At 36.9% G+C, this 72,089-nt stretch overlaps 1 protein-coding gene and 1 long non-coding RNA gene across 4 annotated transcripts; one reads left to right on the top strand and one right to left on the bottom strand.

Annotated features, from left to right (window-relative positions):
* Nucleotides 1-31,826: 31,826 nt before the first annotated feature.
* znf644b (zinc finger protein 644b) lies at nt 31,827-68,250 on the bottom strand. 3 transcript variants are annotated; one of them, XM_073954090.1, is made up of 8 exons: nt 68,022-68,250; nt 66,357-66,450; nt 46,563-49,292; nt 45,862-46,410; nt 38,984-39,109; nt 38,792-38,897; nt 37,592-38,715; nt 31,827-32,166 (listed from the first exon to the last, which is right to left on the bottom strand). In XM_073954090.1, the coding sequence occupies exons 2-7, from the start codon at nt 66,394-66,396 to the stop codon at nt 38,502-38,504; spliced, it is 3,765 nt and encodes a 1,254-aa protein (XP_073810191.1). In that variant the 5' UTR covers nt 66,397-66,450; nt 68,022-68,250; the 3' UTR covers nt 31,827-32,166; nt 37,592-38,501. The 3 variants fall into 3 exon arrangements, with proteins under 3 accessions (XP_073810191.1, XP_073810192.1, XP_073810190.1); XM_073954091.1 differs by lacking the exon at nt 66,357-66,450; XM_073954089.1 differs by lacking the exon at nt 66,357-66,450 and having other exon boundaries at nt 68,147-68,250.
* LOC137490210 (uncharacterized) lies at nt 33,534-37,271 on the top strand. Its single transcript, XR_011015981.2, has 6 exons — nt 33,534-33,630; nt 33,939-33,994; nt 34,542-34,602; nt 35,397-35,511; nt 35,776-35,887; nt 36,949-37,271. It is a non-coding gene; the product is annotated as an uncharacterized lncRNA (long non-coding RNA).
* Nucleotides 68,251-72,089: the final 3,839 nt, after the last annotated feature.

Raw genomic sequence — 72,089 nt, 5'->3', positions numbered from 1 at the left:
CCCAGCAGAAGACTGGAGGCTCAGTGGTGAGCTCTTGGCCTAAAGTGCTCCTCATTTAAACCGATCGAAAAAATCAATGAGGTGAAGTATGATTCTGCACTCTTTCAGCTATGTCCCTTTCTCCCAAGAGCTCTCTGTTAACTCACTTTTACCAGCTGAGCTCTTTCTGCAGAGTAACCACACATATGAATCTGCCTTGACCAGAACTGAGAAAAGCTACACATGGCTGATATGGCCAAAACTTTGGATTGGCATATTAAAAAAAATTTGGATAATACACTACAATAAATATTTTGCAAATGACTGATTATTTTTGCCATTGTATCTACAGAACACATTGCCAGTTTTGTTTTTCTTTCAAAAAACATATAACTAAAAGTGCTGGTGACTTTAAAAATATGACCAGATGTTGGCAACAACCAAAGAAATCCATACATACAAAGAAAAAAATAGTTAGGAAATTGTTATTTGTATTGAAAAAAATTACACAGATAAAAAGTATTGAACATATGAGGAAAGGGAGGTGAAAAAAAACAATGGAAAGCCCAGACAGCAACTGAAAACTCTCAGTAGTTAAAAAGCAACCCTCTGCTCTTTTCCATTGTAAATTACTATCTCTTCAGTGCCAACACTTACCAAGAGGATGGTTATGAAACCCAGATGGACAATTCAGCTAGACAATGGTTTTTCTCAATTGGTTTCAGAAAAGAAAAAGAAAAAAAAAAAGCTGCTAGAATGGCCCAGCCAATCACCCTTCTTTAAACCAATATAAAATTAGAACTAATAATCAGAGTTCATGGACGAGACCAACAGAACTGTACATATTTGAAGACTCCGTCGAAAAAACAAGTCACACCTGAGCAATGCATGCAACTACATTCTCTGTTCAAGAAGCTTCTTAAAGCTGTGATTATCTTTTATTTAAAATATGAAATATGTTTCACTAGTTCACTACCTTCTCCATTGGGTAATTTTTCCATTGCTTTTACACGTAACTATTTTTTTGTCTTCTGATTATTTGTATGTTTGGATTGTTTGTGATTTTGTCCCAAACAATCTGGTCTTAATTTTATATAAACAGATACTTAGAAATAAATTTACCTAGAAAAATCATGACAATCGTTGACAACAATTATTTTACTCGCTGTATACTTTATATGCCACAAGTTGTGTTTAGGGGAGGCACGGTGGCTCAGTGGTTAGCGCCAGTGCTTTACAGCAAGAATTTGCTGATTCGAGTCCAGCAGGGACAGCTGCCATTTCTCTGTAGAGTTTGCATGTTCTCACAGGTTTCCTCCATGTGCTCTGGTTTCCTACACAGTTAAAAAACATGCGCTATAGGTGAATTGAGTAAACAAAATGTATGCATGTGTGTGTGAATGTGAGATGGTATGGTGTTTTCCAGTAATGGGTTGCAGCTGGAAGGGCATCCACTGTGTAAAACATATGCTGGAATAGTTGTTAGTTCATTCCACTGTGGGAATCCCTGTGGAACTGAGCCAAAGGCAAATGAATGAATAAATGAATGAATAAGTTTTGTTTAGTCCATTAAACTACACACACAGGCAGCGTGTTTTCCCACAGACAGTTTTCTCTAATGCAAAATCTTTTTAAACATTGGATAAGTTATGTAAACACAGAAAGAGCTGCAGAATGAAAATGGTGGAAAGTGGAAAAAACAGTGTGAAGTGAAGAGAAGATTTAGACCAAATAAAATGAACAAAAGTTTTAGAGGAAATATATACATTTTTTAGACCTTTCTTATTTTGTCTTGTATAAGTGGTATTGCTCTATTAAACAAACAAACAAACAAACAGACAAAAACGTATCTGATTACTCTGGTAGAATAAATAGTAGAATACTTGATTACTAAAATATTTCTTAGCTGCACTCATAGTTCTCATTTCACTGTCATGTAAAATGATGTCATGTAATATTTCTATTAATGACTGTTATAAATAAATAAATAAATAATCCGTTCTAATTCTATGATATCTTTAAAATAATAAAAAGCCTTCCAAGATGGTAAGCAATATGCTGTGCTATAAAGCTTTGTGTTTATTTAATTAACATGCCATGCATCAAAATGTTTTAATACAAATATAATGGATGTCATTCACTTAAAAATTTAAGACATCGACTAAATAGTCATTCAGTGTAACAATAATATACCAACAAAAGGAAAAATATTGTGATCATGCACATTTATAACAGTGCTTATTACACTTCACAAACAACAGTAAAGCCCCAAAATACTAATTATTGGGCTCTTAATTTGCCACTTTATCCTTCATTTCACATTTTTTTCGTCCATTTGTTTTAAGCATTTGTCAGTAACATGCTTATAATCATCAAAACACAATAGAATTTAGTATGATCTCTCATTTGAGCTATATTTAAAATTGCAAGTGAAAATGACTGTGATGTGTATGAATGAGTATGAGTGACAATATAATATTATTTTACCCATGTTTCAACATTTTATTTGGTAGCATTTTAAATATTAATATTAAAACATTTCCAAAACATCTATTAAAATGTAAACTTTACTGTATATTTTTGGCAGGGTGTCAAAAAGTCTCTGGTTAAAAGATCTCCTAGCCCTCAGCTTAGCATCAGCAGATCTGTTTTGTGGAGGCTTTGGTGGAGTCACCCGTCAGTTGCATCAAATGGCTCTGCTTAATCATGGACGGCACTAAGGGGCTGAACTGATTCTGTTGAAGGGGGTGAAAATGCTGACAGACAAACTGCTGTGCCGCAGGGAATTGGAGCGACCACAACCGACACACTTTCTGCATGTTTCTGCTTTACAGCCATCTTTGCAAATGACTTGCAGAACACTCAAGGGCAAGACCTTGTGCAACAGCGCGGTCGTTTAATGAATTTTAACATCTTCTGCGAACAGTCACATTTACAGCACATTTAAGTCCCTGTAGTGATGCTGTGACTGAACCCGCTCAACCTGCCGCATTTAAATCCTTCTGTTCCTGTTAAAGAAAGCGCTCCTCCTTTTATGCAAACACTCACCTCGAGTGACTAGGATGTGTCTTCACTGTCTCTCTCTCTCTTTCTGTACTTACCCACACAGCACTGCCCATCCATACACATGACCTACAAAACAATAAATGACTTTTAGCCCTGCTGTAAAGTATAAAGTATTTAAAAATAGAGCCCTGGGGGCTGCTTTGTCCGTGGCTGGAGGCGTTATTATAGCCGGCCTGTCACGCGCCATCCCCTCAGGTCATTACTAGCGGGCAGAGCTGCAGCCCTTGGCAGCCTAACAGAGGCAGAGTGCTCCATTATCTGGAACAGGGAGCAAGGGAACGAAAGAGGGGAGGAGAGGAGAGGCCTGGACGCTGATCTGAGGAATGAGAAATGGGGAGATGGCAGTGAAAGCTGTGGGGAAAGGGGGAATGCTTTTCGGGACTGGCCCGGCTCCTAGACGCCACCCATTTGGAGGCTGATTCGCAAATGCTGGTGGTTTGGAGCGCTGGCAAAGGAAAGCTTAACCTGATCAAGGACATAATTGCATGTTTTTTTCACCCGTTTTTCTTTTTTCGTTTGATGCATATATTCCCTTTAGTTAAATCAGATCCTTCTTGCCAGAGTCCGTTCGTGTTGAATTAGCAGAGTAGAGGCTGGTCCTGCAGTTGAGTAAACACTGCAAGGTGCAATAACAGGTTTATTTTATATAGCTCAAAAGAATGAGAGTACAATAGCGTCGCAGATGGTCTGTAATTTACAGATCTTTTATTCGTCTCGAAATCTCCCACGTCCCAAAAGCCATGTATCAATACACTCTTGATTGTTCTAGTGTGGCTTCACATGAAAGGCAGAGCTCACTGTGAGAATAAATAGTATAAGAAGCGTCTGAACTCAGATTCTGACTGTTGACGTTGGATTGAAGGCATCTGGTCCTGGGATATGCTGCGTTATATTGGGAGACTAAGAATGATTCCCTATAACGGTGCATTTGTTGGTTCCAAAGAGTTTAATTTAGACAATTTATATACAGTTCAACTAAAAATTATCACATCATTTACCAGTGGTGGACAAAGTACACAAACAGAGTATTTAGGTTATAGTACAAATAAACTAGGTAAAATATCAATCCAGTAAATGTGCTCCCGTTACATTTTTATTTTGCTTTCAAATATAATATCTAAACTACTATGATTAAATTTTGTTTTTGTGTGTATCGAGACTCTTGGCATACTAGTCAAAACCCTAAACTCAATAATTTTTTTCTTTAGAACCAAATTTAAAAAACAGATTTTAAGGTTGACTTGTAATGCAGTTACAAGTCTACTATTATATCTGAATGCCTCTCTGAATACTGACCATATCTGATTTACTAAAGCAAGAAGTAGTTTATGCGTAGAAAGCTCTGTTTCATTCATTTTTCTTTAAGAATGTTATATCAGTTTACTAATGCTTGTGATTGCCAGTATTTGTGTTAATTCCTGAACTACTTCAAAAGACCCGGTTTACCCAAACCTCTCTATATATCAGTAGTGTAAGATGCAAGTGCAAAGTGTCTGCCAAAATACAACAAAAACTCCCAATACTACAAATTCGCTGAGGTTTAATATACTAAACATTTTATTAAATACTAATACATTTTATATCAAATGCCATTTACTAAATAATAGCATTGAACAAATAACAATATAAAAAGTTAGTTTTTTATATAATGCTGTAAAACAACATTGCAATTAAATCAACGTGCTCAGCAAATAACAGGATTGCAACCAAATAGCCATTATACACTTGCCACGAATAAACACAAAAAACCAGAGATGCAAGTATGATAACAGTTTTTATAAGGATTGCAGGTTGTATATTGATGACCAGATGAATCGGAATGGATAGGATGAGATTCGGAAGCCAGGCAAATAGACAAAGTTGAGGAGTCAATGACAACCAGAGGGGGGAGGGGGGTGGACCAGGATAAGCCACACTAGGAAGGAGGGACGCAGACACTGAAGATAATAAGAGTAGAGAGTGATAAGTAAACTTTGAAAATGTAAATGACACTGACCAAGAGAACAGTGCAGTCCTTAAAGTAGCAATGAGGCCAGAGACTGAATGGAGCTTGGTGCTGGTTTTTATGGTTCTAAGGTGATGTCTGGTGATGACGTGCAGGAGTGGGGCTAACCAGAATTCAGGTGACAGTGATGTGGGTTGTTGTGGTGACTGTGAGTGGGGAGAACCTGGCCTGGCTGTGACATTAGGTTCTGTGAAAAGAGAAGGGTTGAAAGGTTTTAGAAGTGAGACACAAAAAGTAGGGTGTCTTTTGTATGCTGATTTTCTTAGTGATGGGGAAGGGACCAACAAATTTGGGACTCTCTGGGACTCTTCTTGCGGGGCTGATGGAGACACATTCTGTGTGTCACATTGGCTGACCTCTTAGGAGGAGTGTTGGAGTGGTGACGATCGGCAGTGCCGAAGTCTCTATACAGCCCTCTGAAGGTGATGGTGTGCCAGACCTCTATCTCTTGGAACTAGTGGACAAAGGCTCAGGTTCAGGATCCTTTGGGGCTTCTTTAGGGAAATAAAGCCAGGGGGCGACAGGCTTCTCTCAGATATTGTTGATTCTTTAGGTTGGTGTGAAATTGTGTAAAACTGTGAATGGATGTATTTACCCTGCCAACTAATGCCTCCACTCTTCAAGGGCAAGTTTGATAGCTAGGAGCTCACGATCTCCCACATTGTAGCTGCCACCTCTGCAGAACTTTCTATAAAAGTAGGATGCAAGGATGGAGTCATGATGGTACCTCTTACCACTGGGAAAGGATGGCCCTCATTCTGGTAGAAGAACTCAACAGTGAAAGGGAGCTCTGGATTGGGATAAACTAGGAGGGGGGCCGGGATAAATGTCTGGAAATCTTGGAACACAGAAGGAGCGTTTGCTAATCCACAGGGCATCACCCGATACCCATAGTGGCCAATAGTGGTGATAAACACCGTCTTCCACTTATCACCTTCCCTTATTTTGATGAGATTGATCGCACTGCAGAGGTCTAGTTTGGTGAAAACATGGGCTCGGCGAATATGTTCTAAGGCAGCTGGGATGAAAGGAAGTAGGTATCTTTTCTTGATGGTGATTTTGTTGAGAGCACAATAATCGATGCACAGACGAAGCCACGATCGTTTTTGGCCACAATGAAAAATCCAGAAGCAGCAGGGGATGTAGAAGGGCGGATGCAACCTCCTTGAAATACGGTCTCTTCTCCGTAATCCTTCATGTTCTTACAATTGGGAATGGACAGGGGGTAGATATGTCCATGTGACACTGGCTCACCCTCAATTGACTGCACAGTCCCATGGCCAATAAAGTGGAAGCTCTTTTGGGGCAGAAGATATGCTTGAATGTGGCTCAAGAGAGCACAGGGTTGTGTTTAACCATGGACATCCTAGAATGATGTCGGCAGTGGACCCTTACAGAACCAATAGATCAGTATACTTTTTGTGAAACAACTCTAAACTGCATATGTATGAAATCCACCACTCGATTGACGTGACGGCGGTTTAAGGGTTTTCAGATGATGGACTGAACATTATAGCTTTTCTCCGAGGAGCAGGTTTTGCAGTGGAGCTGACGGCAAAGGGCTCCAGAGATAAAATTGCCCACTGAACCAATTCTGCCCACTGAACACGAGTCAAGGAGGGCGACCACTGGAAAAGATATGTTAGGTGGAGTAAGCATCACAACACTTGTGAGTGGTATCATGTTTTCTTGCATAGCATGAATGGCACTCCCCGTTGGACATGCAGGACGGATGGGGCATGATTGCACATAAATTCCCAGTCTTTCCACACTATAGGCAAAGATCTCAGGTCTGCTTTAGTTAATCTTTCTTGACCGAGGATCATTAGTTCAGAGCTGGGTTCTGGAAGGGTTGAGGGAACAGGCTGACAGAGGAGTGGAGAATAGGAAGTACCTGGATGTTCCATCGATAACTGAATGAAGTTTTCCGGATCACAGATATAATCGCAGGCAGCATAATTGCATTCACAGATGTGGTTTGAGACCTTAATGACAAGTTTTCATCAGGGCACATTTATCCCACAGACTGGCGGCTGCGAGAGGGGCTCTTGAGTTAACATCATACCTTGTTTCAAATGATAAAACTGTTCACCAGCGGATGCTTCTTCAGTGGAGCGAACAAAAACTGCTTTAAAATGTTCTGTAAACAATTTCATAGACTGTGCCACCACACACATTTGGGTCCAAAAAGTCTCTGCCCAGCGCAGCATCTTGTCTGCACGGAGAGAAATCATGAAAGCAATTTTTGAAGCACCAGCAGGATATAGCAATGGTTGCATCTCAGACACTAGTGAGCATTGAAGAAGAAACCCGTTGCACTCCTCCACCAGGCCTGAGTAGGGCACTGGCCAGGCCATGTGGCTGGCATTGACATGCTGTGGAGAAGTCATGTGGAAGGTGGAAGTGCTCAGTGGTGGTAGTGGAGGTGCTTGCAAAACCTGTTTGAGAGAGTCCACAAGTGCTGCTCATCTTGTTGGTTTAGGTCTGGTGTTCTGTCACTGAAGGACACGGTAGCCAAAGATGTAAGTATGATAACAGTTCATTGTAAGGATGGCAGGAATGTAAACAAAGCTCATTGACGTTATATTGCAGGTTGTATATGGATTACCAGTTGAATCAGAATGGACCAGAGAACATATAGAAGCCAGGCACATAGATAGACAAAGTTGGGGAATCAACGACAACTAGAGGAGGGACCAGGAGAAACCACACTAGGAAGGAGGGAGGCACACACTGCAGATTATTGGAGACAAGAGAGGTAAGTAAACTTGGAAATGTAAATGACACTTACAGAGAGGAGAGTGCAATGAACATGGCTTACCTCAGCATTTCCGTTGATTGGAAGGATTCTTTTCAATTTTTAATTTTGACCTTGAACTGCATTTGCACTAAATAGTTACCACCAAGGCAACCAAAACAGAGCATACACTGTACCCTGATTGGTGACTTGCCACATGGTTTCACCAATAAATATTTTTCCACTCACACACTAAAAAGGAATGACTGATTAAGCAAAATGTAGTTGAGTTAAAAGTAAAATATTTGACTTTGAAATGTAAAGTTACAAATTCTTCCCAAATTGAAATACTTCAGTAAAGTGCAGGAGTCTCATTTATAAATGATGCATGCACAAAATGGGGATGATACGTGTATGCCAATTCTCACTCAAAGGCTGTGAAATGGACTGAAATTTGTGTAGTTTTACTCAATATTTGCTGTTACTCATCTAGTGCAGCACTGCACTGATGTGGAGTGGTTGGGCACATGTAAAACACATGATACGAGAGTTCAAAACTTATAGGCATGATAAAAATGCAACAGCTAATTTTTTTTTTTTTAATATCTGTTTCTTTTTGTTAACATTATTGGGTAGGTTACTGTTAGAGTAGGGTTTTTACTAAATGTTTAATTTTTAACTTTCTGCAAAACATACAGGAATCAAAGTAAAACAAATACAGTTCTGTACATCATTTCCTTGCTGAATTAATGTAAAACCAAACACATGTTTTAGCAACACTCACTAGATCATATTAAAATGATTGAAACTCCCAGACAGGTTGTCCTCATGGAGGGCAAAGGGATGATCCTTTCAGCCACAGAAATATAATTTGGTTGTTGCAAATATGTGATAGAATACATACAGGTACTGTAAACTGTACATCGTGACTGGTGAAATTAATCAAAGTGGATCTAAACCTTTCATCAAAGTTGTCCTAAAAATTTTAAACAATACCCATTTTTGTCCTACGACAATTTTTTTAATTTCTTGAGGCACTTAAAATGTGGACTACACATGTAGAGTCTGTCTAATCTGTGTACTTGATGACTAGTTTTCTGCTATTCTTGGAAGTCCATTAGATTTTTACTGCAGGCCAAATTTTGCCTTGTTTTAGCCAAACTGTCTATTGATAGAAAAGTATTTAACAATATTCCCTGGTGGGTTCATTCACGTTACCAATATTTTTTTATTACCCTTCAAATGTTTTAAAAAATGAAACTTTCCAATTAAGATATAAAACAAAGGTATATTCGGAACCTTGAAAGCATAAATTAGGAATTTGTTTAACTATTTAAACTCATAAAATCTATTGCTGCTTATTTACCCACCTACTTTTACTTTGCCCCAAAATATCTTGCTAGATTTTTAGGTATTTACTTTCTGGTGTGCAGCAGAAAGTGTCAGGTATGATACATAATTTACGCATAGTAGGGTTTATTCTGTCAGCATAAACTGGACTCTCAATCATCTTGTCACAGTAAATGCCTTACACACTCCACATTTCAGTTCAATCAGTCTTGAGTAGTCAGACCTTCAGAATGAAAGCAGAAGGTCTATAATCCTTTGCAGCTTTCGTTCTCTTAAAACCGCCAATGATGCTGCCTGACTGAAATTGAAAGCAGTCAGTCAACTGCTTTGTTTAGCATCATGTTTCTAGCTAGCATGATAATGTAAACTCAACATCTCTACACTTAAACATTGCTTGGTTACTTATATTACCACCACATGGACACTCAAGTATTGGGTCTGGTGTCTAAATCCTCTGTTAAGTCTGACTGCTGAAGTTTGAAGTGGGAACGCTAATTCAGGGTTTACCAGTTTAAGAACTATAAGAAAAAGCAGAAAGTCAACGATGTGATGGCAAAAAAAGCTCTGCTGAATTGAATTAGGGACCAGTCAAGGAGCCCAAGACTGTATGTTCTTAGCAATCAGCACCCCAGCCTGTTCTGAAGGCATTAGCTTGAACAGAATGCTAGTATCGCAAAGTTGAACTATCCAAATCAGCCTATATAATGAGTTAGGGACTAGCAGCTAGACCCCCAGACTCTAAATGACACCAATCAGACAACTGCGCTACAAGCTAGCTTGAGGTACAAAAGTGTAGCATTTTAGCTTATGGCAAACAGGGGTGTGGTGGCTAAAAGTGAAGACACAGAGCCTTGCTCACTGTTAGGTCACAAACTGTATGACCCAGAGAATATGAGAATGATGAGCAAATGAGGAGACAAGATATGCTATCTGGTCTCCATCTTCTTCGATACTGCTGGAAACTACTTGGCAAAGCAGATGGAGCATGTGTGCATCTTAAATCTAAGATAGTTTTAGTCCGAGATGTCACTCCTTGACCACTAGAGTGGACATCAACTGGCCGATGGTCATGGTGCCGTAAGACCTTATTCACCAGTCTGCCAGGTGGTGGTGCTATGTGGACCTAAATACATCATGACTGTTTAGTTCACCTGGGAAATCTCTACTATCTAGAGTATGAAGATAGTAAAGTGGCTTTGGACAGTACAAGTGTATTCTGTGACTTTAAAATCTCCTCATGCACTTCCAGGAAGAACTACAAAGGGGCAGTATGTAGCTGTGCATCATGATTAAACCAGGAACCAGTCATCTAGCCCACTGGAGAAAACAGAATTCTACTAAAGTCTGATGCCTGTAGCAGCCCTGGCAAGCATGGCAATCAACTTATGCCGAGTTCAGACTGCATGATTTTCAAAGTAATCATGTCACAGATGTTTTCACACAGCATGACTATCTGGGCTAGCGTTTCGTCGCTGCTTTGTTTACACTGCAAGATTGATCTGTGACAAGGACTTTCACATTGCATGACTTTACTATAGGAAGAATCGCCGACAAGTTCGTCCAAACTACGTCTCACAGCCAAAAACACGTAGTATGTCTTTTGTTATTAACTACATAATGAGAAAGAAGCCTTTAATGGGGTAGAAAATGTCCATATTTGCTCACCTGGGTTTAAAGGGAATTAGCCATTTCTCCTTAACGTTATTAATAAACTAATTTCTTTATGTATGAAACGTCAAACAGACACGGTTGCTCCTGAGTCCTGTCAAACCTGCACTAGTTTTTCCTCCATTTCGTGGGTCCAAAATAAACCGAAAAGGAGCGCTTTTAACTTCTCCCCCAGCCTCCCGCTGGCCTGCAGCAGGTATACACACATGCACACACAAGTGAAAGCTGCTCTCTCATTGGCTGTAGGCGATGGCTGATGTTATTTTCAGTCAAAACTCAATTCACACGGTATGATTTTAATCGCCGACAGCTCCAGATATTTAGCATGCCAAATATCTCGCAGGCATCTGCGACTCATCGGCGATTCTCTCAGATCGCGTCTTTGATAGTTCATACTGTGTGATTGTCACTCAAGTGCACGAGCAGCGATTTGCCTGTGATTTCAGGCATTTGTCAGCGATTTCTCAAAACCTGTCGGAGAGCCAAAATCGGGGCTAAAATCACGCAGTCTGAACTAGGCATTAGGGCGCACTCACACTATGCTATCCGAACCTTGCCCAGGCCCGTTTCCCAGATCGTTTGAGGAGTGTGAGTGCTCAGGTGCAGTATCCTTGTAGTGTGAGTACAAAGCGTGCCTGAGCCCGAAACTGAAGATGAAACAAGACTTTTAAGGAATTGTTTGATATGGATTTATTAATCATTCTTACTGTTCAATGAACGCAAACTGTTGTAGATTATTAAAGACACAAACCCCTCACTGCATGACCGCTGCACCTTCAGCAAACCTCCTAATTTCTGCAGCCCGAGGACTTTATGATTGTTTATGAGCATCAAAAGTGGCGAAAACAATATAACTAAAGAAATCTCCACTGTGCTGAGCGAGAGCCCTTATTACTGAACCGCATCATCGATGACGTAAGCGTGCTCAGGCGCGAATGCAATGTGAGTGCAGGCCGTCGGGGAGATGGGAGGGGGAACAAGTCTGCTTCAAGGCAACAATACATAGTGTGAATACGTCCTTAGACCGAACAACCAACCTTGATTGGAGAAGATCATTCTTTATCCATAGATGCAGTAATAGACTTCTGATCTTCTTCCGGAGCCCTGAATGACACGTTAGGCCTGTGATGAGATAGGCCCAGGCTTACTGTACATCTGGAAACTTAACAGCATGTGAACTCTACGTTACCATCCAGTCTCCAAAAGCACTTAAAAACTCATAAACAACAGAGAGGTCTCCTTTGTTCTTAAAACCTGTTCACATGTCCTATCTCAAACCATATGGAAAATGCATAGTTGCTTTGTTTCCTTTACTATTTCCAACACACTTCTGGGATGGTACTCACATGGTGTCTGTCATTGCTAAGCAACCATCAACAGTACTCTCAGAGGATCCACCACTGACAAACTGATTGCTGCAGCTGACACAAATTTGATTTATGAAGACAAAGTGGAGAAGTGATTGGCTACTCTGCATTTGTCTGACGTAATTAGTCAGATGACAACATTCTAAGTGAAATGGAGATGTACAGTATAGTACGTTTTACAACAAAGCACTGTACAAAGGGTGTAATCATATGCAGATTTGCATTGTTGGTGCTAGATATGCTGATGTGAGTATTCCAGAAACAGCTGACTTTCTAGGATTGTCACCTAGCTAAGGTTAACAAAGAATGATCCAAAAAACATAATATAATAATATCCTTTAATTGGCAGTTCTGATGTGCAAAAAAATCAGAATTGCCAAACTGATTTGAAAGGCTAGAGAGATTGGCACTACAGTTTAACTAACAAATATGACATCATATTCAGAAACTTACTTTTTAATCAATTTACTTAAAACATTACAAATAAAGGCTGTCATTCCTAAGGACTAAGGAATTTTAATGCATAAAGGACAAGGGCACAAGCCTAAGCTGAACAACTATGATCTTCGGTCCCTCAGGCAGTACTGCATCAAGAATCATCATTCATCTATAAGTGATATCATCACATGGGCTCAGGACTACTTTAGCAAACCTTTGTCAAGTACTACAATACATAGTTACTCCCAAAAATGTCAATGAGAAGTGTACTGGGCCAAAAAGAAGCTTTATGTTAACATTGTCCAGGAGCACTGTCGACTTATCTAGGCTCAGAGGCATCTGAGATGGGCCCTCGCACAGTGGAAATGTGTACTGTGGTCAGATGAATCAGTATTTCTGGTATTTGTTTGGGAAATGCATGCTGTGGGCTCTGGACCAAAGAAGAAAAGGATCATCCAGACTGTTACCAGCAACAAGTCCAAAAGTCAGGTCTGAAAAGATAACTTGCACTTCTGTGATAAGCACTATTAATGTTGAAAAGTACATAGAGATTTTGGAGCACAATGTGCTGCCTTCTTTTCCAGGGACACCCATGCATATTTCAACAAAACAATGCAAAACCACATTCTGCATTACAAAGTCCTGGCTGCGGAGGAAAAGGATACAGATACTTGACTGGCCTGTCTGCAGTGCAGCACAAAAAGTGACAATGAAGACTTACCTTAAAACTTGTTAGCAGGAAGAATTGGACAAAATTACATCTGAAATATGTTATCACTTGGTGTCTTCAATCTCTAAATGTATTTTAGGTGTTGTGAAAATAATGGCTACATTACAAAGTGGCAAATCTTCACCTTGGAATCATAAGGTTCTACCTGCGTTCTGAATGATTTTGAGATATTGGACTTCAAAGTTTTTGCATTCCATAGCAAACAATATGTGTGTAACATTTGATTGCCCGATTCAGCACACTCACACTTCTCAAACGATCTGGGAAACGGTTTGCATAGCATAGTGTGAGTAGACCCTTAGGCACTCTTCTTCTACACAAATGTACTGTCTTCACACCCTCCTGAAAACTTGGACCTAATTTAAGAAATACATGTATTGGAATGGGACAAATATATTATGCCAGGGGTGTTCCTGAACCAGACCCAAACCTGCTTATAAAAGTCTCACTGGAAACACCTAGTCAAGTTTTTTTTTTTTTTGCAGCTGGTTGTGACTAAAATCTGTTGGACAGTGGCCCACCAAGACCAGGATTGGACACCCGTGCCTTAGGGAAACTATTTGACAAAGGCGCTTGATCTACTCCCTCCAGACATACACCCACTCTCTCTATTATGCAAATACTAAAATAATAAAAATAAAAACTTTCTGAATAAAAATCTGGTTTTAAAAAAAATCCAGCAAACTTCAAGACCTCCAATACAGAGATCAGAAACGTGACATTCATTAAAAGACATCACTGCTTTGTAATATACACCATTTTGACAAAGATGTGAAAACTGTGTATCTGTTCCTATAAGGTCCTCTCCGGTGTTCACCGTGTCTTACATCAATGAAGATGTCTCATCAAGCACTCGATGGTGATAGAAAAATACAGCTGTCTTAAATCATTACCGTGCCTTGTTTGTTGAAGATGCAAAGCTTGGTAACCGAGCAGGGATTAATAAACATGTTGTCCTTTGTGAAGTGAGGTGTTTGTCCCCTCATTGTAGCTTTGTGGATGGTATTGATGACTGCTCTAAACAGCTACCATTGTGTCTCCTTTCATATGAGAATGCCTGTTAAATTGGTTTAGCACTTTGAAACATCTCATTCACGTATCTTTGACCAGTCACAGCATGAAAGCAGTTGTAGGGAACAGCAGACACTGAGCGTGATTAAAGGCAAAGTGAGAGATGTGAAGCATCTGTCTCTCTCTCTTTCGCTCTCTCTCTCTCTTTTGGCAGTGTGGTATAAGTTTGAACAGAGAGATGGAAAAAGCTTTCTATTTGACATGTGTCTCAGCTCTGGCCAGGTTGTGCGAGAGAACGGGGCTTTCACACAAGAGAGTCTGGCCATGTCGAGTATATGTTAGCCTGTCAGTCAAACATGACAGCTGTTTCCAGACTGACTGAAAGAGATGAAAAGACAAGAGAAGTAAGAGAGAGAATAGAGTGAGTAGTTTATTCGAAGTTCGTTGAATCCATCCAGTTCTACTCATTGCTGCCCACACTACATGATCAGATAAATATGTTGACAAATATGTTGTGTTTATATCAGCCATTCACCATGTAGTACTAAATACAATAGGGATTTATACACATATCAAAAATAAATGCGTTCTGAATGCTTTACACAGATGCTAACAAGGTAGACAAGACATGCATTCACAATAACGATGATAAAAAACTAAATAATATCCAATATTTTTTTTTCAAATGTTGTTACCTAAAAAATTGTTATGCACTGTAAAAATTTATTAAAAGTTAATAATAATTATTACATGTTTAATTTACACGAATAGACGGTTTTTAAACATAAAAAAGGTTAATTCTTTAGAATTGGAAACACGTGAAATTTTATTGGCATGGTTTAACCATCCATAGATTAAAATTCCATGGCATTTTAAAGATATAGTTCACCTAAAAAGTTCACACACACACGCACAAACACACAAAGATATTTTCCACAAATGCTGGTTTCTGAAACCCATTGAAACCTTAAATAAATAAAGTTAATTAAACCATACCTTCTAGGTTTTTGTCTGTATTGTCTAATAATGTAATTATATATATATATATATATATATATATATATATATATATATATATATATATATATATATATATATATATATATATATATTATCTAGCTGTTGTAAAAATGTTTTTGCAAGTAAAGGTTTAAAAAATTATATACAGTCAACCCCTGGGTAATAATTTTGGGCTTGTATATATAGAGGAGCTGGACAATGAAACTGAAATGCTGGCCTATTAGTGTTCAGTGTGAAGGTTTAATTAGCAGAATAATTGCAGTTTTGCTTAAAATATTGCAATGCACAATACAATATGGGTGACATATCAGAGTTCAAAAGAGGACAAATTTGTTGGTGACTGTCTCGCTGGCACATCTGTGACCAAGACAGCAACTCTTTGTGATGTACCAAGAGCCTCAATATTCGGGGTAATGTCAGCATACCACCAAGAAAGATAAACCAGAAACTGGATGCAATAGGAAGCTGTCTGAAATGGATGTCCGAGGTTGTATCCAAAAAATAAAACCACAGCTGCTCACCTCACTGCAGAATTAAATGTGGACCTCAACTCGCTGTTTCCACCAAAACTGTTCACAGAGAACTCCACAGGGCCGACATACATGGATAGGCTGCTATAGCCAAACGTTTAGTGACTTTGCCAATGCCATATGTTGGTTTCAATGATGTCAGCAGCGGAAATCTTGCAGAGTACAATGTGAAAGAATGTGGACAATACAGTATGTATTGTTATCTGAGTCCACATTCACTGTCTTTCTTACATCCTGGAGAGTTAGGGTGTGGAGAAGCCCCAAAGAAGCATACCACCCAGACTTTTGCATACCCAGCATAAAGCATGAGGCTGAATCTGTGATGGTTTGGGCTTTATTATCATAGCATTACCTAGGCTCAATACTTGTGCTAGATGGGTGCATCACTGCCAAGGACTACATTCTGGAGGACCAAGGATTGTCAAAATTGAACCATGATGGCGGTGCCGTGTATCAGGATGATAATGCACCAATCCATAAAGCAAGACTGGTGATGGAGTGGATTGATGAAAACAAAAGTGAGGTTGAACATGTCCCATGGCCTGCACAGTCACCAGAAATAAATTACTGAGCCATTTTGGGGTGCTTTGGAGAAGCGAAACAGAAAAATGTTTTCCTCCATCAACATCATGTAGCGACCTGACCACTATACTGCAAGAAGAATGGCTCAGAATGCCTTTGGCCACTTTGCAAGACTTTGTCATTCCCAAGAAGAACTGATGCTGTATTGGCAGCAAAACACCATACTAAGGATTTATTTTAGTCTAAAACAATGATAGCGAACTCTTAAACTAACATTTTCAGTAAATGGTTAGACAAAAAAATTGACAAAACCAAAGCTATGTCACTACTGCAAAGCAGAGTTAATATATCACAGAATACTTCAAGTCTTAAGTACAGTATCACTTAAATGCAGTATCATTGTTGATGCCTGCAAATCATGGACCCAAACAACCAGTGAAGATGGCAACCCGTGGAACATTAAGCTTCGGCACACTACTTCGCAGAGTTTAGTTACATTTTCAGATGATAAAGAATTGGGTGTGTCTTTGGCAAAGGGCTTGGTGGAGAGCAGTAAGGCCCAATCCCAATTCTATTTTTGTACCTCTGCTCCTTCCCCTCAGCCCTTAAAACCAAGTGTGAGGAGAAAAGGGCTTCCAAATGTACCCCTAAGAAATGGGACAGCACTACAGCACCTGCACACGTCATCATATGTCATTGCGATCTCTAGCTTGTATGAGATCAGACCATCGCGATTCCAGTTGTGTTATTTATCAGTATTCATCTTCAGGAAATCACTAAAGGCATATATCATGGTATCATAACGATCTAATGTGACAATAAGATCGTAATGCTGTGCATTCAACACAGTGGCTATATTCAATGTAAACACACCAAAAACATTTAACATTATATCAGACACTGTAAAAAAAGCTCATTCCCAGCCACTAGACTTTTCTGACAGGGTATTCGAGTGTCACTGAGTGTCAGAATGTTGTGGGACTAATATACAGGAGTTATTTGGATTATCCAAAGGAAATTCAGTACTTCATAGATAAAAGTCCCCTGCACAGTAAAACTTTGTTGTTGTTTTCAAACATTTTGCCTCTCTCTTAACAGTGACAGCAGTTACAGACTGGACTGTTTATGTTGTTTACTGATACAATTAAGTTTTTGTTTTCACCTGTTACAAAATACATTTACTGTAAGTGGATAAGTACACTGTGGTCATAAAGGGGTGGACATGGTCAGCAACAATACTCAGGTAGGCTGTCGTTGACACGATGCTCAATTGGTACTAATGGGCCCAAAGTGTGCCAAGAAAATATCCCGCACACCATTACACCACCACCAGCAGCCTGAAGAGTTGACACAAGGCAGTTCGGATTCATGCTTTAATGTTGTTGATGCCAAATTCATCAGACAAGGCAACATTTTTCCAATCTTCCCAATATTAGCTGACAGGAGTGGCACCCAGTGTTGTCTTCTGTTGCTGTAGCCTATCCACCTCAAAGTTCGACATGTTGTGCATTCAGAGATGCTCTTCAGCATACCTTAGTTGTAGCAAGTGGTTATTTGAGGTACTGTTGTGTTTCTATTATTTTGAACTGGTCTGGCCATTCGCCTGTGACCTCTGACATCAACAATTGATTTGCACCAACAGAACTGCCGCTCGCTGGATATTTTCATTCTATGAAATCCCTAGAGATGGTTGTGCGTGAAAACCCAAGTAGATCATCAGTTTCTGAAATACATTATTTTCCCTCAACTGTAAATCTACATATTTGAAGACATGTTATTAGTAGCGTTTTTACAATAATACTTTGTTTTTCAAACAAAACATTATTCTCAAAACATATAATAATACGCAAATCTATAGAACAGATCAAGTCATTGTATAAATTGCATTCAACATTAAAGTAACTTTAAATGAGCTATTCACACAATCTACAAATTACATTACCTATGCTGCAAGCCTGAGTAAAAAAAAGATGTTATCATATCAGTCACTGTTTCTCTGTCAATTTATGCATATTCTATTAGATGTGCATCTGTTTTTGGAGAATGGAGAATCTACACCTCCTGCATGTTCATATTTTACCCATTTGCTTAGAACGCCCTGGGTGAGAGCTCACACTGAGACCAATGGATAAGATAAGCGTAATACTTATACATTTATCACCAATAATCACACTTCTCTCTGTGTGCCAATACTTTCAGACAGGAATAATGAGATGCCTTGCCGGGACAGGTTTTGAATATAAAACCTCTGCGTGTATGCGAACATCCAGGGACTCTCGCTCTGAAGGTGAGGAAAACACTATTAGACAGCTGTAAAGCACCGTCAACAATTTACCAGATTAAAACGCCTTTCCAATTGATATATAAATAGTTACAATGTTTGGTACCTACTGTTTCTTGCAGGAACTGAAAATGATAACATCCTGAGTGAAATGGAGATGTGGAGGCAGTTTTATACTTTCGGTATGTTCTCAAGGGGTGTAAACCTATGCCTACTTCAACCAATTCAACTCGGTTGAGACCTAAAAACTCTTCCTCTTGTGGGTCAGCGGTTGTTTACTTCACCTGTAAAATGCAGGCATTGAAAATACATTTATATATGACATTTTAGGTGGCATTAACAGAACATGTTTTTCCATTCAAATGACTTTTTCATAGGTTTTATGTAGACACATAATTACGGCCAACTTATTCTTTTGCATTGAGTGTGCGTGGTATGTCTGACCCAGCCTTCATGCAGTCATAGCCCCTAGCCATAGCCATAATCCTGATACACACCTCTAAAAAAAGATTTACTACATGTTGTGATGATGCAGCGCAGAAGATCTGCGATTGGTCAGCTTTGTGGCAATGATGAATGTAGGCTGGGACAAGTGTTTAAGAGGATTTAGGCCCCATAGAGGAGTTTCACATAAATACATTTGATTGAATTTACTTTATGATTAAAGTTGTTCAACTTTTTTTTTGAATGAGTGTAAGTTTGAGCTACTTCTACAGTAGGAATGCACACATTTCTGGCATGAACTCAACACACTGCCAAAGAAATTTGGCACAGTGGAGCACCGAAAGCATATTACCTAAACTGACAAAAAAATTTATACTTTGAACCAACTTATAAAAATGAATGTAATTTGCAGCTAATTTTTTTTATATTCTTAAAAGAAAATTCATTCAATTATTCATTCACAGCTTTTTTTTTTTTTTTTTTTTTTTTTTACTTAGTCCCTTTATTAATCAGGTATTGCCATGGAGGAATGAACCTCCAACTAATCCAGCATATGTTTTATGCTGCGGATGCCCTTCCACCCACAACCCAGCACTGGGAAATACCCATACAGTCTTACATTCACACCCACAAATACACTATGGCCAGTTTAGCTTATTCAATTCACCTAAAGCGAATATGTTTGGACTGTGGAGGAAACCAGCACGAACAAGGGGAGAACATGCAAACTCCCCCCATAAATGCCAACTGACCTTTATTGTCATCAAGAACAAAATTACATTTACTCAAGTAAAATCATTGTTTACAACAGAGACCACATTTATTTTTAATACTTTAGTACAACAGATTTTTATTATAGAAAAATAATGTAAAAAATATATTGGATATTATTTGGCTGCAACGGTGGTGCAGTGGGTAGCATGTTCGCCTCACAGCAAAAAGGTCGCTGGTTTAAGCCTCAGCTGGGTCAGTTGACGTTTCTGTGTGCAGTTTGCATGTTCTCCTCGTGGGTTTACTCTGTGTACTCCGGTTTCCCCCACGAGTCAAAAATGTGGGATAGGTGATTTGCGTAGGCTAAATTGTTCATAGTGTATGTGTGTGGATGAGTGTGTATGGATGTTTCCCAGTGATGGGTTGCAGCTGGAATGGCATGCGCTTTGAAAACATGAGCTGGATAAGTTGGCTAATAATAAAGGGACTAACCCGAAAAAAAAACTGAATGAATGAATGGATATTATATTGGAAAAAATATATATTTCTAAACTTTACATAAAAGAATAAATTGCTTTGTAAAATAAAAAATAAATAAAAAAATTAAATACTGTAATTTCCAACAGATAAATGTATTACTTTTCACAAATTATAGTTTTGACTTGGTTGAAACTAAAAATGTAATTTAATTTTAATCAAATATATGTATTCTGTCCAAGGAAACATATACATTCACTTAAAGGTAAACTACTGTTTTTATAGGGATCAAGATTTAATTAAATTACTTTGGTTCAACTTTAATATTTAATTGACCCTTCGCTTAGCCACACCCAAAAACCGCCACCCACCAATCGTGGCTTAGCAACCGTAGCTACGCGCAGGAGCTCTATCAAGCTTTCGAATGAGGGAAACAAGCCAAAGCATTGTGCATATGGATTGTCAGTTGCCATTTCTGTGTGGGGTTTGCATGTTTTCCTCATGCTCATGTGGGTTTCCTCTGGGTGTTCCGGTTTCCCCCAAAGTCCAAAGAAAACTGAAGAGCACATAGGCAGTACCCAAGAATATCTTTGTCAGAGTAACTTTATAGTCTAATATTACTGTTGTTTCAGCCTTGATGTAGCAGAAGTTTTTAAAGCAGATATGTTGCCTTTGTGAATTCATAATCCTATTCGCTGAAATAATTAAAGAATAACTTGATGGTGTTATCAAGACTTTCAGATAAAAAAAAAACTCAGTGAAACTGATAACAGCAGTTAGAAGAGAGAACAAGGTCAAATTTACTGTCCTACTAGCTGCATTAGAAACTTCTCACATAAGCGGTTATTCGTTTTTTTGTAATTTGAAATATATAAGCAAGCATTTGCTTCACTCTTTGATGTCATCAGTTTAATGGCTTGGGCAATATATAATTTTAGTACCTACTCACACTATGCCATCCGTACCGTGCCCAGGCCCGTTTCCCGGATCGTTTGAGAAGTGTGAGTGCGCTGAATCGGACTCAAGCACAGTTCACTTGGCCGGCCCTGGCCCGGTTGGAAGAAGTGTGCCTGAGCGCGGTTCACTTGGGCTTTAGCACGGTACGCTTGTGTGAGTGCAAAACGTGCCAAAGCCCGAAACTGAACGCGAGACTTGACTTTTAAGGGGCTGTTTCATATGGATTTATTAATCATTCTTACTGTTCAGTGAACGCAAACTGCCGTAGTTTATTAAAGACGAGAACTCCTCACAGCACGACAGCTGCGCGCCTTCAGCAGACCTCCTCATTCCTGCAGCACGAGAGCTTTATGATTGTTTATGAGCTCCAAAAGTGGCGGATCTGTTCGGCGAAATATCTGACCGCGTGTCAACGCATCCCTAAGGACTGTTTGGCGAAATATTTGACTGCATGTCACTGCATAACAAACGACTGAAACGATATAACTACAGAAATCTCCACTGCGCTGCTGAGTGAGAGAGCGCTTCTCACTGAACAGCGCAGCAGCGATGACATAAGCATGCCGAGGCCCATTTGTGGTGTGAGTGCAGGCCGTCAGGGGAGACGGGAGGGGGGACAAGCGTGCTTTGACCCGGTTCGAGGCAACTGAACCTAGTGTGAGTATGGCCTTAATCTCACCCATCCAGAAGTTAGTTTTCTTCTAGTGAAAGATGGGGGGAGAAAAAAAAAAAAAACCTGCCCCAACTCAATAATAATAGTTTCATTTGGAAATGCACCATCATACTGAAATAAAAGACTGCAGCAACTTCTGGTCCATTTAGACCAGAGATGCCCAAATAGGCCCAAAAGTTAGCCCAAGGTAACCGTTGATTTGGCCCACCACCCCATCTGAGATAAGATGGAGAATGATGGGGATGGTTTAGAGATTGTCATTTCACATTTTACGTAACCTTTTATTACTTTGTTTTATTGTTGAGCAACACAAAAAAAAGCTAGCTGAAATTAAACGTTCCAATTTAAATGGTGTCAATTAATCAGATTTAGTTTAAAATGTTCATACTATCACCCAATGGAGAGAGGACTTTGGTGAGCAAATCAAGGCAAAAGCAGATTCTGCTTGACTATTGTTTTCATCGTTTAACTCTACTGTGTTATAAATGTCATGTTAATGTTTTTATTAAAATTGTTATAATTAAAAAAAAGTTATACTGCATTAGATACGATTCAAAGTAATGTTTTCTATTTATTTTTATAATAAATAAATGAGGAAATTACTCATGGCAACAGTAACGTATTACAGTTTAGTATATTTATCTTCGGCCCGTGGCTATAAATGTTATTTGGCCCTTTTTACAAAAACATTTGGGCACCCCTGATTTAGACTGTAATCATAGATTCACTTTAATAGGGCAGGGGTTCTCAAATTTGGTCCTGGAGGTCCGGTGTCCAGCAGATTTTAGCTCAAACCCCAATCAGACACACCTGGCTAGCTAGTCAAGCTCTTTTTAGACTTTCTAGAAACATCCTTGCAGGTTTGATGGGGCTAAAATCTGCAGGACACCAGACCTTGAGGACCAAGTTTGAGAACCCCTTTTAAAGGGCAATCTTTATCTCAAATTAAGAGGTGCACATTTGGTGACATTTTTGCCACAAGCCCTCGTTAATTTTCAACCATAACTGCCATTCACTTATCAACACTAATGTAAAAAAACTGCACGCATACCTGCAAAACAATTGCAGGGGTAAACAAACTTTTGCATTACAAGGACATTTTAAATGCCTGGGTCATTTAAACTGAATGACCTATTATTTCCTGATAAACGTATTCATGAATTCACCCACTAAACAGGGCTTTATTTTCCAAAGCCCACCTTAATTAAAAGTTATGTTTGCTATTGTGAGGCAATTTGGAATCAAAATTAGATTCGAAATGATGTAATACCTAGAGATTTGAAGCAATACCAAAACTAATCCCTGATATAAATTAAATCAGCACTTTATTACATACATTTCCCATAATCAGATGTTTCGAGGAGGATAAAAACAACTTATTAAAATTGTTTATGATAAAAAGAGGGGCATATGTCACTCTCTTTATAGGTCGCCTCTGTAGTCCTGCCTTATATTGCTACGAACTCCACCAACTGGAGACTAATTTGCCGCATTTACAACCAGAACAAATGGGTAGGATACTGCCATGTGCTGTGCGACATACGGACAGCCCTTTCCAGCTGAAATGTGAATCTAAGGGACTTTATGGAAAGGTGTATATCACTTGCCACTTGATCATTAAAGATATGATTACCATTGAATGGGCTCAGACGGCAGAACATTCATTAGTATGGCAACAGATGGGGACGTACATATTCCCCGCACATACTTCGGAAATGGCTCTTCGGATGGCCATATAAATATGATGCACTGCTTCACGTCTCACTTTATAGAGGCACAAAGTCAAAGCAACCAGGTACGCACTACAGGGGACGAATAACACCTAGGCCACCCTATCATGAATGATCTATTCCACACAATGGTATGGTTTACTAGCTGTCTTGCATATTTGCATTGCTCATAATTTACAGTGGGCTGTAAGCCATACAGAGCGAAAACATAGCAGGCATCCGTGACTTTTTTTTCTCCATAGGAAGTATATCTCCCAAGTGAGAATACATCATTTTCTATTATATGAACAATTTTCACTGTCAGTGAAAATATGAGGCTGTAAAAAAGTGGAATAGGGTTTGACATGCACATCAGGAGAGAGCATCACTGTTGTCATATACATTGTTAAGCCAGACAAACTGAAAGCTCAGGCTGCTATTCATTACCATATTGATTGAAATAATTCATCATAGCGTGATTTTAGGTTTAGTGGTTGAGAGAGAGAAAGAGAGAGCAAAAGAGAGAAAGAGACAGGCAGTAGAGAATTATCTAACAAAAGAGCAGCATTGTACCACGGGGACGTTTCTCTGTTCCAGTTCATTGATGGAGTTGATGAAGTTTAAATGAAGCAGACACAGGATAAAAGTGAGGGTATTGACCAGCGGGCGCTTGAAAAACCTGATACATGCGCAAAAGCAAGATTTGCTAAATGCTCTAATCTTCAATCAAATCTAACATCAATACAGACAAAGTTTGGTAATGAGAGATTCAATGAAGCATGAAGGAGAGAGAATTAATTCCCTTCGCCTAAACTGGGTTCAACTTTGAAGCTTTGCTCTTTGGGACAGACAGTTATCTAAATGCTAAATAAGAAACACATTGTACTTTTCACAGTATGCTAATCATTTGTTCATTTCATCTCCATTATTTGTTCTCCCGTAGATTTGAGTTGTTGATCTAGTGATTAGAACAACATTGGACAGCGTCTGGAAGCGGGCGGAATACTTAACAGTCGATTCAACAAGACCCATGTGCAAACATAGCGGAGGCCTCTAATTTAAAACCTCAATATTGTTCAGCCTGACTGGCTCCAATTACAAACGCGACAAACTAGTGAATTTATGTCCATAACCCCATATTATAGTTCAATGTGAAAGCAACATTTCATTTCCTTTTAAAACAAATAATACAACACTATTCTCAAGAACAGTTAAGGGGAAGTGTTGAAAATGTGGTGTAACATTGATATTACATATGTAATTACACTGTAGTTACATGAATATCAACTTTATATATATTTTTTACAACACTTTTCTAAACATAATAGTTTTAATAACTCATTTATAATAATTTATTTATTTGATCTTAACCATGATGACATTAAATAATATTTTACTAGATATTTTTAAAGACACTTCTATACAGCTTAAAGTGACGTTAAAAGGCTTAACTAGGTTAAATAGGTTACCTAGGCAGGTTAGGGTAATTAGGCAAGTTATTGTATAATGATGCTTTGTGTAGACTATTGGAAAAAAATATATGTATATAGCTTAAAGGGGCTAATAATTTTGAACCTAAAATGTTTATTGAAAAATTAAAAACTGGTTTTATTCTAGCTGGAATAAAACAAATAAGACTTTCTCCAGAAGAAAAAAATATATCCATACTGTGAAAATTTCCTTGCTCCGTTAAACATCATTAGGGAAATATTTAAAAAAGAAAGAAAAAAACAAATTCAAAGGGGAGCTAATAATTATGACTTTAACTGTATAAGGGATTGAATGAATTATATATATATATATATATATATATATATATATATATATATATATATATATATATATATATATATATATATATATATATATATGGGCTGTTGTGTAGAGCGGGGGTTCCCAAAAATTTTAGCCCAAGACCCCCAAAATAACAATGCCTGTGACTTTTGAACCCCAATATCCTCTGAGGTGGTTATGAAAATATAAATCTTGCACACAACGACGCACACATATTTCTATTCATCGTTTAAGTTTGGAGAACAACACTCAGAAATCATCCTTAGTGTACAGTTGTTGCCTGTATTTATTTTTAATGTATGTGAGTGCTGTAAAGATGTTAGAAAGATTAACCTGGTGCTATAAAATGTGCTGCATCTGAGTCTTTAATATAACAAAATCACCCCAGGGGTCGCAAAAAAATCTAAAGGCTGGTGTCTTTTTATTTGCATGTTGTTTTTTTATGTAACTATTTACTATTTTTATTTTGTAGGTTATGGATAAAATATGGAATTTCTAATAGTGTAATAAAATGAATTAAACCAAGTCTCGTGACCCCCACTTTGGGAGGCGCTGGTGTAGAGGGGGCATATTTTTGCATACAGTATGTACAAGACCAATTTAACGGTTCATTAAATCATGAAGAATACAATATATATATATATCAATAGTTAAAAACAAAATTATCACCTCTAATATCACCTCTTACAAACTCATGGCATGTTGGCATGTTTTTGCATGTTGTTGTTGTTGTTTTACAATCCTAGAAATCTTTCTGAACTTTGGCAGGATTGAGCAATGATCACAGCTCAGGATGTAGCTAGTAAGCCTGGAGGTGACAGACGCATAACAGGTGACAAGTCCCCGGACGAGCTGTGATATCCACACGCACTGTGTCACATCTATGACCCTTAACAGCACCAGGGAGATAAAAAAAAACCAACAAGGGTATAGGGCAAATTGTTTAAAAACAAAGTAATTTTATTTATTTATTTATTTATTATTATTATTATTTTATGATGTCAGATTAAAGCAGTTTAACGGGTGTGTCAGTGATTGCATACCGCCTGGAATGTTAGCCTCACAGCAGGTTATATGGCAACGCTTTCAATATTTTCAGTCGGATAAGCAGTGCCAAGACTGTGCCATGGATCAGAGATGCTCCGTGTTTACCTAAATAACATGCCAGATTAAATGGTTCAATGTCAATTAATCAAATATTCGCTTAAAACATAATGTTTTAGAGCAATACAGTCGAACATGCACATAATCTTTAAATTAAAGACTACTACTACCAGGCGATTATAAATATCGAATTAAACTATAAAATGAACAGTTTACCAACTAGAAATGTGACCATATTTAGTAGTTATTTTGGAAATGTCGCCGAAAGGTAATACTACATTTAGTGAAGCAGGTTCTTGCTGCTCTATTTGTGTTGGCATAACCGCGGTGGGACCTGGAATCCGCAAGTAAAGAGTGTCTGTCAAACCCCTATCTAATCTGCATGTTTGTTTCTTAAACAGGGTGTGTTAGTTTCTTTCTTCAGCCCGGGAGATGTGCGCTAAAACAAACTGCGCTCTCAAAGCTCTGCGCGCCTTTGTACTGCTGCGTGTGTCTTTCTACTGTCACTTATTCCCCCTCTGTTTCTGTCATTTGCTCTATATATTCACGTGTCGCCTGACACATTTCTCAACAGTAGTATACAGTCGGGTCGCAAATTATAAATATATATATATATATATATATCAACAAAGCAAAAAGCAAAAGAAAGCATTGCTTATGGTGAAGATATTCCACGTTTAAATGCTAAAGGAATAAACTCGCGGTAGGATGACGCGCGCGAGCAAGTTTGTGTTTGTTTGTTTTTTGCACAGAAACAACAGACACGTCAGTGCAGTAAATGCTAAATTATTTCGTTTTTTTTTTTGTCTGAGTCGAGGTTTTCTTAAATTATACAGCACTATCCCAACGTGGATTGTAAATATAATAACAGATAATAAATATTTTGATAACTCTCTTTTAATCCCATCTTTATTTTCATACCATCCTCGTTTTTTCTATCTATCTATCTATCTATCTATCTATCTATCTATCTATCTATCTATCTGTCTATCTGTCTATCTATCTATCTATCTATCTATCTATCTATCTATCTATCTATCTATCTATCTATCTATCTATCTTTTATTTCATCAGTCTATAAAGCCTATGTAGCCTATGTCAAAACAAATGTATAAGTATGTTTTATTATAATCATTATTGTGATTATTACATTTTCTCGTATTTTATATTTCATTATTAATTTTAAACGTGTGACTAGACAGGATAAAAGTCAGTAAGGCAGACTCATCTCAAACTTTCAATGTTGGTTCAACAAAGCATCTGCAGCCAAACATAAGTGGATCTTGATTGCAGTGCAGTGACTCCTAGTGGCTAATATCTGAACTGCATGGCCATTCAGTTTACATTTCAAAATATAAAAAAGTATGGCAAACAGAGGCTGCGAGTCAAATTCAGCATACGCGATCTTATTTCATTGGCCCAACACTCTACATTTTCATTGGTCTGAAACGATCAATTAACACTCGCAAACGGAGCTGGGAAGATCAAATTGGCGCCGCATTTTATTACAGAAGAGACATCTTGCATTTTGATTTGGTTGTTATTCCCCCCCAATGTGTGAGAAAAGCATAATGTGTTTTTTCTTCTTCATGACTTTACCCATTATAACCAATGCATATCGAGCTAACTTTAATGAGATTCAGCAAATGTATTTATTTATTTATTTTATTTTTTTGTAATTGAATTAAGCCTAACACATTCATTACTCTTAGATCAGCGCTTCACGCATTTGGTAAGCATATTATAATTTAAATAACCCAATGAAAGAACGCAGGCATGTATTTGTTTATAACAGGACATGTTAGACAATATTTCAAATCAGTTACATGGAAAATAAAGAGCGCCGTATGTTTCACGCGTGATGTCTCATCATGCCCGGGATACCCGCCCGACTCGTCACTTTTGGCTCATATTCTGCATTTCTTCCCGAATCCAACTCAAATCACTTTCATTTTGTGGCTTGTCAAGTCTCCAATGTAGTGTGGTAAGAAAAGCAGGTCATGGTGCGCCCGGAGGGATGAGAGCCAGCTGCTCAGTGACCAGTCACACCTACAGCTCCAACGCACATGAATCCATTCATCCTTTTCAAAACATTACTATTATTGTTATTATAATTATTATCGCTATTGTTATTATTACTATTATTAATATAGCATAATTATTATGTAATAATGTAGCTTTGTTATTATTACTATGATTATTATTATGATGATGATGACTATTATGCTGTATAGAAAAGAAGCTATAACACTAATCTTTATTTAATTTATTTTGAAACTCTAGTGCAACCAATATATGCTGTTTGTGTGCTATAATTAAATCACCCTGACATATTAACACATTAACAGAAGCTTTAATAAAATTACATAAAGGCTTACAACCACAGCTATTAATATAGGCAACCTTAATTGTGCTATAAAACATTAGCTGTGTTAAATCAAAATTACGACCTTTTGGTTATAATTAAGTAATATGCTACGAATTAAATTTCAGCCCTCATATTAATTGGAAACCTGTTAAAATAGCCGACTGTAATTATGTCGTCATAATGGTGTGTAATGACGTGTCTTTAGGGCAGCTGATGATTAGGACCTGCTGTCAGCTGCTGAAATGAACCGAACCAGCCGAGCGTGCACAGCGACATGACTCGCTATTGTTCGAGGCTTGTCAACATATTAACCTGAATTCCCTGCAGTCATCCACTATACCGAATTAGTGCACTAGACAAGGAAAGGGAACTCGGGGAAAAAAAGGAGGCGGACTAATTGAAAAACAATTGGCGGGAAAGCGCATTAATTAATAGGCTCTATACCGCATGTCAGATGATGCCCCGAGAGCTTGAAGCCTTTAGTAAAAACCGTCCATTAGAAATAATTTAGAGCGAATGAGCGAGCTAATTTCTCATTAACCTTTGTTATAAGACCTAGTTCCACATAATTAGGGACGATACAGTTGCAGTTTCACCTTTAGTTTCAGAATAAATGGCATATGAAATCATATCATGCAAGAAATACAGTAATAAACACAGAGACAGAGGAATGGATTTCCTGCTCCAGAAAAGCTGACTGTGGTGAACCTCAGACAAGCCATACAGATCTAATTGAATGTGACAAGGGCTAAAGCATATTTTTGGAGCACCAAAATGGTGCATCCCAAACAGGTTTCATCCTTGTCAAAATGTATTGATTTCTCTGGTTTTGTGGAGTGGTTGATGTCTCTCTTACTCAGCGGTCAGCGGGAGAGGGTTGGTTTAAGCGGGTTCAAATGGAGGGTTGATACTAACACCCCCCTAACGAGTCTGAGAAACTGGATTGAACTTGGCCTGTCTTTTATTGTTTTACGGATGCTCTAGAGGCAAAGTACTCCAACTGTTTTCAAGCACCAAGGTATAGGCCTACATAAATAATGAGATACTGTGTAGCAAAAGACACGTTATATGCGTTAAGTGACCGAATGCACCTACATGCATATTCAATACTGCATTTTATTATTTATTTTACTGGACAGGGGGTTGGAGATGAGTAGCAAAAGGGGGAGAATGAGAGAGCACAATCTTGTGGCGTCCGCAAAGGTGATGAATTTCTCTTGGCCACAATCAGTGCACCTGGGTTTCCTTTGGTGTATCCAGAGGTAAATAATTGATGCGAGGATAAAAGCGTTTGTGAGGGGGAGTGAGACATTCAGACAAGGGGGTGAAAACCCGGCCAGAGCCCCTTCTACCATTCCCCCTCTCAGCCCGAGCTTGGCCCCTCGCCGTTTGGTGGCCCCTCACACCGCCCCTTCGGACGAGCGCTTGAAGTGCAAATCTGTGTTCTGACTTGTTCCTGGTTGCTGTCAGCATGTTTTCCTCTTGTCAGTGGCGATTGACTGGGGGCTCGTCTCACCCTTGTGCCGGGACTGTAGCGGGATCATTGACAGGCCAGTGACACTGCCCAACCAGATAATGGAAACCTATTGATTTTTTTGTTCTCACACTCTCTCTTTTCCTCTCTTTTTTTCACAGATGAAGTGTAGGCTCTTACACTTTAGGAATGACCGAAAGCAAAAGCAAGGGCACGGTCGACAATGATGAAGACTTGGTCACTTGTCTTGATCTCCGGGTCACTCCTGCCACTTCCGAAGAGGAAGAAAAGTCAAGACAAGTGGCAGTCTCGGGATACAAGAAAAGCAGATTGTAAGAAGGAAAGTGTCCATCAATCAATCAATCAATCAACCAACACGATCTCCTGATGTCTGTGTCAGGTGCACCTGAGACTATAGATCGGGGGATAAATGTAATGTGAGATAAACCCACTCTATTTTTCCTGCAGCCCCTGGTCTGCCTTTGTCACAGCCACGCCAATGAAATATTAAGAATGTGCTTATCTGCCAGAGGGCAGTTTTAATTACCACCTAAGGTAAGGCTATTAATATGAAACAACATATCATGCAGTCGCTTCCTTATACATTCTGGAGGTTCAATTGAACAAATAAAATATGGTGATTAATCGAAAGCCTCTTTCTTGTTTTCCAAAGCCGAGTCATTACGCCTCCAGATTCAGATAAGATTTGCTCTCTTGCACACCGAGAAGGGATGACACTTGTATACTGTTTTAATGGAGGAATCTCCAGAGAGCAGGCCTCTTTGATTCACTGCCTAATGATAAGCGTGCTCTGGTCTGTCAGCAGCTCGGCCCCGTGGCAGATGGCTGGTGTGGATCTTACACATTTCTTTATGTTCCTGCCTCCCCCCTCGTCCACCCTATTCTTAAAGCTGCCAATGGTATAATGGAAAAACTCAATCCTGGTCATGGTTAGCTCAATCTCATTATAATCCCTCGTTTTTTATTCATTCGGCCCTTTGGGACACTGTCTGCCCACCGTGCAGCTTCCAGCCTTGGTGGAGTGTCTTTTGATTCGGCCAGGAGAGCCTAATGAAGTCACAGAGAGATACAATTATTTCCCAAAGCAGGGGCATTAATGTACTCCAGATTCCCTCCGGAGGAACGTGATGACAATTGGTTTGTACAGCTTTGATCGCCAGTCTAAGCCCTGCCCGGGACAAACTGTGAGGTCGCCCCCCGGTCCAGACGCTTACTGATGAACCTGAAAACAGAACCCGGTCAAGCCGCTTTCTCTGATATCATCAGAGCTTTGGCTCTACACAAAGGGCCGAGCTGATATCATGAACATCCCTGATACTTACATAACAGACAGAGCCTTTGTCAACAAATTAGTGCTAGCGTAAAAATAACATGACAACTACAGCAGATACAGAAAGATGCACAGCTTTAAAATCACAATTACATTTTAATTGGCTATTAATGACTTAACAGAGACGTAAATACAATGTGTTAATGCTTGCTCAGCTCATTAGCACAATGTATTCTTTAGTGGATCGGTACTGTATGTGCTTGCACATTATCATCACCAAGTAATGGTACATAGTTACATGGTAACTATTTGAAGGGCTGACCAGGACACAGAGCTCTCTTGCTCCATTTGGTCATTGCCTACAGCTTTATTTACAATCAATTACATCAGAAAGAATAAGTGGTAAAGATTCCCTTAAGTATCCTAAAGTGAGACATGGTAATTACACTGTAAACGATTTCTGTTGTTTTCACGGTATTATACTGCATTTCTCAACAGTTGTTTACTGTATAAGCTGTGCACAGTGTGTTACTGTATATATTGCTGTTTTTACAGCATAATAATGTATTCTCAACATTTCCATACTGTGAACATGATTAACAGTATGCTACTGCAGATTTTACAATGAATTTTGGGAAAAAATCAGTTACTGTGAATCTAAATACAGTACTGCAAATGACCATGAAAAACTCTACACACACTTTATATTATTATTATTATGTTTATTTTATTTTTTGACAAAGTATTTTGTGAAGAAAAATAAAATAACCAGTTTCTTCAGACTGTTCAGTGCATAAAACTGTCCCCTGGTTTTCCATATTTGGGTGTACTGCAACTTAATTTTATAAGGTTAACATGAAAATATTAAATCATTTTTAATCAACATAACTTTGTGCTTAACCAAAACGTAAACTGGAACAAAAGTAATTGATTCATGAAACCAAAGTCAGCTTAAATTTCATAATGACCAGCCTGCTTTAGGCGGATTCATGAGGTTAGGGCACCCGTCATCACCATGGAGGTCACATATCTCCGCATTTTCAAAACAATATTTTAAAATACGCACGATCCCTATAAATAAACCACAGACTTGAGTTTAAAACAACTACATTCCCGCATGAAAAACGGTTAAAACTAAATTTCATAACACATTCATTATAGAGCCATCTAAGTCTCACATGTCTAGCCGATTATAACCTCGTTTCGCCGGATACATGAGTGATGATGGACACCCTGGAGGTCAGAATCTCCGCTATCGGCAAAGCACGCTTAAAATTTACACATGATATCTATAAATAAACCACAGATTTGAGTTTGTAAGAACTACATTCTCGCATGAAACACTGTTAAAATTTAATTTCGTGACATATTAAACGCAATATTTATAATATTAGCTGGGCTTTCTCATCCGCCATTACCATTTGCTTGTTGATGTGAAATGAATTCTGGGAGAAAAAAAAATATTTATATATAATTCTCAAAACACTTCAAACGAACTTTATTCTTATTGTCAATGTCAGATATATGTAATAATTTCGCTGGTAAAGTGAATAAAAAACAATGTTACTATATTGTAATCAATATCACGTTTGCACTGGTTCGGTTCAGCACTCGAGCAACTCTGAATCGTATTGAACCGAATTGAACCGTTTGCTTGGGAATTATTTGATCACACGTGTTCACAAGCACATTCAGCAATATGCAATTAGTGTATAGTTAGTGTATAAATGCGTGTGGCCAAGCAGTATAACGAAATAGTAATGAATCATATACAAAAAAGGAATCGGTTTTAGGCGGATTCGATTCTTTACTGTTCACCAAGGAGCCGATTCATAGAACCGAACGGACACGACTCGACATGCAGGCAACGGCTCTCCTAATTTGAAATTCACCTGTCGTCTTTCATCCAGCGAATTCATCCTCGGTAAGTGTTTTAAAGTCAAATTCTGTCCGTTAAAGGATTGTTTTATAAGTATTTCTGTGTATTGAGTGCGTAATTTAAAATAATTAACCAAGTGACATTAGTTGTAAGTTCTTATGTTATGTCACGCTATCCGTTAACAAACGGTATTTTAAACAAGAAATAACAGACGCCAGGCGGTCATTGTAGTGTTTGCGAGGTATTAGATACAGTGAGTTTATCTTGAGTGAGTTTTTGACCATACGTTAAGTTACCTGAAAAAAACATAACTTTAACTTATTGTAACTGCATTAATGAATTCTCTATTTCAGCACAACACTGAGATGAAGGCGAAGTCACCATGAAAAGTTAAACGTTTACCGTTAAGGTAAGCTCTGGTCTTCACATAAGTTAGTCATTATGACTAAGCTATCATTATGGTAAATTTTTTCAACTGTAAGTTAGTTATTTAAACTAAACTCATAATAAAATGAGTCTTAACTGTTTTATTAAATGGAGCTGAAAATTAAATGCAGTTGAATTATTTTAAGCTAAATTTAATATTAACAAAATACATATTAATTGTCTATTTCTCAATAATGTTAATGAGCTTGATGTATAGCGTGTCATTAATTGTACATTTAATTTTTGGTGTTCAGGTGTACCTGAGGTGAGAGTACGTTCTGAGTACACAGATATAAGCCAAAGTCATTATCACTATATATATATATATATATATATATATATATATATATATATATATATATATATATATATATATATATATCCATCCTATTCTAAGTGAAATTGATTGTGTCAGGGAATGATTTGTGTACAAATGTATTTTAACCCCATACAGATTGGTATGGTTGTACCATAGATTTAGATTAATGTTAAATCTTATTTTACTCTTATTATATTTATCTGTTTTTCAGCTACAGTAATTGATGTTGAAAAAACTGATGCAACCAATCACTCCTCACTTGATTATTCAAGGTAATGTTGATGTCTTCCTCATTTTGATTAGATTTTTAAATGTCAAGTTGTTCACAGATTTGTTGTGAGGAGTTTCATGTACAACCTCTTTTTCTTCTTCCAGCAGTTCCTAAGATAAAAAAGTCTGGTGTTAAAACAGCCACAGCTATGCTATTTGCCTACCAAGTGCTGAGTAAATATTAGACAAACAATTTTTTCTATAACTGTTGTCTTTGTGTTTATTAGCAATTTTACTGGGCGTATGTGTTTTTTTTTTTCAAACAGCCTGGAAACTGTAAGTTTAGTTCAATATGTTATTTTATGCTATTCATTTTTGTGTTAACATGGATTGCATGTTGAAGCTATCGTTTTATAGTGGGAAAATGTAAAAGAGAATCACTGAATACAATAGCATAATGATTCTGCTTGTTCAAAGAAGGTACTTGATTTAGTTTTCCTCAAGCGACACATCAGTTTTTATGACTATTGCTTGACACTTGAATTGAAGGGACAGTTCACCCCAAAATGAAAATAATAGCATCTTTGGCATCCTCCACTTGTTTCAAAATAGTTATACATTTAATTTGTTCCGTTGAACACAAACTCGTATTTTTTAAAGAAATTTGGTTTAAATATGGATGTCAATAGTTACTGGTTACTAACACTCGTCAAAATATCTGCTTTAGTGTTTAACAGAAATTTAAATGGATTTAAAACACGTGGAGTAATGGTGGCAAAAAAGTAAACTATCCTTTTAAATATTTTATTGAGACTTATTTATATATGTCTTGTCTTTTGCCATATTGTCTTTCTAGCTCAGATTGTGATGAACCTGGAATGTGACACCAGTTACTCTTAAGACAAGAACCGAATAAAGCACAGATGTGGAGGGATTTGCAGCCAAACTAACTGGAGGGAAGGAACCTTTAGGTAAAAGCACCTGCTTTATTTAGATCTGAAGTATTTTATTTGACATAGAGATTTATTGTTTTAATTCTAATTTGAAGCAAACAAGGTTGAGCACCCCTGGTCTAAAAGCTCAAAAATGCTGTTTCCGTGATAAGGTAAAATGTAGTTGAGAAATAGATTCATTAGGATCAATGCTTAAAGTAAACATTTTCTTCTCTCTGTAGACCAAACATGTTTACTATCCCTCACATTTTAATAAATTGTTTCTGTTTTTGTTTCTTACAGTGTGGGTGAACATACTGCCTGGATGTCCAATAAAGGCTGCACAAGAGCTCATTTGATAGCACATATTCTGTCCTGTCTACATCTCTGATGACCTGGAAGTGCTTCGACATCAGTGAGTAATACATCTTTATATTGTCATGCATACAGGATTTCTGTAAGCTTAGCTTTAATGTTAGTTTCTAATCAGCAGTGACTGTTTTAAAAAATTAAGTATTTAAATTATTCTCAACGTTTTACTGATGCTGTGCACAGTAACGTTGTGATGATTTAGTTTGAGGAAATGTCACTAGAGGGTTTGTATAAAAAATAAATAAATAAATAAATTGTATGAAATGACTCGATAAAATGTTTATTTGTCTCACTGACATGCCATCACTGCTGCATATTAAAATACAGTAATACGAATTGACCGCAGAATATTACCACAAACATTTCATGAAGTAGGCTAGACTGCTCTTTAGTTCTCTACTCAACTTTAACACATTTCCTCGTGTCGCTGAGCCTCTCTGCAGATTTTGCCAAAAATGAATGCTTAGTGATTACTTTGTTTTATGCAAACCAAATATCAGTAACTTATCATTAGCATTATTTTAAAAAATCACCCACGGCTTTCATGTTCTCTAACGCAATCTTATCTGTAAGTTAGAAGTGGATTTATACGTGTTAAAAGCCTAAAAGTATTTAATTAATATTAGTCACGTTAAATTAGATTATTTTTATTTATTTAATTTTAAATATGTAGCCTCTTAAAGTGAGAATGAACTGTGTTCACCCCTCTTAAATCCGTGGAAGCACTAGTAGTGTGATCATGGAATCAGATATTTGAGCTATACAGAGTCGGACATTAAGTTAAGATGAGACTTTATTTTTTACACACCTGTGTGGACACCTGACTAGCGATCTTCAAGAACAATGCCCGCTGATCTTTTCCCCATTAACGTTAGTGTAATTGTGAATTAACAACAAACTGTATTTCACCAACAAAAACAATTAAAAAAACTGTTATATATATTATAACTGTTATATATATATATATATATATATATATATATATATATATATATATATATATATAAAAACAACAGTGCAGTGTTTCGTTTCTGAATGAATTAAATGGTTTGAGGGATGATTAGTTTTTACTCCAGTGATTAATTTTGCTTGTCATTTTTGCAGGATCATCAGAAGTGCTGCTGCCCTTTTTCACTCTCCCTTTCCACATCATTTGGCCTTCATCATGTCTTGTAGCAGTATTTTCACCTGTTTTTAAAATTGTAATAATTTTTGATACATTAATTGTTGACTGGTTTTAATGATCAATTGTTTATTAGTGTTCTGTTGCTTTGTTATATTGAATAATTGCTACTGTTTTAGCATGGTTTACACAATAAACCTTTATTGTGAAGTTAAAGTTTCAGTTTCTTTATTTTTCTTGTATTTCTTGAACAGTTAAAATAACACTTGTGCAATTTTTGAACATTTTTACCCATTATAAAGTAGCACTATTAAATAAAATAAAATAACATTTAATAACTGTAAAATACTATACAGTAATAATGAAAGTAACGTTAAAATACCGTAGTTCTTCATGGTAAAAATGTACAATAAAATACTGTTTTCAGTTTTGCAGTATGTGTAACACTACTGTAATTGGTGTTACAGTAAAAATCAACAACAGTAAAATGATGTATTACATTTTACAGTAAATGTAATACTAATGTAATTAGTATTACAGTAATGTTACTGTTTTATGAAATACAGCAGCTACTGGATAATTGTTGCCAGTAACTTACTGTTAATTTAACAAGAAATCGTTTACAGTGTAGTTGTGTTGTTATGTTTTAGTTTGAACCTATTTTCCAGCACCGTAAAAATGATGAGCAAAATAGCATTTGCAGGGATTTCAACAACTTACAACAATATTATGGAGCAATGACCTTTTTTGACATTATCTATAACTAATTCATATTGCATCATGACAGTATTGCCCATGGTATTACTAAACAACTAGAAAGCTTTGAAAAATATTCATTGATATATTCATAAACTTCACAGTTCATTTCTTTGATAATAGCATTAAAAATATTGTAATAGCTTGTGTGTTGCATGTTTTGGTTGGGTACACGCAACATGACACCCCCCCCCCCTCAAAGTGTTAAATGATGCGTAAGAGTATATATAAGAATACTTAACCAGAAATGAAGCACTATTTATGTAAATATATTATGTTAATATAATCTCTTAAAAATAGGATATATGCATTTTTTATCAGTGTAAATAAACATTGTGGTGCAAAGTTACAGTAAATAGCTATGCGTCCATGAAGCTGATTAGTTCTAATCAGTCGACATGTTCTAAACAGTGACCTCTGAATTCAATTATTCGGGTAGTTTCCAAAAAATCCAATTGCTGGATTTTAGACTCAAGTCACAGCAGCTGAGAACCGCAGTCCGCAAGGAGAGACTGTCTAATGTGCACATCCAAGCTCTAGATATAGCCATACTCTTAATCTATGTTGCAAATAGCATGCCCTTATGAATAACCGAAGATTGATACAATAAAATTGAAAAAAACAAAATGAAAAGGAGTAATATGCAATATAATAGAAGATCATATATTTTTCTATTCTGTATGAATATCTATATGTATATACAGTAGTATACGTGTATTTGTTTACGAACATGTGCAGAACAGGTGTACAGCAAGCATAGCTGGTGTGTAAACGTGGCTTAGGAGACCCCCTCAGGCAGACTGAGAGGAGGGTGTGTATCCAGGATCAGGCGCTCGGGGGGAGATGGAGAACACAGCTCTTTACACAGCGCTGAAACCTCCACCATACCTGCACCCACGCCGGGGATACTCGTGTGCATAAGATGCCTCTGCAAGTGCTTGATCCAGTCTTCCTGAATTGACTGAGGACCCTGGAAGATCAGATCGCAGAACCTGGGGGGAAAGAAAGACAGATATGAGAGCTCCTGGCAGTGGTGGGAGAGAGTGTACAAGGAGTGCTGCAAAGTACCTGCAGGTCATTCTGTAGATCACTTCAGAGACGGCGTGTGAAGATGAAAACACCTTCCTTTTTGGCCCAGGCCTTGATCTTGGCCTCTTCTGTTTACAGTCATATGCTGTAAAACAAACAATGTAATTATCATCGATGGAAAGCTGACGATTCTGTTTGATTTCGAACATATTGGAAGGGCAGATATCGTACTTGTTCCTTCTTCTATGGCGATTTTCTTTCGTCGTGCATATGCTCGCAGATGATTGGACAGGCTTACGCCACTGTGGAACGTCATGTTGCAGTGGATGCATGTATTCTTGTTGGCTGCAAATTTCTCTGGATTACACATAAAATAAAATAAAAGATTTGAGATTATGATATAGCTAAATAACAGATTTTTTTCTGTAGTCCACCCCACTCATGACCGATCTATTAATAGCAAAACCAGCGTTATACAGCTACACGAGTGTGTAATTTAGAAAAGGAACACAGCAGCTTGAAGAAAATAAAACTGTGATTCCCTGAGTGTCATCACCTCCCACTCCATCTGTTTTCATATAAAGATCGGCTGTGTTTTTGAGGACTTGTACTTGTATATTCACAGTAAGTATCAGGTTAACGGTTTGTTTGTTTGTTTTTAGGGACAGTGTTTGAAACTATTCATCTGCTCTTGTTGTACTTTTACATGAAACGTGTCTGGTTAATATTGTTTTATGAATCTACTATAGAATATTCCGGAGGAAATAATACATTATAGAAATGTGTCTTAATCAAAAATGGTTTGCATTACGTAATGGGTGGTTACATTAATATTATTATTTGAATTATTGTTTTTTTCATATGAACAGAATTCTAAAACATTACTGTAAGTATATTACGGAATGTCAATATTGAACATGTTCTGTTATTTTCCAAATTATTTAATTAATTATTTAAAAAATTTAATTTGTTAAAAATCCAAAATCTGTTTATTATTGCATTCCATCTACACTATTTTTAAATTGTTATAGAAGTCAGAAAATTGCTGTTTTTCAGCATCCTAAACCATGGGTGCCACAGTTCTTAAAATCCTATGGACATCTTCAAATGTTCAAAGGTGGAAAGAGTACTGAAAAATCATAGTTAAGTTAAAGTACTATTACTTGCCTAAAAATGTGGTGCAAGTAGAGTAAAAGTATCTGTTGTAAATATTACTCAAAGTATGAAAAAAGTAGCCCTTTTTAAAAGTACTTAAAAGTAGTGAGTATTACGCTGTAAAAAGCTGATGCATTTACGGGCCCACTCACATTAGGTACAGTTGCCCTGAACCATGCCAAAGCGCGATTGCCCCCCTTCCCTTCTCCCCCTTGACCTGCACTCACATTGCATTTTTACCTGCCAGACCTCCGCACGCTTACATCATCGATGATGCAACTGTTCAGTTTAACAGGAAGAGAAGTGCTCTCACTCAGCACAGTGGACGTTGCTTTAGTTATAGCGTTTTGTATAATTTTTAGTAGTTTGGGATGCAGTGACACACAGTCAAACACTTTGCCCAACAGATTTGGTTTTGACGCTCTAAAATTATCATAAAAGTCTTTGTGCTGCAGGTACTATAAGGTTTCCTGAAGATGCAGTCCCCTAAAAGTGACGTTGCGTCTTCAGTTTCGGGCTCAGGCGCGCTTTGCACTCACACTAAAAGCGCATCGCGCTAAACCCCAAGTGAACTGCGCTCTGGCACACCTCTTCCAACCGGGCCAGGCCAGCCAACTGAACCATGCCTGAACCCGATTCAGAGCACTCACACTGAACACATAACAAATTGGGGAACGCGCCTGGTACGGTTCAGATAGGATAGTGTGAGTGCGCCCTATTTGTAATTTGTGGATGTCTGCAAACGTAACATTCTGTAGGGCATTTAGTTATTGCCCAGCAGGCACACAACGTCTTAAGACATTAATATTCAGCTAGATTCAGGTTGTGATGTCAGGTGACCAAAATTCAATGTCTAGCCAGCATCTAAGGTTAATGTTTTTTTTATTTATTTATTTATTTTTTTTTATGGACATCAATTGACGTTGGTTTATTTTAGGTTGTGTTAGAAAGTGACCAAAATCCAACATCGAGTCAATATCTTAAACAAAGGTCATATTGACGTCAAATACTGACATTTGTTCATCAGGTATAGCAACCAAAATTCAACATCTAATAGACATCATAGTGGTAATGTTTATCCAACATCGAGCTGCAACATCATTTTACGTTGATATTTGGCTGATTTTAGGTTGGACGTTAGACAATGACATCGGCTTGACATTGGGTTGTGATACTTGCTGGGTATTTAAGGCCATTTCGGTCATCTTCTCATCACTGACATGCATCTAAACATTCTCTGGGTCAATGCATGTAAAGATTTTGGACATCTTCTTGACACTTTTAATGCTTCCAAACAGTTGGCTGCCATTATAAATCGCCCATGTCTTGAGATCATTATGATGAGATTTACCCTCTATGTGCAATTTGATTGAACAGAAATCATATGACTGATTCTAAACCACATAGACAAAAAAAAAAAAAAAAAAAAGTAGTGTCTGCAGGTTAAAGGAAGGTAGTGGAGTAAGAGTACCAATACTGTATTAAAATGTACTCAAGAAAAAGTAAAAGAACGCATTTTTAAAACTATTTCTGAGAAAAACTACTCACAGTATTTTGTAATTTGTAACTTTACACGTTATGTTACATATATGTTATATGTTACATATCTGGGTAGGTGATATTATTTTGTTTTATTCTTTAGTATAGCTATAATACAAATTAAATGAAAGGTATACACATATGTGGACAACCAAACCAGTCAGAGTTATTTTTTAGCAAAATTAAGATTCACAGCATACATCACTGATAAATAAGTTTGTAAGAGCTGAATAAATAAGCTCGTAAGGGACACAACTATTTGAAAATCTGGAATCTGAGGGTGCAACAATAAATATACTAAATAAATGACCTTTGAAGTTAAAAAAAATACTTCTTACTTACTTATTCTTACTTACATATTACTAATCACAAATTAAGTTTTTGATATATTTACAGTAGAACATTTACAAAATATCTTCATGAACATGATCTTATGACTAGTTTTATGGTCTAGAGTCAAGTCAGTCATTTGATTACTTTGGGTTATAATAAAATTATATTATATTATATTATATTATATTATATTATATTATATTATATTTTATTATATTATTTATTCATTTTCTTGTCGGCTTAGTCCCTTTATTAATTCGGGTCCCCACAGCGGAATGAACCGCCAACTTATCCAGCACTGTTTTGGATAAGCGGATGCCCTTCCAGCCGCAACCCATCACTGGAAAATATATTATATTATATTATATTATATTATATTATATTATATTATATTATATTATATTATATTATATATTATATTAATAAAAATACAATACTCCAAATGAAGTTGACATTTCTTTATCTGCATGCAAATATCTATATTTAGTCTTTTTTTTTTTTGGGTTAAAAACTAAGTCACAATTACAGATATATGTATCTAAACTGTTCTGAAAAGCACAAATTGAGCCTCACTGAACCTTCAGCAAAAGCTGTCAGTACTCCACCTTCAATCAAAGAGCTCCAGCAAAAGATAAAACAACAGAGCCGATTATATGAATCTGGCTGAACAATCTAATCAAATTTGGTGATCACTGTATATCCAATTAAAAAGGACAACCTGTTATAAAAATGTGATTCGGAAACACCATTAATCTTTTATTCATTTAGTTTTTTAATTAATGAAATGAGAGTTTTATTTGGGTAGACATGAAACAAAGATGTGCAAATACAGCTGATGTGTTTCCAGTAGTACATGAAAGAAAGCTATGCGTTTTACATTTGAATTTCAAAGCCACTTTTGATGACATTCATTCTTTTTGTACCTGCTACAATATTTCAATGAGTGGCAAACTTTTACTCGGCACTGTCTGAATCTTGTGTTCCCTCTCTCTTTTAATGGCATCAACTGGCAACTTCAAGGTTGCAGGAAGAGAACTTTGTCTTAAGTATGAGGCATCTGTCATGCATATTTAATATGGAGTGTATGATTGAAATTGGGCTTTAAGGTGCACTGTAAATAATGAAGGCAGTCGAGGTGGAAAAACATATGAGAGCAGGTGTGAAACAAAGCTGTGCAGTCATGCTACACTGTATTGATCATCTTTACCCATGCTTACAGTAAATATCTCGAATCAATGCAATGGCACTTAACAAACTACTTGATTATTTGCACTTCAACGACTGTACCTATTAACAAAAGACTAACAACAATAAAACCCCTATGTTACGGGAATAAAGAATGTTCAACGCTGGTTGTGACCCAGATATCTGAAACCTCACCTGTCTGTCACTCTCGGATTCTTTGATTCAACATCACTCGAAACAAGACAGATCACACGCTCAGCTGTCAGCGAACAGGCAAAAGCTTCTTGTCATGGAGGGTTTTGTTTTAACTAAAATTGCTCGGTATCAATGGTGCTTCCCAGCTTTCTTTGTCCATTGACAATGCATGATGAAAATGAATGGCCAATTAGGATTCTACTATTTAAATAATAAAAAACAACCATGCTAAATAGACACTAATTATTGGTAACAGTATGGGTATCAAAATGAGCTTTAAGTAATAACGTATTTCTGCTTTTTGTTAAATGGACCAGGCAATACACAGTGCACCTTGTGCACTGCAGGTTGAAAGTAATGAGACTTTCACAAACTGTGCAAGAGAGTTCCAGAGAAGAGAAGCAGCCCAGCTAAATGGCCTGCACCGATTATGGGTAACTGAACAGTATGCATAACAAGAGAAACAGATCAAGATCTAAGAATCTAGGTAGGAGTGTGAATAGTTTGAAAGTCAGAAAATATGAAGGTACAAAATTATACAAAGGTGAAAATCTGTATCTTGCAAAAAAAAATATATCTGAAAGCCATTTACCTGCTAAAGAACAGAGTCAGGAGGAGCCTGTCACCATCAAAATATCATTATTCATAATTACTAAAGGGCAGAGAACTGTTAGCTCAGTCATTCTAAACTGGCATTCAGTGGAAAAGATTCTTTAAAACGTCTTTAATGATGATTATATATGCATTTTTTGATAGTCTACAGACTATAAAATGATTTGCCTAATTACTCTAACTTGCCTAATTAACCTAATTACCTAGTTAAGCCTTTAAATTGCACTTTAAGCTGAATAGCATTCATTCATTCATTCATTCATTCATTCATTCATTCATTCATTTATTTTCTTTTTAGCTTAGTCCCTTTATTAATCAGGGGTTGCCACAGCGGAATAAACCACCAACTTATGCAGCACATGTTTTACACAGCGGATGACCTTCCAGCCACAACCCAACACTGGGAAACACCCACACACACTTGCACACACTGACATACACTACAGCCAATTTAGCTTATTCAATTCACCTGTAATGCATGTCTTTGGACTGTGGAGGAAACCGGAGCACCCGGAGGAAACCCATGCGAACACAGGGAGGAATACTAGTATATTGAAAACTATCTAGTAAAATACTGTGTACTGTCATTATGGCCAATATAAAAGAAATCAGTTTTTAGAACTTAGATATTACAACTATTATGCTTAGAAAATGTGTTGAAAAAATCTTCTCTCTGTTGAACAGAAATTGGTAAAAAAAAAAGAAAAAAAAGAAAAGAAACGGGTGCTAATAATTCAGCAGGGCTATTAATTCTGACTTCAACTGTATGTACTGAGCATAAATAAGTACACCGCTTACAGATATCTCTTTTATTACTTCATGTGGATTAGATTAGTCAGTAACACAGTACTAAGATCACAGTCCAAAATAATAAAATATATAAATACATAAAATAACAATATATTAAACAGAAAAAATTAAGAGAAACAAAAGAATATATATATATATATATATATATATATATATATATATATATATATATATATATATATATATATATATATATATATATATATATGTATGTTTGTATTCTGTAGTTTTTTTTTTAATAACCTGTTTGAATGGCAATGTATTATTGTTCTATTCCTAAAGATGTTAGCCGACCAAACTCTTATTTTATTGGATATAAATGTTTAACATATTGATGTAAATGCACAGCAGGGTTCTTACACCTTTCAAACTTCAAATTCCAGCACTTTTCAAGCACTTTCAAGGTGCATTTTTATAACCAGCACTTAACAACCATGGTAAATTACATTTATATATGCTCTATGTACTTTTTCACATTAAAATCCATTGTGCTTTTTTTAAAACACACAATATGACATTTCAACTAAAGTCCTACCTAAAGTTGATATCTTAAAAAATGAGCTTACAGTCAGATTTTGTTTGTGTAGTAGTAAGTTGACATGTCTGTTTTAAACTATTCCTAAGTGCTTCGTTTGGTGTTTAGGTGCAAATATGCATTCTGCATGATTGTCTCCTAAATATGCGCATGTGGTAATCATTTTGCAGTGAAAACTGGACGCACAGCAACAATTTAATGCACTTGCAAAAATGCTCCAAAATATATTTTGAGCTGACATAGATAAAATTTCCGGCACATCAGAGCACTTTCTATCCTTGAAAACAATGTATTAAAAATCAAGCATTTTCCAGCACCCGTACGAACCCTGTATATTATTCACTGAGAAATTGATAAGAAATAAAAATGTATGTATGTATGTATATAATAAAATATTATATATATATACATACACACACAGTATTTAGTGGAAAAAAGAATTAAAAATGCGGTCTAATTAATAACCTGTTGCCCTCTTAGAGGTGCTTACACAAACTAAATCTTTTGGTAAGAATACATAATTACACATTAACAGATTTGTCAATAATGGCTGAGATGTTCAGGAAGACTATTAATGTCTTCAAGATAAGCTTACCCAGCCTTGCTACTGAAAACAATAGTGGTTAGTCAAAGAAACTCTAAATACTAGAGTATTTCAATATAAACTAGGCTTCTTACAGCAAACTAGCATTACATTCATTTTCTGGCTAATGACAAATCAATGAGTGAATGTATGGTTCCTAACCTTGGCTCCAGGTAGGATCAAGCTTCACAGATGGTGTTCTGGGTATGCCGTCACAAGTGGAGTAGATGGTCAAAGGAGTGCTGGCTTCCTCTGAGTGATCTTCGACCTCCATTTCCTGCTCCACTTCCCTATTTCCCAGCAGATCCTCTAAAGTGCTAGACTGGACCTTATCGGTCTTCTTCCTCTCCCTGTCAACCTGGGGGGGTCTGATCATTGTCCAGTGCCCTTCATCCGGTTTGCTAGTGCCATGATGGATCTTCATGGGAATGCCGGAGGATGTAAGAAACAGGCCATCGCAGCTGGCAAACTTTCGGGAGACAAAAGGTTTAGATAATTGTGGTCTGGAACCAAACACCCTCATAATGTTCTTGTACTCCGTTTCATCCTGAAGAAGTTCAGACAGAATGCTGAGAGGTGACTTGCTAGCACCCGAAATAGGCTTGCCAATCCGCTTCAGGTGGCCCCGCACATGATTGGAGAGGCCAGTCTTAGTGTCAAACCAGCCCAGGCACAGCGGACAGGTGTGCTCGGTTTTAGACTCTGGCTTATCTGCCATGATGAAAGCACATAATTACTTGAAATGAATAAGTTACACGAAGAAATGTTTGAACACATACATAAATATAGGTTATGCATGTGTGATTTTAGCTTGAGAGCATTATCTAAAATCACAATGACAAGGAAAGGTGAGCAATAATCACCTTTTCTGATTCTGCGATTCACTGAGGGTATTTTTCTGCGTATGCGAGGCTGGCGGTCCTGAGATGCCACTTGTTCGGGTGACACCACGTGCCGAGCATCATAACTCAGCCCCACCCTGTATAGGTGTCCTCTCACATGATTTGACAAACCCACCCCAGATTCAAACACCGCAGGGCAATAGGGACAGCACTTCCTGCCCACCACTGAAAAAGGACTGACAACATACTGTCCGTAAGGGTCACTTTGCTGATAAACAGATTCATCAGGGTTATCCTCACTTATTGTACTTTCAATACACTCCTCTTTTATTATAAATGTACGAATCTCATCGCTGTCCTCTTCTATGCTATCTTCTGGATTAGAATGACTGGCATAGTCAGGAATGTTGTTGTTGAAAGGGATGAAATAATCACTGGGGGTATTGCTTTGAAACCAATCCGGAGACTCTTTGGTGCATTTGCTGAAATCCTGAGCACCTTCATAGTCATCTCCCTCTTGTGGTGTACTGGAGTCCCATTGTGGAGATTCAGACTCACATTCTGGAAGACTCACATGAGGAATATCGGCATGGGTGTTGCGATAAGGGATTGACATTTTTCTTTTGGAGGGTATTTTGTGCCTTAGCGTTTGCAGAGCTAAAGTACTGCTGGTTGAAGGATCTTTGGGACGGCTCTCAGTGCCAGGGTTCAGACAGGCTGCTTTACTCACGATCTCTGTTTTCGCTGTAAGATGTGCGTCAAAGCTGGAAAGATATTTTGTCCTCTTTTCGGAGACAGTGCTTTCATATTCTTGATTGTCTTCTTCGACATACGGGAGACCTGTTGTCACGTCTATTTTCTCTGTAGGCAGAGGGGATAATTTGCTTGGCTTGTCACTTCTCAGTGAGAATGGTGACAGCTTGTTTGCTGGGCTGCCAGGGCTCCATTTGATCAGCGAGAGGCTGAAACCGTCACAGGCTTTTTGCGTTTCTTCGCTTCTCACATTAAGGTCAGCTGAGCCATTGGGCCTAAAGGGCAGCTCACCTCTGTCCTTAACTGACCATTTCTCTGTGCTTTGAATCTTTGGCATAGGCAAGGATAAGTCCTTGGTTTTGGGTTGATCATCCACATTGCTGTGTGGTTGAGGTTCATAATCATCATAATATGGCTGTCTGTGGATGAGCTCCACGTGCTTTCTGAAACTAAATCTATTATTACTCGTAAATGTGCAATTTTGACATGCAAAACAGTCTTCAGTCTTGGCACATGTGTTGTGGTGAGCTGTGCACTCATGCGCCTCCACTTCGGATTTAGTCATGTGATGACAATCCTCAAAACAGTAAGGCTTCTCCTTCTCATTAGTTTTGCCACAACGGATGAAAGTTTTGGGGCATTTCGTTCCAAACACGCACTGGGGACACTGAAGGCAAGCTCTTCTTCCCTCGACATCTATCTTACTGAAACCTTTAATCTCTTCCATCAGCCTTTCCCTCCGCACCTGGTGGATTATCATGTGCTTTTGCAGAGAGGTTAGGTCTCGGAATGAACGCCCACACTCTCTACATATAAAGGGTCGGGGAACGTGTTCTTGTCTCACCTTATTATTCCTATCTAAATGATACATCATATGCCTATGCAAATGCCTCTTCTCCTTGAAAGTCTCATTGCACTTTGAACATGGGAAAAAGGACAGCTCCTCGCCTGTTTTTGTCTCTGTCTTTAACCGTGCCAATTTTTCACCCATGTAGGTGTTTGTTTCTACGTCGCTGCCGCCTTCATCACATCTCTCTTCCTTCTCGCTTGAAATTAGCTCCTTCATGGCAGCTGACTTGTCGCAGAATTTCTCCAGGCGCAAGCCGGCATATGCTTTCAAACTTTCCGGCTCTTTCCTAAAGGCATGTTCTTTGTTAATGGACGACTCAGAATCAGACTCTTTGTCAGTAAGGGAAATCTGGGATGCATAATCAAAGCCATCATAAACCTCTACTTCATTGTCAGCCCTCTCCATGGCACAATTTTTGCGCATTCTCCGTCTTCGGTTGGCAGGTGGAGTTCCATCAATCTCCACCTTTGTTCTTACCCCATCACCTGCTACGCTGCTGTTCAACAGTATCCGCATGAACTTCTCCTGCAGGCCCCAGTTCAGACCATCACAGTCATCAGAAGAACTCTCTGACAACTCAGAATCAAAGTCCCATAAGCACCCTGCTTTGATTCCCTTTCTAGACAACAGTCGGCTGATTGGCCTGTTATCCAAGCCTTCCCCCACCAGCACATCTAAGGGGGCCTCACCGTCACTGTAGTTTGATTCAGATGAGGCCCGTGCGGACCGCACTTTTAGGGCGCACCCTTCTGCTTTCTGCCGGGTGTCTGATTGAAGCTCACTGGGAGGCGGTAACACCTCGGGGCTGGTGTCTGTCCCGGGCAGAGGGGACATGTCTTTGTTGTGGACGCTGGACTCCTCTGAGGTACAGTGTGAAGCAGCTCCATTAACAAGTGCTCCTGAAGGCAATGAGTCGTTTGTGCTAGGGGCAGCAGGGACGCTACCACAGACAAATGGGTTCGGCTGGACTCCATTTAAAGGGTTTTGGTGACTGTCCAAGGGCAGGGGCTCTGGTGGATCCAAGCTGTTATTGTTGTTGTTGGGAGAAGATGTGCTTGTCAGCTCTTGAGTGTCATCAGAGGAACATTCTACCTCTTTGTCTTCCTCTGCACTCTCTTTTACTGCCGCCATAACAGAGACAACACAGTCTGTAAAAAAAGAGACAATCAATCAGTTTTAAATCAATCAGTACCTCCATATGACTAGTTACAACGGTCAAATGAAAATCATTTTTAAAATGTTTATTTTTTATTTTTTTAAAGGTCCATACAAGTCACTTTACGTACAAATTGCATATTGAGCATCAATGAGTTAAACGCTCTAAACAGTAATAATGGTGGCCTAAAGAAGATGGACGTCTTTTTTACTTTCTTTGTGCAACAATCCAAGGCTCAAACACCCTCTGTCATCACTTTTTTTCACAACACACCCCAACGTTAGCCCTGGAAGTCCTGGTGAGGAAGCTTAATTATGTGAATGCACCTCTGGGATCTAACCTTCCTGTTTCTCCCACCAAAGTTCTCAGCCGCCTGCTAAAATTGACCAATTTCCATGGGAACAAAGCACACCGCCAATAAGATCATATTATTCTGTCTTATCACTCTCTGATGGTGCCAAAGCGCATCCCAGCACGAGACTGTTGTTGCTTCAAACCTGACAAATTGGCACACTGCACACACATACACAGAGTGACTGAGTGACTGAGTGACACACACATACATTCAGGTAGAAACGCTTCCGTTCATGACTAGCCAGAGAAATATACCTCAGGTGTCATCAGCCAATCTAATTATATTTGATGGTTTTCAACAGCTCGACACCAGCAAACCTGTGGGACAACAGGACTGTGTTTAAAGGCTGTGTTAAAGGGGCCCAGGCTTGCTGTTGTCCTGCTAGACCACAGTGTATGCTCTGAGGATTTGACATTGAGCACTAGCTGCTCTCAACAGGAAGCCGCGTTGCTAACGAAGTGTTAAATTCAGTGTTAATGAGTGGCTTCACTGTTACCACCTCCTAGGTAAACCTTCCGAGCTCCATATTCTCTCCATCTGTTGGGGTGTGAGGGGCTTTCGGAGGGAGAACAGACGCTCTGCATTTAAAAACGAACTTCACTGCAAACCCCTAAACAGCAGGGTGGCAAAGCCTCAGAATATGATTTCAGCTTTAAATTTACAGGCCTCATTAGCTTCCAGTTTCCACACTGATCTGTTCCATACATAACAAACAGGGTTCAACTGCAATGCGTCTTTTAAAAATTCATTTGCTTCTATTTACTTCATTTAGTCAATGTTAAAAGGCTGCCTTTGCCTTGCTGGAAGCTATTTACAAGGATTATGAGCTTAAATACATTTACGCTCTGTGCGGAGATCAATCTGAAGCGATTAGCTCTTTTTCTCAATCTCGCTCTTACCAACTCTCTTTCTTCCCTCTTGGAAATATGCTCAGTAATGAACATGTTTGAATTCGCAAACAACAATGAATCAGAGGAGGTCTCCCTGTGATCAGTCTAAATTAACTGCACAAGTAAAAGAGCACTTAACACTTACACGACACACATATGTCATGTGCTCTCTCTCTCTCTCCCTCTCTCTCTTTCTCTCTCGGTCCCTATTCTTTCCATCAGCACTTGTTCTAACACTCGAGTTGCACCTCATCTTGAGGTTACTGCTGAAAAAATAAGAGGTGATAATTGCATATTATCATTACACATTATTCTGGAACCCCAGAAGGTAAACTTTTCTTGGATATTTATTAATCATAGGAGAATACAGTCTTCTTGCTATGTTCCACTTTGGTGTCATCAACTTTTTCCCCCACTTACTAAACTAAGCTAGAGACAAAAAGTCAAAAGTTGTTAGTATATGTTCCTAGAATACAATTACATGTTGTAGTACAACTGCAGAGAACAGTAAAGTGTGTTCTATAAATATGAGACACAGGGACAAAGAACTCAAATGAATCTCTATTTAAAAATAACGTCTTAAAGTAGAGTGAAGACACAGAACTATATTGCATTTTCCAATTTTTCAAAAAATGTGAGGTAAAAAATAGATAACCTGCAACTTCTCATTTAGTAAGCTGAAGCTATAAAACCTCTCTTAGTTTCCTTAGACTCTTCCCTGAAAAGAGAAGACTTCAACAACATTCAGAAAGACCAAGTGGGACAAGTCGTTCAGAGCAGTTAGCTGTCTATGTGAATCGGCAACATGCCCAACTCCATTTCACTTTATCCATTACTCTCTCGCTCTCTCTCTCTTTCTTTCTTTTACCTGTCCTTCTTCTCCCCATCCGTTCACAGAAAAAAAAAGCATCTGAACAAAGAGGGTAGGCCGTGGCCCCTCAAGTACAGAGCAGAGAATCTTCCTCGGTTAATGGGAGTTATTGATTTGTTTGACACACTGTGAATTTATGAAGCCGCCTCTCAAGTGTGAGAGACTAACAAAGCACAGCTGTGAGCAAACAAACAGGTAGCTATTCAACCTGACACCTCACAGAGACTGAGGAGAGCCTGTCTTTCTCTTCTTCTTTTGCCACGTAGAGGAAAAGCATCGAGTTCAACTCAAACACACAGAGCAGTAGTAACAGGAGGAAACTCTTGCAGGGTTTCGCAGCACCGGCTGCTGCTGTTGGGACAAAAGATGTTTGGGGAGATTTGTATTTTTTTTTCAAGTGAACAGTCATATATTAGGTTATTTCATATTATATGTACACTGTAAAACCTGGTAAGTTAAACTGTTTGAGGAAACCGATTGGGGCAAACCATTAAAGTTATAAAACCAAATGATTTGAGTACTGTAAACTTTATACATGGTTTCTGCTACATTCATTCTTTCATGGCGGAGCGCAACACCAAAATTCATGCCACCACGGCTACATTACAGCTTCTCATTCAAAACAATTAGTCAAAATTCATCCAACAATGAAGTCCAAACAACTTTATAGCTACTCAAATGATTTGATATTGCTTGTAGCATTAGAGTTGTTGTTTTTTTTTAATAGCAGGTTATAATACCACCAAAACATATTAAAAGGTAAGAGAATTATAACAGCGTGAACTTTTCTGTAATTGTAGTAGTGCTCTGAGTTATTTGTTTAACCCTAAAGGTTTATGGCCATTTCACTTTACTTCAGGACGCATTAACTCTGTAGGTCTATTTAAGACATTCATAAATATTCTTAGCAAATCTAATAAATATTGGAGACATCCTCGTTACATAACGTTAAACACTAAATTGCAGAGTTTATTTGAACGCGCACAAGAAAATCTGCGCTTTAGCAAATAGTCATGTACACATATATTATTCGTGTTTAAATCATTAAACATTTTAAGTTCAGTTAATAGAGTGAATTCAAACGAAATTAAGTCCAAACAACTATATAGCTTCTCAAATTATTTGATATTGCTTGTGGCATTAGAGTTAAATTAATACAAAAATTATTTTAGTTTATAAATTAAGTTATGCAAGTCATTTTAGTTATTAATTAATTAATTCATAACTGCTTTCTGCTTAATAGAATTAGTTTATGAGTTACCATAACTCTTTTTCATTCGTTAATCTAACGATCTTTCAATCGTTAAACTAACTTATTTCGTTTAGTGATTTTCACTGTTAGGTTTTACAGTGGAGGCAAGGGCCAGTATAAGATTCTGACAGTATGATAACTTTAAATAAAAATATCACATTGTGATTACTGCTCTAAAATATATACATTTTAAATGTCTGGGTAAAAAAAAAAAAAAAAAAACTTTGAACACAATATATTTTATTTTGTGAAAAATGTCCAAATATTTTGGAATAGTAAACACGTCAGACTAAATAATTCAAATGAATCATTGACTTCTGCTGTCTTTGTTTTAAAAACACATACTTCTTCACAATACAAAATGGCATCTTTGGATTTCTTTTCTGCTAAAGATAGTATATCCTAAAAAAAATATGTAAATAAAAAATCTTACACAAACATTAGGAACGGAATAGTAGAATTTTTTTTTTAAATCTTTTAAAAACTTGACTTTCCAAACCACACTATACCTTAAAATTAGTTATCGGCCTATGCCTAGTCATATGTTGATTAATTTTGAACTATGAAAACAGAATCAACTGCAATTTTTTATATAATCAGTGTCAAGGCCCGTGCACACCGAGATGTTTTTGCTTGTGTTTTCCATTGACGTTTAACGCCTCCTGACTATATAAAGGCCGCCAATGTAATCGTGCACAACGAAGCGCAAAACGCCAGGCGCAAATGCGTCATTCTAAACAAAAATTCCTCGTGCCCGTTTTTTTGGTTTGACGCACCACGTTAAAACCTTCTCCAGCAATCAGGTTGGCACTTTTGTTCACGTGCACGGAGCTGCTGAAATTACAGTAAACAGTACTTGGAGGGGCTCAAGCGCAAAACTGTCAATGCGAGCGCACATTGAAGAAGATGCCCAGAGGCAAAATGAACTTGTTGCTGCTTATTGCTCTGTGAACAATAATCATTTCTTCGTTGCTAGAGCTGGATCTGCTACTTGAACCATCTATGTTTGTTCGAGTCACCAGTAACTTTAACAACAAGCATGTGAACTTCCTTTCTTCCTCTTCTTTTGTGTTACAAGCGGGTTTTGGAAGCTTAAAGTTGTGTAGCGCCATTAACATCAAGGAGTGATTTTGCATACTCTTCTGCTTGACACCAGTGACACCAGTGAAACTTGGGTTTAAATCCGGAAAAACGCAAACGAAAAGCATCCCGGTGTGTAGGAGTCTAAAAACTCGTCATCTCAAAATTCACAAAAAACAATCATGCAGAAACCGTTGTCACTTGCTAGTAAACATCACATGCAGTTACAAATCTACTACACACTGAATTATGCAAGACATTTTGAAATAATAAAAAAAACAAAATACAACCAAGTTAAATTATTTCCTGGAAAATGTTCAAAAAATAAAAAACATTGTTTAGATGTGCATGGGTTTCAAATGCTTATCAAACATCAAAATAATACTGTAAGTGTTAAACAGAACTTCACAATGATTTTACCCAATAAATTGCTAATTTATGTTTAAAAATTATGTCAGATTTAGAACAAGAATCCTATGATGACATGTAATAGACTTTTAATGATCAAAGATCAGCTCTCATAAATAATCAACTGTAACTTGTTCTTTACCTAACAATTGTCAAAAAGAAAAAGAAAAAAAACATTTAAAATACTAATCAATTGTAATATGAAACATATGTAACATTAAGTGGTTCGGAAACATTTTTCCACCTTTATTTTGATATTTTATTTTAACAAAAGACACTTACACTTGATTTTGATTTCTAGATACATTGTTTAGCATATGTAAGTACACACCTCACATATTTATCTTTTAAATTCATACAACATTATATTTGTGCATATACATTAGATTAGTCAGTAATGAAGCCAATTCTGGAGCTTAACTTACAAAGTTACTTATGATAACAGTCTAAAAACTAGTACACCCAAATTTATATGTTATAGAAAAATATTAAATGCAAATTTTAAAAAAGAGGAAAAAACATGAGAACCTAAAAAAATTTAATATTTTGCAATATTTTGCTTGAATTTAATAGTTTTATCTTTCAATTTCTAAATATGTTTGGTTACTAAAATTTTATTTTAATAAATATATCTGTTTAATAAATCTGTTTTGTTTAAATGCACCAAAATACAATGCCTATATTCACTAAGAAATGGATAAAAATATAAATTTTCCGAAGGGGGTGAACTCAGTTATGCTGAGCACTGTATACAATCAATTTTGTCAATTTAATTTGATGTGGACACCCAAATTGAATGTTTGATCCATATAGATGCACGATTATCTTCTGCTGGGCTGTTGAGAAACCAAGCAACAGACTGCCTAAACATGCAAGACATGATGTGCAACTAAATATTTGAAGAAAAGACTAAATGACGAAATATTTTCCCAATCCAGTGTTTACCTTTAGCAACCTTGAGTTCCAACAACATGAATGGTGCCCATTCATGTATATTCCAAGCATGCACCTAACACCTTGACCTTGCTTATGTTGCATTCAACTTTTTAATACACGTTGAACATCAGTATGTTTAAAGTTTAATATGGAACATTTGAGGTTTGACCTATGCAAACATTTTTGTCCATGTCAACATTTGTACTTATTCACTTGGCAGGTGCTTTTATCCCGAGTGACTTACAGTATATTCAAGGTATACATTTCTTCCTGCAGAATAAAAACCAGGACTCCACCACCACATTGTACAGAGCTATAAGAAGCAAATATACGTTGGATCGCTGTCATTTGCTGCACACAATATAAAGGTACAATACATTACAACCCTTGAAAATTTTCGAGTTTGTTTCCCCTCTTTCTCCTTCGTTTGGGAAAGAAACTAAGATGCGCGGAGAGTGGCAAGAATCCAATTTCGTTTGAACGCTGTGTGGAAATTGAGAGCTCAGCAATAAATCTGCTTCAATACACAATCTCCACAGAGCGCAGGGGCAGCTACCTCAGAGATCTCTTCCTCTGTGTCTAACAAACCGCTGCTTAACCAGGAGCCAAGGCTGCCAACTCTAACGTCTTGGTTGCCACAGCACTGCAAAAGTTGCATTTTCCAGAGGTTGCCATTCATAGCCAAGCTGATGCAACGTTGCGACTCTGTTAACTAACCCGGGTTTAAAAAAAAAAAAAGTCTCTGCGCACAAAATTTGGCTGTGCATTCCAAAACAAAAGAGCACATCCTTCAGCAACCCAAATTAAAAGAGCATCAGCATGTACTCAAAGACCGTGTGGCTCTCCTCAATACTCTTTCCTAAAATAGAGCGAATGAAACGGCTGCTCCTCCTGATGGTAGATTTAAGATCGGGGAGAGGGGAAAGGGGGGTCATTGGGCATGATAAAAGGGGACAGGGAGTGAGTGACAGTTGGGTTAAGACAGAAGTCATGTTCAATAGCAGGTAAAGAACATCAAAAGAGGAGTTCACAGGAAACCTATACAACCTTATCTAGAAGGAGGATTTTCTGTTGTGTGAAGTAGATTAGCGGTGCCAGAGCTGCTGACATGGCCTCATTTGCTGCCCTGTAGTGTTAGAGGAGGATTAAACCATATAAACTTTGAAGCCTTAAACAATACCTTTCAAAATTAGATGGATTAAGGGAGGGATGTCTGATGGGGATTTCCCGTGGCTTTGTCAGTTTAAAACTTCTCTTTTTAAAAAAGGGAGCGAGAGAGCAGAAAAAAAGAAGGGAGAAGAAAAAAAAAGCTAAGCAGGTCTGGGGTTTCAGTTTTAATGAGGGCACTCTTATCATGAGCTGGGCAGTGGGTGCGAAGTGGCGCAGGTCGACAGGCCCTTAAACCAGTAGCCTTTCTCTCACATTAAAGAATGATGCAAAGAGTTTGTCACTAAAAGAAGGGGGCGAAAGTTTTCTGGCAGTTGCATCATTTCGGTAGTTTTACGCGGCAGCACATCTCTTGATGAAAAATAAACATTGATTGTTGCGTGCTATTCCGTGTAAAATATGAAAGCGTTCCGCCGTGAAATATACTTCCTCTCAGGTCATGAGTTGCACACTGTAGATTCTTTTTTCTTTATATGAAATGTGATGATTACTGGAGATCTGAATTAAATATGGAGGGGCTGCACGGGCGCGTATCTGCCGCTGTGATCGAGGGCAGACTCACATGCGTCTGTCTTGCTTGAGTAGTGCGAAAGAAAAAAAGCTAACTTTGTCACTGCCGCTTTGCTGAAGACACGTGACCAATCAGATGAAAGCATGTCAATGTCAGCGCTTGTCTACTCGCTGAGGACGGGATTGGGTCTAAGCGAGCAGACATCAATACGCTTAAATTTGGAGAAATGTCAAGCGCCGCGGGTTTCAGGATGAAACAACTTTTATTACCTTTTCTTAAAACGTAATGTGCCGCACAAGCTAAGACATGAGCAACATAATAAAAGTGAGGAAAGTGGAAAAGGCCAAACAGCGCCATAGAATTCCAATCAAAATCAGGAGCAAATTGACGGATGTGTTTAACCAAAACTTCATCTAAAAAATAACACTGTGCTGATAAAAAAAGGAAAAGAAAATGACCTGTTCTTAACCGCACAAAGCAAAGCTTGCACTTTGTGGTCCATCTCCCCGGAAGAAGCTCCCTCAGGATATTAAAAAATCATCACATTTTTATCAGTCCCTGCTGCTTGTCAATGGCATCTATTAAAGCTGAATGAGGGGGCGGAGCTGCATCCAGACTGGTCATTAACACCAGAGCCCCACTCAATCAGAGCAACTCCCAAACATATCAAAGAGGCGGCTGCATGCGTGCAGAAGGAGAGGCAGGGGGTGTACACGGTAGCCCGAGAGAGGCCCCATGGAGAGATGTAAATAACCTCCCGAGAGACTCCCGGCAGGCTGTAAAGAAGATGCTAGCTGGGAGACGACGGGAAGCTAATGAGTATAACAGTAAATGTATACAAAAGACAGAAGGAGAGGCCCTCCCTCTTCATCCCAATTAATATGCTCTTATCAATAACAGGGCACCAAAGCCACTTTCACGGCTGCACTTTTTGGCTGCGCGCACCGCACGCCATTCAGACGATTCAAAATACAGCTGACCAAAACAAAAATGAACAACATTCCCTGAACTACAGTATGCAAACATGGCATGGTGTAAACATATGCATTTCAGAACACATGTAAACATGGTCTAGTTCTGCCAAAGGCGGAAAATTGATTTATAAGTTTAGAATGAATTTAAGGTTTTAATAATTTTTTTTTAATAATATCTGTATGCATGCTAAATATGAATTTCTGCCACATATGCATATTTACTGGCCCGTAAAGAAGATATTTTGAAAAATGTTGAAAATCTGTAACCACTGACTTCCATAGGATAAACAAATACTATGAAAGTCAATGAGTTTCTAGCTTTCAAAATATTTTATTTTGTTTAACAGCACAAAACAAAAAGTATGTATTAAACAAGTGAAGGGTGAATAAATGCTGACAGAATTATTTTTTTGGGTGAACTATCCCTTTTAGTTTGATTCATAAATAAAGAAATCAAGAAATTTGGATAAATCAGTGTATCCTTTTGGTCACTACCACTGTTGACCAACAGATGGCTCTGGCAACTCTGACTTATTTGGTCAGATAACCAAATATCTGCATCCAGTATATAAACAAATAACGAACAACAAAAAATATGTTTGAAGATGTTTCAGAGCAAATCAATGATATGTCAGTTATGTTATGTTATGTTATATTAGTTTGGGTGATATTTAATCAAAATAAGTGATTAAATACATATAAAATAAATTTATGTGGATAAATGTAAAATGTTGTTTGTTTACTATAAAATCTTTGATTTCATTTAAAAAGGCATTATTTTTCCTTTTTTTTTTCTTGATAGCAATAGGTTATAACTTGTTAACATTACTAAAACAAACTAATATTAAGCGAAATAAAGTAAAGTCAGATGCACTCCTTTGATTTTTTTTTTCCTTTTTTAAATATTTCCCAAATTATGTTTAACAAAGCAAGGAAATTTTCCCGGTATGTCTGATAATATTTTTTCTTCTGGAGAAAATTTTATTTGTTTTATTTTGGCTGGAATAAAAGCAGTTTTTAAATTTTTGAAACACCCTTTTAAGGTAAAAATTATTAGCCCCTTTAAGCTATATATTTTTTTTCAATAGTCTACAGAACAAACCATGGTTGTACTATGACTTGCCTATACCCTAACCTGCCTAGTTAACCTAATCTACATAGTTGAGCCTTTAAATGTCACTTTAAGCTGTATAGAAGTGTATTGAAAATTATCTAGTCAAATATTATTTACTGTCATCATGGCAAAGATAAAATAAATCAGTTATTAGAAATGAGTTAATAAAACTATTATGTTTACAAATGTGTTGGAAAAAAATCTTCTCTTCGTTAAACAGAAATTGAGGAAAAAATAAATAAACAGGGGGGCTAATAATTCTGACTTCAACTGTATATATGCAGTGCTCAGCATAATTGAGTACACCCCATATTGAAAATTAATATTTTTTATTAATTTCTTAATGAATATAGGCAATGCATTTTGGTGTATTTAAACAAAACAGAAGTAGTAAACATATATATTTATTAACATAATATTTCAGCCGCCAAACTTATTTAAAAATTGAAAGATAATACATTTAAATTCAAGCAAAATTTTGCAAAAATAAACTACAACCTACAAAGTTTTAACTAAATGTTTATTTTTATCTTATTTTTTTTTTTTTTTTTTTGCTTCTCTTGATTTTTCGTCTTCTTTAAATTTGTATTTAATATAACATAAATTTGCGTGCACTAGTTTTTGGAATGTTATTGTAAGTTTTTTTTTTCAATTTTTTTATTAGATAAGCTCTAGATATGGCTTCAGTACTGCCTAATCTAATGTATTTTCACAAATATAGTATTGTATAGCTTCCTATTAAAAATATGAATTTGTGTGGTTGAGATTGTGAGATTTGTGAGGAGTGTACATAAATATGACATTTAATATAATTAAAAACTATTCATAATACTCAAATAATAATATACTAATAGAAAAAGAGTAATATTAGTTAGCTGTGCGTTGACTAGAGTTAAAAGACACTTTTGATCTAACATTTCTACTTCACTTTATTAAAAAATGTACAGAAAATAAATGTAAAGAAGCTGCTTGTGATCAACACCTCAGCAAGCAGAATATCTGTGTATGTAATGATTGCATAGGTAAACCATTCACACACTCTCATCTAGTCTCTTAATACCACATGTAATTCAGCGATCTCTTCCTGACAGAAATGCTCTATAATCACACATCACCCTGCAACCTCTGTTCAAAGCTCTAAAATATCACATCCAACTCCAGAAATAATTGGAAAATTTAATGAGATTGGTGAACCACAACCTTGAAGGATTTCGCTAGAAAAAGGTTTTGGGGGCTTGACAGTTAATTCTCAGGCAAACTTTTGCCTTTACCCTTTCAATCAATAGCAACAGTGGATTTAATTTTGGTTAATTGGTGCTCAGTAAGAGACACCCTTCAGCGTCGATAGAACATTCTTACAGCCTTGGTCCTATTGATTCCTGGATCTCTTGTAGGCGCTTACAAACACATCTATTCCGTTGGATTCTGTTCCTCAGCGGTCACTTTTTTTTTTTAAATACAAGAATAAGTGAGTAATTTCATGAGGTGCAACAAAAAAAAGTCAAGTCATAACCTTGCAATTTCCCATGCATTTCCACAAAGTTTTCAACTGTTCACATAAGACTAAGTAGCACTGTCATATTTTTTACCAACATATCCTACTGATACAACTACGATTATTTAAAAATAGACGGTGAATGCCTAGAAGTTATTGAACCTTGAGTGAGAAGCGTTCACATCTTTTAACTGTAACCAAGTTTAGTGCCCCGCAGAGCATTAGTGATCAAATCCTGGCCCCTAGTGGTGAAGTCATCAGAGTGAGAAGCGGAGCCTGAGGCTGCTGCAGTCTGTTTGTAGCTTTTGGTGAGCTGAAAGATTTTACGTGTGTAACTTCCCTCATAAAGTCTTTAATAGGAAGAAGTGTTCTCATTTGCTTATCCTGGGTGTGGATAACTGACTGTCGGGACGCCCATGCCGTATCTCTTTCAAAGTGGTGAGAATTGCGCTATAAAAGAGAGGCAAGCTCTCGACTTGGAACGAGACTAACCGGTGACAATCGCATCTGTCAAATAATTTTGGCACACATCCCGAGACAAACTTCAGAGACAAAGCTCTCTTTTTCGAATGTGCCACGCAGACAGGTTAACATTTTTTGCACTATCATCTGGATTCTGTTGGATCATTGTCCAATTACACAAAATTATTTTGGCAGTTTTGCTCACACAACATTATACCCAGATTCCCCTTTTTGGCCTTTTTCTGGAGGGCTGCTAGAGGAAGATGAAGGTTGCCAGGTTTGCAGGCTGACGGGAAGTATGCCTGTGACAAGCGTAACTGACAGCTCTGATTTAATTTGACTGGTGATCACACCCAGCTATAGTATCAGAGCAGTTCACACATCTGTGCCTCAGCTCAAGGTGTTGAGACATGCCACCAAATATCTGGAACATTACACACACCCCTGGTGCTGTGTACAGGCAGCCAGAGCGCTGTCACTCCAGCTTTCCAGCAACATTAGCGAAGACACAAATCTTACATTTGTCGTTTCCATCCTAATTCTGTCACTGCTTAATCTTTTTCTTTTCCTTTTTTTTTTTAATTTCCTCATCCTTAATAACAGCATTCATTAAAATTGCAGTAATACACAGAAAACAAAAAGGGCACTAAATGTGTCTATTTTTGAAATGTGCATTACATAAACTATATATATATATATATATATATATATATATATATATATATATATATATATATATATATATATATATATATATATATATATATATATATATATGGTTCCTACCAGTTTTTTCCTCACTGTAAACCCACCTGCAACATGAACATATACTGTAGATACGCAGAGAATTATTATCGGACAAGTCATATAACTCATATTGTAGTACTGTTTAAAATACAACACAGTGCACTGTCAAAAAGTGTTAACCAGCTAAATGAGCAATTTTAAAGGTGAAGTAGGTCAGGGGTTCCCAAACTTTTCAGCCTGCGATGCCCAAAATGACAATACCAGTGACTCGCGACCCCCAATATCCTCTGAGGTCGTTATAAATACAGAAACCTTGCAAGCAATGGCGCACACACCAATAGACCCAATTCTATTCTTCATTTCAGTATTCTTCTTCAACAGAATGTTTAACCTGGTGTTATAAAAATCAATCTGCTGCACTTGACGCTATTGCTGTGTCTTTAATATAATGTGATTACCCCAGGGTCACAATCCAATAGAACTAGTAACTATATGCTACTAAAGTATAGTAAACTATATAGTATACTAAACTATATAGTATATAGTAACTATTAACGACAATTTTTTTTCCCTCTTCAGTAGGTTATGGATAAAATTTGGTAATTCTTATGGTTTAATAAAAATAAATGGATTTTTGTTTAATCACCAGGCGACCCTCCTTCATTGTCCCACGACAGGTGATTGTCTTGAGAAACATTTTTTGTTGTGCTGGTTGAAAGTCTCTTCACATTCTAATGTGTATTGATCTACATCTAGTAATGAATCTAGTAATGATTAAAGTTAATTATCTAAATGTATTATTATATGTTTTTTTATCTTTTGGGTAAGGCATAAGACTAAATCAAATATTGCCAATCAAATATTGTCAGGCCAATAATTCCCATAGTTCTGATAAGTAGCCCAAACTGTCTGTCAACAAATGTAAATTTGTACAACTCAACTACGCATCTGTTCACACAGAACCACCATTTGCACATACACGTGTGTATGTGCAACCCTGAATTAATAAAAGGACGAAGCGAAAAGAAAGAATGAAATGGAAGTGTCCATGTTGCTGAGCAATGTATATAAAACAATGTGAAGACGACTGCCTTTATGCTTCTCTCCTGAACTTGAATATATAATTGCCTGAATTATAGAAATGCTGAATTAAGATCGTGGGGGGGGGGGGGCAAATCGAGATGTAACTAGATGTGACTATTTTCAATTTCATAAGGGACCTTTTACAGCATCAACAATGTAAGTTTGTGTTTAGTGTAACAACAAAACATTACTGAGCTGAAGTAGGTTTTATTTCCACATTGGTTCATTTTTGATGGTTCAACATGTGATGCGCTTTCTATATTGTTTGCCAGCTACTCTGAATATTTGGTCTGAGACAGCATGTAAGTGTGGCTTAGTAATAAGTGTACTTCCTGCACGCTGCCGGCCAATAAATAAGCATACGTATCGCTTTAGGACAGTGCACACGACAGATTGATACCATTATGACAAGTTTTGCTTGCTGTACACAACTGAAAACTGATATAATACAGTTTTTTGTTCGGAATTGTAAAGTTTTCTAACTGGTGAATGACATGAACTAGTGGGTTGTCTGCTGTCATCTTTAAGGTGTGTGTGTTCGTGTTTCAGGGGGTGTGGCTTTGGACTGTATATCAAAGATATTATGCTAAACCGTTTTTGGCAGATCCCCTACTGCACCTTTAGCATTCAGTCAAAAAATTATTTTTGCAACCTTAATTTAAAATAAGCAGAATCAACACAATTCTTGGGTTCTCTTTTGACAACTTAAATGTTTTATGCTATTTCTACTTATATTTGTAAGAGTAAAACTTAAGTTTGTAAAAAAAAAGCAATTATGTTAACTTAATCGATTTATGTTGGGACAACATGAAGGAACTGTGTGGAACCCTGCATTTTTTTTTTAAGTGTTATTTTAACCAATTAAATTTTTTTTTTTTTTTGCTATTATACACTCTCACAAATAAAGGTAGGTGAGCTGTCACTAGGGTGGCATTTTTTGAAAGGTACATATTTGTACTTAAAGGGTCCTTATTATTACCTCTAGGGCACATATTAACACCTAAAAAGTACAAAAGTGTGTCTCTTGAAATTTTAGGGTACCAACAAATACCCTTTAAGTACAAATATGCACCTTTCGAAATGGTACCACCCCAGTGACAGCTCTTGTACCTTTATTTCTGAAAAAGTAGATTACTGAACTGCTACAGTTAAACAGTAAAGTCATAAACTGAATCAGTAATATCATACACTGAATCAATAAATGTTTTTTGAAAAAAAAATTAAATCAGCCATTGATCCAGCAAATGCCAGTTTATTCCACTGTGGTGACCCCTGATAAAGCAGGGACTAAGCCAAAGGAAAGTGAGTGAGTGGACCATTGATCCCGCCTTTGTCACATTATCCCTCAGAAATCATTCTACTATGCCGACTTGGATATCATGCTAATTGTCATCATACATTTTTCCTATGATTTATAAAACACCCCATTGTAACAATAGTTTACATACAAACTAATTTAATGAAAAGTCAAAATATACTTAAGTGTCTTTAAATATTATTATTGATATTATATTTCTTTAAATACATAAAAACTGTAAATAAATGTAATTGAATTTGTAAATATACCTTGTCACTATCATTCATCCTACATGGTTTGACCCATTTGTCAGCTAGACATTTTTAGTAATTTAAAATACAAAATGTAAAACTTAGTATGATCACTTTATATTTTACATATATAAATAAGAAGAGGTCAAGATACATTGCTTTATTTCTACACGTGTCCATAATGTGTCCCTTTTCTAAATGACGATACAATATTTAAAAAAAGGTATGATCTCCTATAATATTTTATATATAACAAAAAAATTTATATTTTGCTATCAAATACTAATATTAAATCATTTATCATGCTTTCTATTTAAATAAAAAATAAGCTTAATTAAATGTGTACAACTAAATAAAAAGTCACCTAAAAGCAGCTTCTTAAACATTAAGGTAAACATCTCATTTAAGTAATAGACTTCATTACGTCCCAATATACTTATGACTGGTGGCTGTAATGAGAGGTCATGCTGAAGGTTAAATGATATGGAATGAGCAGCTAATAGTCAGAGCATAGCAGAGGATAAATAGGCCTCTCTCTCTCTCTGTTGGCCTCTTCCTCTAATAGATTTATGCGGGTCTCAATGTTCTGGCTAGATCAACAGCTTACTGAAATATCTCTCCGGCCCAGCTGCAGTAGTGCTGGCTTGCTAATTCAGGCCAGTGTACTTCCATTAAAACAGTCCCCTGTGTCTTCATTTAGAACACTGCGAACTGGGAGCCCAGCAAAAACAGGGAAGATGGGACCAATTTTTATCATTCTGCACATTCCAGAAATGCGTCTCAGAGCAAATATTTGACCTTGCTGAATGACACATAATCAATTTGTGGGAAACTGCCCAGAGAAATTCGTTTACTTAGTCACGCCATGTAATCTATCTTTCCAGGGTCCGATTGTGCAGTTTAGTTTAGTTTGCAGGTTACGTGTGTATGAGTCTTCATGACCTTCCTCAGTTATGTTCCGTAATATATATTTCTTTTGTTTTCTTTTAAATTTCTGATGAAACAGTAGATTATATAATATTCAGTTCCACATCCGACTGAATTAACTAAGTTTACTGACTTTTTGAAATGTTCATTACACTGTAAAAATATCTGCAAGTAAGCAATTTTCTAAATTTTGTGATTCATGTGATTCATGTCAATTTGTTATTTTCCCCATTTATTTATGCTTTTGAATTCTATTATGAGAACTTACATTTTATTTCAATAACTTTTAACCTTGAAAGTGTGAAAAAAGTTACTTTTATTATAATTTTTTAATAGTTTAATGTGATATATTGTCTGGGTTGGTGTTCTATATTACGTTACAAAAACCTTGTAATAAACTGTTGGTACATTTTCATAATTTTACAGACTTATTTCTCTATATATTATTTATTATACATTATATTATTTCAAACTACTTAAGTATCAATAAGTCACTTTGTCAATCTGTTGACAAACAGTTAGACAAATTATTGAATTTTCAACATCATATGTCGACAGAGCAGAAATTATAATGCAATTCACAACCGTACATAAATGGAAAACACTTGTGAATCACAAAATAAGGGAACTGTTAATTAACAGATTTTTTACAGTGTATTACACAGCTCACTAGTATTCTGAGAGCATGAAACATGAAATTTAATTAAATATGTTAATTTAAAAGAGCCAGTAAAATCCTTCACCTCTCGCACAGTAACTAAAACCTCTGACCCTATTTACTGGGCCCTATTAGACTTATCATGCCTATAAAAAGTAAGGGTGCACGTTACTGTGAAAATACAGTATGAAATATTCATTATTGTTCTTAAATGTTGCGATAATTATATTTTTGGGTTAATTATATTTTATCAGCAACTTAAAACAAATATTTTCATTTATGTAATGATCATAATTAAATATACAGATAATAGATATTTTTCTGGGCTAATAAAAAAAGATTTAGAATTTAAAGGGCAACTATTTAAGCCCTTTTACAAATTCCAGACTCACCCCCTACAACATCACACACATTCTAAAAACAGACCATATGCCTGCAGACTGCCATTTAGAATATTATCATACTTTTGTGCACACATAAAACAAAAATAAGAAATTTATTGAACAGCTTTATCTTCTCAGTGTCAGTATAGGGTGCATATTCATGTGTTGTGCTTGACTATGCTGCTAACATATTACCTTGGATGCATGTGTGCTTCAAACAAAGGAGCATGGGCATCCGAAGAGGTACTGTATGTCACTCCACTGTACTCATGAAAGCATGTGCCCTATACTGACAATGAGAAAAAGAAGAAAGTTGAATGAATAAAGTAGTTTATTTTGGTTTTATGTGTGCAAAAACATTCTTGTAGATTGATAATACTCTGATAAACCACTGAAGGCATATGGTCTGTACAGAGGATATTTTTTGTTACTTTTCTAGACTTAAAGAAAATTCCAAATATCTTAATATTAATAATATAAAATATATAAAAAAATCTTATGAGGGTGAGTATTTAATAACATAATTTTCATCTGTGGGTGAACTAACCACTTAAGTGCATTATGAAAAGCCTTTTTGTGAAGCTATGCTTTAGATAAATAAGAATGGAAAGCAAAGTTTTAAAGAACTAGTGACCTGATCCAAACATTAAAAAATGGTACTTAGCGCCTATGAAAACACAAAACATTGAATAAAATTAAGTATTAACACAATCAGAAGTTTAGTTATACTTCTACAATAACCACAGAAACACCAAGATAATAATCTAAACAGCAAGCCTTTCGTTTGACATCTGCTATTGCCTATTTTTGTCAAAAGTAAAATGAATTACTAGGTATCTAAAGAGGAAAAAAATCAGTAAATCAGAAACGTTAATATCTCTTGACAACTGTGATATTCTTCTGAACATCAGCAATACTGCTTTTAACGTGAAGCATCATGCTTAAGGCCAAATTACAAGTGTGCTAAAGTCCAATAAAACAGACATTATCCAATGTATTTACATTTTTAAAATAAACACTCAAAAGTGACTTTTGAGTGTTGGTTGACAGCCTGTGAGATACAGCTGACAAGTCAAATTCTTTCAAGTCAACATTTTGACTAGTGAGCAAAAGAAAACACTGATTCTTGACATGGCTGGCAAAGATCTAGGACAGAAAAAAAGGTTGAAGCAGGATCTTAGTTTGCCACAAAAAGTTGTCATGCAGCAGAACAGAGTTTGTGCATCTGCTAAAACTAATGGATGTAAAGTAAGATTTATCAAAATCATGTGTAAGTGGACAGCCTGTGAGAGATATGCTATTATGTCACTCAGTGATTTCATTCACGCCATAAAATGTGCGTTTTACAGCCATTAAAAGTTCTGTGGCTAACACAAATCATTTAAAAGGGCCTATTTTTAAACACCATTCAAAACGATCGACTGAGATTTCCAACAGAAAGCAATAGGCTGTCGGGATGTTTGTTTGCCACGATGCGCAAACGCGTTGCGCACAGATTCCATCCAATCAAGGTCGCGCCAAGCGCCTTCAAGACGAGCGTCTAAACGCGTCTGCGCTCTTCAAGTGTCAAACCCGCGACTAGAGGCCGCGACACAAAACTCCCAGCTGACATGGAAAACGGCTCGTCTCATCCGGTGACTGACGTCGCTTTGCATCGATTCTGACACCCATCTTGTAAAAGTGTGTATAAAGTGTGTTGCAGGGTGAAAACGAAAAACCTCGCAAGTGCGCTCCTCAGATGCAGAAGAGCGTCCAACTTTCCCCCAAATACAATACTGTTTAGAGTTATAGCGTATATGACAACGGAAGGGTGAAATGTTAGTTTGCAGGATTCGTGACTTGCACGGTGTGTTGACATACCTGATGCCCGTGTACATTAGCTCTCGTGCCCGTGCAAGGACTCACTGTACCCATCGCGCTCTCATCTCTCAACACGGTTAAACACACATCCGGCAAGGGAAGACGTTCGTAAGCTTTAAACCTACCTTCCCAGAGAATGACACTATAACACGGGGCAAGTTTGTCATGGTACTTGATTACGGTCCTTTTTTTTTCGTCCTCCATCCGTTACAATGTCGCCATTTTGCCTAAAATTCTGCAGGTTGAACTAAAACTCCGAGAGGGATGTTTGGTTTCTGCTTTCACAAATGACACCACACACTAAGACCCGACAAAATGTTTACTTCCTTTCAAAGTGAAAGTGGAAATTTAAGGTAGTGTAGTTTTTCACCGAGGAATTGTGCATTTGGTCTTTATTGAGAGTTGTGGTTGTGGTAGGTACTGTAGCCCCCCTCTCGCGATATGGAATATTCCACAGACACAGAGTGAATTCTTCTTAGGTGAAGTTGCTGCTTGTGTTGAAAAAAGACAGGAAAGATGGTGGAAAGGTGGACTTGCACACCTAGGGATGGTTTGGTCAGTAATATTTATTGACAGAAATTTCCTTTCATTTTGACAGACTGTCGTGAGCATTTCTTGTTGGCAATTGTTTAAACTGATTGATAAATAGGTAATGAGGTTTGGTAAACTGTAAAAACAATTGTGGCTGTTGTATAGAATGGGTTACCATTACAGGAATGTTTTTATTTAATTATTTTTATTTTTTTATATGTTTCTTTATATGTTTGTGTAGTCAGTTTGTTTGTATATTTACTTATTTAAGTTAAATAAAGTGATTTTCTCACTCTTATGTAGTCTCACACCTGTAAAGGTTTTAAAAGAAGACATTTTTTAAGACATTTTTTTTTTCTTTTTTAAGTATTTCCCAAATTATGTTTAACAGAGCAAAGAAATTTTCACAGTATGTCTGATAATATTTTTTCTTCTGGAGAAAGTCTTATTTGTTTTATTTCGGCTAGCATAAAAGCCATTTTTAATTTTTTAAACACCATTTTAAGGTCCAAATTATTAGCTCCTTTAAGTTTTTTGTTTTTCTACAGTCTACAGAACAAACCATCAGTATATAATAACTCAATAAATCAGTTATTAGAAATGAGTTAATAAAACTATTATGTTTGGAAATGTGTTAAAATGTGATTATATACATATATATATATATATATATATATATATATATATATATATATATATATATATATATATATATATATATATATATATATATATATAAATGCAGCAGCCAGAGTTCTGACCAGGTCTAGAAAATATGATCATATAACCCCAATTTTATCCTCCTTACACTGGCTGCCTGTTAAGTTTCGTATTGAATTTAAAATATTACTTCTCACCTATAAAACTCTAAATAATCTAGCTCCTGTTTATCTAACCAAACCTTCTGTCTCGCTACAATCCAACTCGCTCTTTAAGATCTCAAAATTCAGGGCTTCTGGTAGTACCTATAATATCAAAATCAAGTAAAGGAGGTCGAGCCTTCTCTTTCATGGCTCCTACACTCTGGAATAGCCTTCCTGATAACGTTCGAGGCTCAGACACACTCTCCCAGTTCAAAACTAGATTAAAGACCTATCTGTTTAGTAAAGCATACACTCAATGCATCACCTAGCGGGTTCCACACAGGCTTCTGCATCTTGTTTATATACACTATGAACAGCAGCTACGCTAATTATTCTCTTTATTCTCTATTTTCACCTGGGGATACTCATCCCGAGTTCCTCAGATTATGCGGGGTCACTGATTGGATCCAAGACCAGCGACGAGATGATCCCAAGGATTCCATATCCGGGTCCAGGCCATATCCTGAGCTGCTGCTGCGCTGATGGTCGTGGGGAGTGGAGAACATGAGTCTGATTCCAGCGACGCTCCAGGGACAGACGAGTCTTCACTGAGGCCATCTTCCAGCCTCCACCACGGCGACTGAAGCTCTGCACAAGACTTTTGGCCAGCGGAGAAATTAAAATGGTCGTGCCCAACTGAGTCTGGTTCTCTCAAGGTTTTTTTTCTTCACTCCCATCAGGTGAAGTTTTTTTTCCCTCTCTGCTGTCGCCACTGCCTCGCATGGTTCAGGATTGGTAGAGCTACGCATCGATGAATTTGCTCTTCAGTGTTTGAACTCTCAGTAATGATTAAATCACACTGAACTGAGCTAACCTGAACTGAACTTAAACACTAAAACTGAACTACACTGTTCCAGTTACTATGACCATTTATGTGAAGCTGCTTTGACACAATCTACATTGTAAAAGCGCTATACAAATAAAGCTGAATTGAATTGAATATATGTATATATATATATTTATATACACATATATATATACACATATATATATATATATATATATATATATATATATATATATATGTGTGTGTGTGTGTGTGTGTGTGTGTATAATAACATAAACACATTTTGATGGGACTGGAAATATTTTGATTACTAGCTGTCTTCAACATATTTTCTTTTATTTTAAGCAGAAAACAGAAAGTAATGAAGTTTTGAAACAATTTGAGGGTTTATAGCTTTCAACCAGTAATTATCAAATGTATAAAGTTAGCATAAAACCTGTATTTATTTATTTGTTCACAACTAGTTTAATGTACATTTCATGCTACTAATAAACCATTAACTAAGACGTTTAGCCTACTACACTACTTTTTAGCTGCTTATTAATAGTTAATAAAGTAGTAGTTGAGTTTTAAGGATTATGGATTTAAATTGAGACCATATTTTATAAGTGCTAATAAACTGTTACAATTTTTCGTAATTGCTTTGACCCAGTTTTTGAATTATTTATTATTATTTTGTTTTTTAAAACAATAAGTTAAGATCTCTGAACAATATTTCTTCTTCACATCAGAATGGAATTACTTGCTAATTTGAGCAAATTACAAAGTCACTGACATTTGTGCATCTGTAAGCACAATTGTCAGTAGTTTGGATAAAAACTAATTGAATATTGCTAGTTGATCAAAACTGATTAGTCGAGTCTTATTTAAACTGTCAAACTCACAACTTTTCAATCATTTTTTATTATGTAAGCCATCACCCTCAAAAACATTCATTCTGTTATCAAACATGTATTTACACACATCTTTACACCATAAATATCTGATTTTGACATTGTTTGTAATGTTGCTAAAACTGTTCTAATTGTAATACAATTTAAATGAATGATTTAACCTATCTAGTCTGGGAAGATATACAGTAGTCAACATTTAAAGTGGATCAAAATGTTTCCAGTTGTGCAAAACCTTTTTTGCGTTTGTTTGTTTTTTGAGAATGGAAAACATCCACAATCCTAAACTGCAGCAACATGATAATGGAAGAGCAATTGAAAAAGATGTAATCTCTAGCCTGACTGACTGATTTTTGTGTATTTGTGGTAACATAAGGAATATGTACAATACTGTAATTACGCTCATACAAATATAATGTACAGTATACAAATGTTTTTGTTTAGTATTATTCTATGTACTGTTGACTACTCTAAACAAATATAGTTTTTTAAACCTTAATTTCCATGGTTGACTTGAGTGTCATGGTGAAATACAACTAAACATTTTGACCAGTGTGGCTCACACGATGACAAACATACATTATGTTTTGGTGGCCTTGGCCAAATTTTTGACACGATAATTAGGTTTTGAAGCATAAATGAATTTTTTTTGTGAGTAACCCCAAATAAAAGGTTGGGACAGTATGGAAAATGCAAATAAAAAAGCAGACAATATAAACACAAAATATTTAATGTTTTGTCTGGTCAACTTCATTTCATATGTAAATATACATCACTTACTGTCATTCAGAGTATAGCAACACTTTCCAAAAAAGGTTCAGGAGCAATTTAAGGCTAGTAATCAGGTAAATTGGTTAAATAATTATGTAATTTGAAACAGGTGATGTCAACAGGTGCTTCTAATTATGATTTGGTACAAAACCAGCATCCAATAGGAGTCTAGTCCTTTTGAAGCAGATGGGTTAGGGATTACCAGTTTGCCAACAAATATGTAAGA

Source organism: Danio rerio, chromosome 6 (assembly GCF_049306965.1).
Source record: "Danio rerio strain Tuebingen ecotype United States chromosome 6, GRCz12tu, whole genome shotgun sequence".
In the NCBI taxonomy this organism is placed as follows: domain Eukaryota; kingdom Metazoa; phylum Chordata; class Actinopteri; order Cypriniformes; family Danionidae; genus Danio; species Danio rerio.
The sequence above is the reverse complement of the archived record's forward strand: the minus strand, read 5'-3'. Positions and strand labels throughout refer to the sequence as shown.

Coding starts and splice junctions, on each gene's coding strand:
- znf644b (XM_073954089.1), bottom strand. CDS start 68,225: ATGGAGGACGAAAAAAAAAGGACCGTAATCAAGTACCATGACAAACTT. Junction 46,411..46,562: donor GAATCGCAGAATCAGAAAAG/GTGATTATTGCT, acceptor TCATCATGGCAG/ATAAGCCAGAGTCTAAAACC. Junction 38,898..38,983: donor CGCCATAGAAGAAGGAACAA/GTACGATATCTG, acceptor TTTGTTTTACAG/CATATGACTGTAAACAGAAG.